Source organism: Danio aesculapii, chromosome 5 (genome assembly GCF_903798145.1).
Source record: "Danio aesculapii chromosome 5, fDanAes4.1, whole genome shotgun sequence".
NCBI classification, from domain to species: domain Eukaryota; kingdom Metazoa; phylum Chordata; class Actinopteri; order Cypriniformes; family Danionidae; genus Danio; species Danio aesculapii.
The window spans coordinates 19,939,965-19,994,747 of record NC_079439.1 but is presented as its reverse complement, the minus strand read 5'-3'; the positions used below and the strand labels follow the sequence as shown (position 1 = coordinate 19,994,747).

Genomic DNA, 54,783 nt, shown 5'->3' with positions numbered 1-54,783 from the left:
CAGTATTTGTGATGATTGGAGTGCAGTTCAACAGATGATTCATCTCAAAATCTACCTTCTGCCACTTTTCCAACTGATCAACTAGAAGTCAAGCTATTATTTCTTTGCTCTTACAACTGGGATTGACGACAATACTTTTGTCAGGTAGTGTAGTGTGAAATCTGCTCAATCTGGTGGTTTTAATTCCTCATTAATCAAGATCTAATTTCTTCATATTGCATCTCAGGTAAATGTATTTGGGTTTTGTTTTGGAAAACAAAACTGCTTCATTTAATGACGTGAAATTCTGCTATATTTTAATACCCTACAAAACAAAAGTTCTTTAGTTCGAGTTCATTCTTCTCGCTTAGCCTACAAGGCAGACTTCAATAATAAACCATGATTGAATAAATATAGGCTAGACTTACTTTTGTACTTTTGTACAAGATATCTCTGTTATTCCACAGAAAATACAGCTGTGGTGTAAAACTATGTTTATGGACCAGTGGACCAGTGGTGAAGTCGGGGCTGTACGCACGTGCCTCCTTTTTTCCACGAGCTGAGGGTACGACTTCCGAGGATCAATAATTGCGTATAGGCCTATATTTTACAGTCTATGGTATAGGCCTACCCTCGGTGTGTATTGTTTTGCTGAGTAAACTTCACTAATCTACGTGTATTGTGGTCCCCTTTAACTGTATTCCAAATGCTTTTTTAACCCGCTGCTAAATTTGTTGGAATTGGTGCAGTTTTAACTCGCGCCATTCCTCGCCCCCTCACGACCGCAGCAGCTGACAAAAAAATTTCATAAGAGTTTTTCAAAGACGACGACAAGATGAATGATGATTAAATGATTTCAGGTAAAATGATAAAACAGTATGGGCGTCACTTTTTTAATTATTTCGAAATTAACTATGAATATAAAACACATTACAGTGCATGTTACATTACTATCATACATTGAACAAGAGTGACATCAGAGTCAAACATAATGTGCTGTATTGTTTTAAAAATTATTTCCTATTATGAATTGTAAGTTTTTTACATGTTTATATTTATGCCATTTTGAATTTAAAAAGTGGCAGTGTTATTTATTTAATACATGGAAATGTACTTGAGTACAGGCTAGTATTTGGGTTTTTGAAGAAGTGTGCTTTGCTTTTTTTTCCTGATTTTTAAAAATATATATATTTTAAATGTTACCGTTTGTTAACAACATACAATACTTGATATAGCTGTCTTGAAACGTGATTTTTTGTACAGTATTAAAAAAAAAAAAAAAAAAAAAAAAAAAATATATATATATATATATATATATATATATATATATATATATATATATATATATATATATATATATATATATATATGTATATATAATTTATTATTATTATTATTATTTTTTTTTTGGAAATAGGCAAATTTTAGGCTTAAGTCCCATAGAGTGAAACAGTTGTTTTACCTCAGCTAAATATATTTAGCCAATCTCCGGGTCTGCTGGGGTCAATATTGGCTAAGCATAAATCATTGGATAGGATTAGACTATTCTATTAGCATCTTGCTTAAAGTAAACAAATTTGTTGAAATATTTTTCCTTTTTAAATGGATAGTTCTAGATGAACCAAAGAAACATTTACTTTCGTCATTTCTTTGTCTACTTTTAAAATTTGGGTCGGGTGGGTAAGAAGACACCACATTTTTTTAGGTCTACACCACTGTTATAGACCAACTGTCAAGCCAGCGATGCCTGCTTAGGAAACAAGCCAATTTAATTGGGATTTTTAGCAATAAAGAAATTACATTTTAAAAGATAATGTATGCCACACAAATAATTTAAAATAAAATGTGGAAAGGTATGCCACAAAGTTTTTTATTTTTAATTAATTTAATTATCCATTTTATTTTAAATACCTCATTGAGATCTGTAAAATGTAACACTCCTAGGTCCCCAAAAGTCTTGAACTTTGTGCGTAGCTGAAGAGCGCCATGACGTAGCGCAGTTGCGCTGACGTCACCGTCTCTCTTCTCCGGTTATGCGCGCGCGAAAGTAGCGGAGTGAAATCTCACGAGCTCGCACTGATCTAAACCAACAGAAACTCTCCCTAATCGAAAAACATCTGCAAAAACCATGGCGGACACAAAGGTAAGAGGGCCATTATCTTCAGCCTCTGTGTCTTCCGAACAGCGAGAGATGCTTATTTTGGATGTTTTGTTTGCGATAAATGTTTTATGAGGGTCTTGCTTAACAGACTGTGAAAGCAGGTGTTTTTCCTGGTTTCACATTATGCACTTGAATATCTAGACGTTAGAACTTCATGGGTTCATTTTAAATACTCAATATTGCGTTTTCATACGCTGTCAAAGTCGTTTGTTTATTTACAATCACGCTATACTGTCAGTAGCTCCAGTAACGTTATTAAAATTCACGCTTCTATGTCTATTAGCGTTCGCCACTTGCTTAAATACAAACGACAAGCAAATATTCATTTTTAGGTACGAAATAAAAATATTCACCGCATGCTCCAAGTAAAAACGACTCATACTTTAAATTGAAAGCTTGAAATGCTAACACACTGTTAGCTTGTGTGTTAGCATTGCTAACCTGCAACACGTGAAGTTCAAAGCCGGTTTATTAACACTCTTCCGGGTTTGTTTGCGCGTTTTAACTGTATTTGCTCAAGCAGTGTAAAATCTGGGCTGCGAAACTACGATTCAACCACTTAAACGCCTTTAGGCCGCTTATTAGCAGCTTCTAGCTTGGATGCTAACTGACCACTTTGGAAAACTCGTTTAACTCCCATATTAATTCATAAATATCTTATATCCGGTGTTCAATCAAGTCAGTTGTTTATCTAAGTAAGCTTGTTAGCACTGAAAATGCTACGTGATCAAAACTTAAAAGCTGTTCAGAGCTTCAAATCATGTGCAGAAGAACTGCCAGAGTTGATCAGAAAGCTTTTCAATAATTAAAGCTTACAAGGCCTTCATGAATGTGAGGCCAGTGATTAGTGAATAGCAAGTGCATGAATTCCGCCAGCATCACAGCATGCGGGTTCAAGCATCAGTGGATGCAAGTTTGGTTGCAGCAGCAAATTCGGAGACAATAGGCCAAACTCCAGGGAGTGATCCCTCCAAATCCCGCAGCCTTTCACTCCACTGATCTGATGAGTAATGTGGAAGCAGGATCCACACAGAAGGGATCAGGACTTTGTGAGCCTCAGCAGAACAAATACTGTAGTACATTTGTGGTGTTCCTAAAACATGTCTGTTTTGGTATCAATTTAGCTTAAGTCATGTTGAAGTTTGATATTTATAAAAGCTGCTCTTTTACTTTCCCCCTCCAGGAGGCACAAGATGAGCATGAACCATCCACGGAGAACGTTGAAGAATCCAACCATGACCCTCATTTTGAGCCAATCGTCTCACTACCCGAGCAGGATGTTAAGACCTTAGAAGAAGACGAGGAGGAGCTTTTCAAGATGTAAGTCATTAACTGAGGTGTATATTAGGGCTGCACAATAGATCATTTCAGCACAATAGTCACATCACAGGGATCTGCAATGTAGTTGAGACAATACAGTTAACATAGCGGAGTTATTTAAAAGTTTAACAGAGAACCCGCAGGGTCTTAAAAACATTGAAAAAGTCTTAAATTTGATGATCTCAAATTAAGGCCTTCATGAATTTCAGTAATGAAGAAATTTCTACATTAAAAGCATTGCCACCACAGCCAAGGAGCATCCTATCTTACTGTGGCTCAACCCCAACTCTGCCAGCAGAGGTGATGTGGGTCCTTAAAACAATCTCTGAGCACCACTCTTACACATCGAATGAGAACATTACAGAGGTTTTCAAAACCATGTTTCCTGACTCCAAGGTTGCAGCTACATTTTCGTGTGGAAGCAACAAAATTGCATCGATTACTAAATTCGGATTGGCTCTTTTTATTACTGAAGAACTGACTGACCAGGTCAATAAGGCCAACGGGTTTGTGGTCATGTTTCATGAGTCTCAATGAGATGGCAAAAATAAGCAGTTGGACCTTCATATTCGCTACTGGGTGGATGACCACGCTGTTGTGTATGTATTAAATATAACTAATAATTGAAATAAAATGTTTTATTTAAGTAGCTCACTTGTACATAATTATTTTCTAGGGTTCAAAATTTATACAGATTTGACATTTTCCCCTCATATTTCTGTTGGAATGGGTACGAAGTTGGCATTTAATTTAATTTGAAATGGTATTAAAAACATCTTAAAAAGCCTTGAATTTCATTTGCAGGATCCCGGGGTACCCTGTTTCAACCTTAGAGTGAAAGTTATTATTTGCATGTGTTTTTAAGACCTGACTGTAAAAATGTGAAGAATTTAAGCCATTTGGGCACAATAAATTAAGCGTTTGTAGCTTAAAGATTAATTGTACATTATGTAATTATTTTCTCAATTAAAATGATAGTGTTATTATTGTTATACAGTGATTATTTAATTTTTACTTCTGAGTACCGTTGGACTCCCCAGAAAATCATGAATTGTTTATTTTCATCTTTTCGCTGTTGTATTAAACTTTGCTTGTAATTTTTTTAAATTATATTTTATGCAGATACACTCCTCTACAGAATCATCCCAATCGATCTAAAATGATCAATTCTTTACAAGCTGTTTAGGTCATCTGCTGAAATTGCATTTATATCGCAGTGAATAAAAATATTGCAATGTCAGTTTTTTCCAATATCATGCAGCAGTAATTTTATATATACAGTTAAAGTCAGAATTATTGGCCCCCGTTTATATTTTTTACGCAATTTTTTTTTAACACATTTCTTAACATAATAGTTTTATAACTCATCTCTAATAGCTGATTTATTTTATCTTTGCCATGATGACGGTAAATAATATTTTACTAGATATTTTTCAAGACACTTCTATACAGCTTAAAGTGACATTTAAAGGCTTAATTAGGTTAATTAGGTTAACTAGGCAGGTTAGGGTAATTAGGCAAGTTAGTCTACAGAACAAACCGTCGTTATACACTATCGAAAAGAAAAATAGCTTAAAGGGGCTAATAATTTTGTCCTTAAAATAATGTTAAAAAAAATTTAAAACTGCTTTTATTCAAGTCGAAATAAAACAAATAAAACTTTCTCCAGAAGAAAAAAATATTATCAGACATCCTGTGAAAATTTCCCTGCTCTGTTAAACATCATTTGGGAAATATTTAAACAAAGAAAAAAAAATTGTATCAAACTTTCCATGTAACTGCATTCTAAAAGCACTTTATATGACACTAGCTACATTAGCAACCTAGTTTTCCTATGTGGTCTCCCATCCAGGCACTAACCAGGCTCAGGGCTGCTTGGCTTCAGTGAGTAACCGGTCTTGGGCTGCAGGGTGATATGGCTGTGTAAACTAAAACTAAACATCCATTGAGCATGATGTTTTTACCAATACGTTTTTTTTTTTTTTGTTGGTTTACACTGGAACAGTAGCTTTAAAACTCTTCAAAAATGCTGAAAATGCTGGTCTTCAGTAGGCAAATTTCTTTTTATTGACATTATTGTATTCATCAGTCTTGTCATTGATTAACATTAATATGTGATGTACTAACGCATATGATTTTCTCATTAAGGTAAAGTGTAAGAATAAACTGTTCAAGTATCCTTACTATTATACTATTCTATTATTATTTTTTATATAATTTGAGTGTTTGGTGTGACGTGAAAACTTATTCTGCATTTTTTTTGTGTTGCCTTGTGCTTCAATGGTTTAAACTTGCATTGTCTTGAAATTGCAGTTGACACTTGTGAAAACATCTTTAATGCTTGCCAAGAGCCATCAGGCACTTATTGTTATTTATACAAACGATATATAAAAACTATAGTTCGTCTATAGAAAATATTAGTTATGTTAAGCTGTTCTGACACAATCTACATTGTAAAAGCCCTATAGAAATAATTGAATGTGTTTGACCATTGAATCATTTTTGTGTATAGGAGGGCAAAGCTGTATCGTTTTGCCAGTGAGAACGACCCTCCTGAGTGGAAGGAGCGCGGGACGGGTGATGTCAAACTCCTGCGACACAAAGAGAAGGGCTCCATCCGCCTTCTTATGAGGAGAGATCGTACCCTCAAAATCTGTGCCAATCACCACAGTGAGTGGAGCAAGTGATCTCTTGATTATTTTCAGTTCATGTAAATAGCTTTCATTGATCTGTTAATCCTGTGCTCTAGTTATGCCCCTGATGGAGCTGAAGCCCAATGCAGGCAGTGACAGGGCCTGGGTGTGGAATACACATGCTGACTTTGCAGATGAAAAACCCAAACCAGAGATGCTGGCTATTCGATTCCTTAATGCAGAGAGTGAGTATAATTGCACATCATGTCCAAAACAAATCTTGTTGCATGTGTTGAGGATTGTTTGTGGTTTAGTTGATGATGTAAAAGCATTGAAAAGGTTTATGCACAGAGATCTGTAATAGACTGATATAAGGGAATTGCACAATTAGTTGTCTAATATGGTCAAAAACTTTTCATATTTTGGAAAAAAAAAAATCTTTAATGTGGTGCTGTGCATGCAATAAAATTAAATGAAAATGTCACTAGACTAGTGTATGAAGGTTAAACATGAATAATGCTGTTTGCATATCATGGCTGTGTGAATGAATGGCACATTATTTGCTACACACATTCAAGCACGTGTGACTGTTGTACCCTCAAAACTTCAGAGCTCATCTGAGAGTCAGGGCGTGCTCACACTAGGCACAGTTGCCTTGAACAGTGCCAAAGCATGATTGTCCCCTCTTCCCCGATGGCCTGCACTCACACTGCTTTTACCTTTCGAGCCAGAGCACACTTACATCATCGATGTGGCACTTCAGTTTAATAGCAGGAGCACTGTCACTCAGCACATTGGACATTGCTTTATATCGTTTTGTATATATCGTTTTGTTGGTTGTGATGCAGTGACATGGTCAAATATTTTGCTGAATGGATCCACAACTTTTGACGCTCCATAAATGTTCATCGTGCTGCACGTATTAGGAGGTTTACTGAAGGTGCTGCTGTCATTCAGCAGGGGGTTGTATCTTTGATAAACTATGACAGTTAATGTTCATTGAAAAGTACGAATGATTAATAAATCCATATGAAACAGTCCCTTAAAAGTGATATCAGGTCTATAGTTTTGGGCTCAGGCACTTTTTGCACTCGCACTACAAGTGTACCACGCCAAAGCCCAACCAAACTGCACTCTGGCATGCATCTTCCAACCAGGCCAGTCAAACGAACTGGGATATGTTCCCGGGCATGGTTCGAATAGCCTAGTGTGAGTGCACCCTCACCTCATGTGTTTCACTGAGTGTGCATGAGTATGATGCAATATGGGGAAAAACGGATGGGAAAAAAAATCTTGTAAGTTATAATAGTTTCCTAAGTGGTTTACTAATTAAAAAATAGCTCCGCTCAAACGTGAAACTTTTTTTTTTGCTGCCCACAAAAGAAAACGAAAGTAAAACTCTTAACCACTGAAACTAGCTCAGCCAAACACAGAAAAGTTGCAGTAAAAGTAGCGATATGTCTTCCATTTTAGGGCATGAAACAAAAAATAGGGTTGGGATTTTCCGTCCGTCATAGAAAACAGTGTGATTGGGTGGGGTTTATTTGGACCAGATGATTATAGAAGTCTGGCTTGCATTACCAAAGGGAAATGTTTAACTGTAGGGCTCGTTTTATTAAGAAAACAAGGTTTTAAAAAACTAAACCACGTGGAGGCAACCAAAAATGCTGTATAATTATTTATTTTATTAAATGATATAAAGTAGTTTTGTAAAATGTAACTTTTAAAAAAAATTCTACTAAATTTAACTTGACTTATGTTTACGTTTTATTAACTAATGTTATCATTAGCATAACTTTTTTCTTTCCTCCTGCCCCTTTTTAAAAATGTTGTCTTTCTCTTGCAGATGCACAGAAGTTCAAGATGAAGTTTGATGAGTGCAAAGAAGAGGTCAGGAAGTCTCTAGAAGGTAAACCACACTTTCAGCCATGTCACCATGCAGACTCACTCTGTGTAAGGCTGATACCTCCAGCCTTAGACTTTTTCTGTCTGCTACATTAACATGAAGAGTGCTACAAACCGCCTTGCCTGTCACTTGGCAGGTGACTGTACCTTCTCAGACATTTATATCTGAAATTAGTATGAGCTTTGCACTGTAATACTCTTTAAAGAACCATCAGCTGAACTGCTTTAATTCAACTTAACAGGTAGCATGAACAGCGCTAACAAAGTGGCAGAGAAGCTGGAGGAGCTGTCTGTGAACGATGACAAAACAAAGAGTTCAGAGGACAAGAAAGAAGAGGCGAAGAAAGAGGAGAAGGCTGTTGAGGAAAAGAAATGAGCCCAGGAACGTCGCTTCATACGGATCCTCCACTTGCCATTTTCCCCTTTTCTACAACAGACTCTGAAAATGAAAAATTGGACACTTTTTTTTTTTTTTTTTTCTTTTTTGGCCTCTTGACTTCACAAGACCTTGCTGCCACTCTTAAATGCGTCCATTTCTCAAACTTCAAGATGTTGTGAGCTTTTTGTCCCATTCACGAACTCCCGTATCGCCCTTCATTTTCTCATACATTGTGGACCAGTCGTCAGTCATCATGTATTTGTGTATTTACAAGACATGCAATGATACAAGGCTTGTGCTATTGATTGATTCCCACATTGGGTAACCTCTTTTGTTGTTTTTTCTTTTGTACTTTAAAGAGTTATATTGCGAGTGTCTAGATGAGCACTGTCTGATATGAAAGCGGGCTGTATGAGTTGATAGGGAGTATGAGTATCTGAGATCTTTGACTTTTCCTTACAATAAAGTCACACGAGGAACGTTCGACTTCTCTGTGGCTTGAATTTACGCTTGAATGGCATAATTTTTTGGTGGAGGATTGAAAATAAAATGTTAGGGATGCTCTGATCGATCGGCTGGAAATCGGTATCGGCCGATAATAACATTATGATGACTCGATCAGTATTCGCCGATGTCATGAACCGATGTTTGTTTTTGGGTTTACACGCAGAGATAGATGCACATGCACTCATCAGCAGCGCTACAACATGTGAGAAGGTAAATGGATGTGTGGGGGGGCAGGAGCGATTGCTGCGGTCCCAACAAAGCAGCTTAAATGCATACAGATGTAGTGTGGCCTTGGTTTATACAGTTTGTTGGCGCGACTCGGGTCTCTTTGTTGTAGCCAATGCATCGCCAGTGTTATGACCTGCTGTGACGAGCAGAATGATCTCCACTATGGTCTCATCCAACCGTATGAGCTCTGCCATATTCATAACGGCTCAATGACACCTGCGAATTAGATAAAATACCCCAAAAATCATGGAGGTGAGATGGAAATGTTTTTTAAAAAATCGGTTTTATCTATTTTCTATTTTCTGTAAAGCTGCTTCTGACCATGGCATATCCACATTTAATGGCTATAAGAGGCATGTTTAAGGCATTATATGCAGCATCTTTCATTTATTCTCCAAGATAAGGAGAGATCTCCACAGAAGTATGCTTGGAGACTATCGGCTTTATGCATTGTAAAGCTTGAAGCATCAGAATCGCAACTTGCTATCGGCCGATTAGCATGTACTTTGTGTCACCTGCAAAAATTCTTATCGGAGCATCCCTAATAAAATTTCTGCTCCTTCGTGATTAACTGAAGGAAGTATATGACCTGAATGCCAGCGTTTAATATGTTAAACAATGGTATAATGAAAGCTTGACTATTATCTCTGGTGTGGAATCGCAGGAGCTTTTTCTTTAAGAACATGGGAAGATAAGTGAACATATTAGATACTGTATCACTAATTAAAAGCAATTTTCATTCCATAAAGTATGTCAGAACTTAAACATGAAGACTGCATGCATGATCATTTGGGCTCTTAAGACACTGTTTTGCTTTTTTATTTTGAATGTAACAATTTAGAGGACGCTGTTTTGAAATTGTGTGAAGATGATGAACAGCAAATTTTCCACATTCCCAGTTTTTGAGTGGTTTTGATAAAAACGGGGTCGTTTAAATTGCATCCGGCATTTGATAAGTGAATTAATCTCGCATTTTATAGTGCTAACTAATACATCATGTAAAAGGGTTGTGATCAAACCAAATTAAAGACTGGTGCTTTGTCATACATTAGTGTCTGTTTGGCTTCCATTTAAAAGCCTAATGGAGCAATGTTGTTTTGATGGAAATAACTAGCGTCAGTGTATGATTTAGAGATCTAAGTCATGAGATAGCTTTGCTGAACACAAGATGAAGCTTAAATATCTAGTGTATATGCACAGATTTAAATGCAGAACTGTAATGTAGCATAGTACATTATAATATTTGAATCAGTAAATCTGAATTTTCATAATAAGCACTAAAAATGATGTTATTAATTAATTACAATAAAATTATAATACTAAATAAAATTTATATAATTAAATGTATTTTAAAACACATAAGGGTATTTTTAAGAACTACGCAACTCCATGCGGAACCTTTATTGGTGGGGAAACCGTTGCGAGTCGGATGTGTTTGAAGGACGGAACCTAAACAGCCACGTAGAACAAGCAGGAACACGTCTAAGGTTGGTGCTTAATTACTTTTTATCGTATCTTCTAATCACTGCAGTAATTATTTACTATTACACGTGGTTAGTGCAATACAGGAGCGTGGTCGTGTGTCAGTGTCACGCGTAAGTTGTTTAGGGTTTTGAGGTATCGTGCGTTGTGGCTAAGTAGCTAAAAGGCTGATGCTAACGAGATCAGAGATTTATTATAAAGATAAACTCACTTTGACCGTGTACAGTATATCCAAGGTATTTTTAGCTTTATGTCTGGATGCTGTTTATTATGATTGGTTTGTGCATGTGTTTTCATTTTTATCAATTGTAAGTAATACACATTATTTCTTGGTGAAAGTGATGACAGGTAACGTGTATCAAAACTGCTGTTGACAGACCGCCTGATCTGTCTGTGTGTGACTTTAAAAATGACTCGTGTTTAGGTTGATTCTAGCTTCGTTAACATGCCTGATTAGTGTCTTAAATCACGCTATAGTTAAACTACAGTGAGGATGTTAGTCTAATCGTCCAGCTTTGTGTAAAAGAAATCCTATTACTTTACCTCACTGATGCGTCACGTTGTGTTGTTAGAACAAGAAGCTCTGAAATAATGTAATGACCTGTCAGTTACTAGTTTAAAGACACAAGACTAAGCTAGAACAATCTAGGAATTTATGTGTATTTGGATAAATAAAACTACATATTATATATATGAGCAATTCCAGCGTTATAGATCAGAATCAGAATCAGAAAGAGCTTTATTGCCAGGTATGTTCACACATACGAGGAATTTGTTTTCGTGACAGAGCTTCTACAGTGCAACAGGATAACAGAGACAGGACAAAAAACAGATAATAAATATATTTTTTTTTTAAATAGAAGTAAGTAGTGAGTGCAAATATATAGATTGACAAGTGTATGTATGTGTTTATTACTATATACAACGTTATATGTGCAGCTGTTATGTGCAAATTGGCATGTAAGTGTGTGGTTAAATAAGTGTATATGTGTATAAAAGTGTATGGCAAGTAGTGATGTTGGTTCCACAATTATTATCATCAACTTTTGATCTGACATTTGCAGTAAAATCTCAAAACATAAATTGACAGAGTATATGTTAACATTATATTGAAACATCTCTTTATATTTTTCAAAACAACTAGCCACAGAGTTGTGGGGGCAGGAAAATATTAATCTGTACAAAAAATTATATTTTAAATTAGGAAAATAAACATGCAATGTTTATGGATGTGACAAAAAAGTCTGCAAGTTTACAGTATACAACATACTTTGTAGAAAATCTGTGAATTAAACTACACCACCCAAAAGAAATGATGCTAATCAAAAGAATAAGAGTTGGCTCACTATAGAACAAACATGATTGATTTTATTTTATTTGACATTTTTTGCATTTATGAGGAAAAAGCTGTTATGGATGTGACGTATGTGAAATTGCTACTTGTGTGACTTTGGTAAATCAAACATAGTTGTTTGAAATCATTGGTAGAGACATTTTTGAGTATTTTAAAGCACTGTTAAATAGAAGCCTACACAAAAGACGCAGAAATGGTTTTGCTATTTTGGCGAAAACGCAATTTTTTAATTCTATGGCAAGGTTGACATTTGCATGGAATTGCTCACACACACACACACACACACATATATATATATATATATATATATATATATATATATATATATATATATATATATATATATATATATATATATATATATATATATATATATATATATATAATTGCTGTTTATTCTCATTATTATTTTCTTTTTAAAATAATTTTATTTCACTTTTCATATCGAGTTATTACCCTTTTTCACAAATAATATTGTATAACTATTACACATTCTAGCAATAAATAGTGGCACATAAACCACTCCAGTGAAATAGTAGACTTAAAGGAATTTAAAGCAGTTTGTAGTTTTTCACACTAAGACATACAACATTATTATGTTATTATATAGAAATTTTCCTCTCTTTTTTTTCTTCCCCTCCAAAGTATGCTTGTATGTGAAGAATTGTAGATTGAAACCCTGTTCTTGTGAACTGTAAAATTGTTTTTATCTTTCCATTGCAGAGACAAACTGATATGTAGCTTTCTAGGTGGGTTTTATACAAACTATAGACAAAGAAAGCATTAAGCAACTACTGCCACTATAATTGTGGCCTTGATCAAAACATTTGACTTTGAGTAGGTTTAGAACAAATGTCTGTAATTATCTCAGTCAGATTAATCAGAGATTAGATCATTATTGCTGCTGTTTCTTTAGCTGAGCAGTAATACTTAAACACTTCTCTCAGTGCATGAACGATTTAATATAATGTTTTCCATTCCTCAGGACTGAAGCTGTTTGTGCCATCCAGACCAGCCTGCAGTCTTAACCAAAGTTTAGTGAGCATGAAGTAAAGTGAATTGCACCTGTGAAACCTAGCACATGTTCATGGATGCTAGAGCAGCATCTGTATTTAAGAGATATGGAAAATGGAAATAATGAAATTGAGGCAATGCACCCGGATGCCCAATACTGCAAAAATCCAAACAGCAATACTGTAGAATCTCTGAAGCCGGAGAGATCACTTGTAATGGAGAAAATCCCAAATGGTGAGTGTTGTTTAATGTTCAAATTTGATGCATTGTCATTGTGTTGCCATTAAATGGCTTTATTCATCTGCTTTATGGTTTTTCATTTGTAGTTCGTTCTGATTGATATTTCCCCAGATGTACACATCATAAAATCAGGCTCATTGAGCCTGAGAGTTTGTGTTTATTTCCCAACCTGGCAAGATTTCAAAGCGAACATTCACTGTTTACTGTGTCTCTAGGCTTTGAGTTGTCTGTTCTTTCCTCTTTTCAGTGGCTTTTGTTATCTGATGAAGTATTATGAAGGTTTTTATATGCACAAATTCCACCCGCTGTCAGTTTCAGTTTCCTTAGATGTCACTGGTTTGACTTGTTTTGCAAGACTTGCCTAAATGGAAATTTCAGGCTCAACTTGTCTGCACTGCAGTCAGGTTTATAGACTGCAACCTCATAACCTATATATGAAGTTCAGTCTATTGTCGTTTTTGTGTTGTGTCAAAGCTGCAGCAAGTAAGAATAAAGCACATATAGTTGAAGTCCGAATTATTAGCCTCCCTTTGAATTTTGTTTTTAAATATTTCCCCAATGATGTTTAACAGAGCAAGGAAATTTTCACAGTATGTCTGATAATATTTTTTCTTCTATAGAAAGTCTTATTTGTTTTATTTTGGCTAGAATAAAAGCAGTTTTTAATTTTTAAAAAACATTTTAAGGTCAATATTATTAGCCCATTTAAGCTATATATTTTTCAATAGTCTACAGAACAAACCATCATTATACAATAACTTGCCTAATTACTCTAACCTGCCTAGTTAACCTAATTAACCTAGTTAAGCATTTAAATGTCACTTTAATCTGTATAGAAGTGTCTTGAAAAATATCTAGTCAAATATTATTTACTGTCATCATGGTAAAGATAAAATAAATCCATTTTTATAAATGGGTTATTAAAACTATTTTGTTTAGAAATCTGTTGAAAAATTCTTCTCTCCGTTAAACAGAAATTGGGGAAAAAAATAAACAGGTGGGCTAATAATTCTGACTTCAACTGTATATAATTAGTCATTACTAATCATTAAACAACATTACAACCAACATTGTTAACTGCATTCGTTAATTTGAACCAACAGAAAAAATAATTCTGTAACTCATTTATGATCATTCATAATTAGGGATGGGTGCTGAAACTCTGTACTTTATCGGTATCGGCGCTACATTATAAAAGACTGAAGTATCGATAAGCTCTGACGTTAACGGTTCTGCTATCTGTACTGGAGAATTATTGCTGAATAAACATTACTTACAGTAGCATAATTTAACTGACCAACCTTTTCTAATTTGCGATATTTGATATTCGTCTGCACAGTTGGTAATCTCACATGAGAAATGCTTGTGTTTTGTGAATTAAACGGGTTGTATTCAACAAATGCAACCAATTGTTTTCTTGTATAAGTGGAAACGCAAGCATGGTCTGGCTAAGTGAAAGTATCTTTTAAAAGTGCACTAACGGCAGAAAGACAAATGAAAAGTTTTTGACTGTCTAGCTACTAACGGTGACGTTACATCATGGATGGCAACTATGACTCTAATTGTAATCCATGTGTATTGGTACAATAAAGTATAAATAAACAGAATCCTTAATGATATCATTTTTAGTCAGTAGACACAGAGTAGGGGATCTTTAGTTTGAACATTTCAATCCAAACAAAACAAGTTCAAATCATCATAGACCCCAGTTACACCTGTGTTTTGAGTTGTTCATTTGTGATCAGACTGAAGAAAAAAATCTTGATAGCTGCAGTAAATGGTTAGAATCGGTTAAAATCTTTTACATAAGAAATTTCAGTTCCTCAATTAAAGTGTATTGGCATTTAAAGTCAGTGTAAAATCAAAATGGTTTAGTCTTAAAGTCTGTTTTGGTAATCTTCAATCAAACTTTGACCATTTGCTTCTGCGTGTTGGTCATTCTCTGATCTTGTCGGTTTGACGGCTTAAGCCACAATATTCGTAACCACGCCCTTTTTGCGGCACCTTTCCCCTGGCATGTTGGGAGCACATATGGTTCAAGTTAAAGTCCCTATGAACCGGCAGCTGTGACTGTTTTTTTTTTTTTTTTACCGTGTTGTGACGCAGTTCCTGGAGAAACAGAATATTAATTGAGCAAACAGTGGGCGTGGCTTATTTTTTTCTACTGCGAGCTAAATGGATGTAGTATAGTAGGCATTTCAGTCTGAAAGATCAGGAAAAGTGTTTGGGGAAAGTTATTACAACCTAACAGACTCCTCCTCCTCACCATTTCTGTTTGTTGTCAAAACTGACAGTTGGAGCAGCTATTTATATATGTTAGCCTTGCCCATTTGCTAAGATATATGTAATCTGACAATTTAACTGAAAAAAACATGAAGTGCACTTTCATATTTTAATATTAAATTACAAGAGCAAACAAATGTGCACAGATGAATTATTCACCACAAAACCGCCATTGTGAGCTAACAAAATAATATGGTTAGTTTTGATTTCTTGGGGACTTTAAGTGTAAACGCTTATGCAGTGCATTATGGGATTGAAAGCAGCACAGAGAAAGCGTTGAGAGTAGCTTAGAGCATCAAAAAGAGCATTGAATTCATGCAAACATCAAACAAAAAATGCCAATCACGATGAAAAGTAGGCAAGGGAGGGTTTTGACACGTTTACAAATGTTTGCTGAGCTGAATTACTGTGCTGAAATCACTTGCTTTGAGATTTGTATTCTTTATGCAACATATTGAACCATCTGTGCCTGTTTGTTTATTTATTGATCATTTATTCGAAGCAGCCAATAATCAATGCACGTGTGATAAATGTGTGAACACACGGTCTTCTATCTGAATAAAACGGGTGTCCTCAGCCCTAAAATTTCACACGCCCTAGAGCAGCACTGAGTGCAGATTTCAAGATGTTGTGGAAACGTACCATTACCGTTAGTTTGCTATGAAGGAATGAGGCACAAAAAAGAAAGCTCCTCCCTTAGGCGTGAGCGGGTATAGGATTTAATATCTCAGTTTCACGGTATCACATGTTGTGATTACTGCTTTAAAATATGTTCTTAAAATATCTGGGTTAAAAAAACTTTTTTTCCCATTGAACACTTTTATGGTAACTACTTAAATACGACTCATGATCCTAAGACAACATAACAAATAAACAATGGCCAAAGTGCTCCAACTAAATTATTTATTAACCTATTAACATAATCAGCAATACAATCCAAAATGACAAGAGATGGGGGAGCACAACAACTTTAATAAATACCAACCAAACAAACGTAAAGCAGGTTGGGACTCCCCTCTCCAAACAAATATCAAAAGGAAAGTATAAAGGAGAACACAACAATAAAGCCTTGAAGAAGAAAGAAACTATAGTGGCATGAAAGAATGAGCGAGAGGGAGAAGTCTGCTTCGGTCCGTTTTAAAAGCCTGACATCAACACATCAACCAACAGAAAACTGAAAAGGGAAAAAGACAAACAAGATCAATTGAAAGTAATAATTGCAGGCGGGAGTGAACGCCACACTTAACAAACACAATCTATTGTATTGTAAGAATCATATAAAATATGTTGGAACAGAAAACATTCATTCATTCATTCATTTTCTTTTCGGCTTAGTCCCTTTATTAATCTCGAGTCGCCACAGCGGAATGAACCGCTAACTTAAACATGCCGAACAGTAAACATGTCAGGCTAAATAATTAAAATAAATCATTGACGACTTCATTCGTTTCAAAAACTCAGATTTCTCTGCAAATTTAAAGGCATTTTTGGATATCTATCTTTTCTTTGGATAGTCATTAAAACATGTTAAATTACACATACCTTAGGGGATTGGTATAGCAGAACATTTTTGCAGTTTTAAAACTTTAACTTTTCCAAATCGCTGTAAACCTTAAAGATCCCATAAAATTAATGTTTTTTTAGTTGTTAGAATTAGTATTGTTAGTTTTTTTTTAGATATCGATAAACTAGTGTCCTCCAAAACAGTGGCAAAATTCGCATTTAGAAGCTACAGTATGAAAGTGATATATTCACATGTGAGGCTTGTAGTTTGTCACTTCTGCCTAAATGGACCAACTGTTTTATTCACTTCACCTTATACTTTAGTCTCTCATTAAATCATAACTAATCAAATACTCTCTAGTATCTGACATGCCCCGCCCCTTCAAGACACTTCTTATTTGCTGTTCATTTGATGCTCTTGAGCTCACAGGGTTCATACGGTCATGGAAGACTTGGAAGTCATGAAATTTTGACATGGCATTTTTCAGGCCTGGAAAAGTTTTGGAAAACCAGAAAAACCCACAAAGTTTTGGAAAAGTCATGGAAATTAGTTTAACATATCTGTATACTTGAATTAGGGCTGCACGATATTGGGAAAAATCTGACATTAGGATATTTTGTATTTCTGTGATATATATTGCGATCTAATTACAATTTTACCAGACGATTTAACAGGTTTATTTGGATTGATTGGTGGGATTTTGTAAGGGAGTGAATCTTGAATGATATGTAACAAATAAATTACAAGCATAGATAAATAAAATATAGTAAAGATAAAAGTGAATTTCACTATTCAGGTACAGATATTGAATAATCAACACTGCAAAGTCTTCATTGTATATTATTTAATCTTTATTAAAGTTACAAAAAATTTCCTGTCGCTGGATGTTTTAAAATTTGAAATATTGAAATGTTCACACAGTCACAGGCCTTAAAGGGACAGTTCAATCAAAGATTAAAATGTACTCACTATTAACTCACACTTTACTTATTTTAATACTATAGGAGTTATTAAATTATTCTTTTTGGGTTCATTTAAAAAAAAAAAGAACTCAAATGTTTGAAACAAGTAAAGGGTGTAATGAAAATGGTAAGTAATTTTTGCAGATGATTAAACTCTATATTTAACTATAATACCAACATTGCATATCCTGCTATGATCTGTCCTTGACCAAAAACTTGCTCTCACATTGTTGGTGCTGTGTAAGCATTATCAAAATCAATATAAAAACAAATTTAAACAAAATAGATTGTTGCGTGTTCTATGATATGCTGGAATAAATTTGAACGTCATTGTTTTTCTTATTATTTACCATGTATATGTAGACATTACATGAAACATTACGTCTTGAAAATGTACTTGAAAGTTCTGGAAAAGCCTTGGAAAAGTCATGGAATTTTGGTAGTAAAAATGTGTATGAACCCTGAGCTCAACCTCTCTCACTGGCAGAGCTGTGATGAAGCTGTTTTAAAAGGGGAGGAGCTACACTATGTCCCACCCTCTCTTGTGTTTTGGTTGAGGTTACATCAAATAAAACACATTTCAAAGCACTTCACGGGACCTTTGACTCCAACTAGACATCGTCCAATGCTTAGCCACTAATCAATATTTTGTTTGTTGGAGGTACATCAACATACTAAAAGAAAAGTCTTAGCAATTTTTGACTTTTTGACCACTAAATTAGACTATTTAAATACACATATAATGGAAAGCTCTTTGCTGAATCCCTTATCTTTGTTGTAGGTCATGTCAAAGCAGAGCTGTTGCCAAACGGAGAGGCCGTGGTGGAGGGTCAGGACGTTTGTGGAGGCAGCACCCCACCTTCGGCAACTCCATCCCCAGGCAGCCGCCTTTCCGACTCCCCTCCGTGCACAGAGCTGGATCCAGGTGTGGTCTCTTTCCCTGACAGCCTAGAGAAGTCTGAGGGCTCTGTTCACACGGGTGACGCATTGCAATCGCTCAGACTAAGTATTCCTATGCAGGAGACCGAATTGTGTAAGCACATGATACTGGATAACCCCCCCACCACCACCAAATCACCCTCTTCCCTTGTGTTGTAATTCCCCTCAGTTTGGCTTTCAAGGCTAACTCTTCCTGATTGGTGTACCCTGTTTATTTGCCTGCTCCTCAGTTTAGGCTTGCAGAGAATTTTTGGGGGGAATCTCATTGCGTAATTTAATAAAAGGCTAATTAGTCTCCCCTGCTGCAGTGATTATGGGGATTTCTGCCGATTGCGATCCTGGGGCTTTTGTTGGTGCTTGTTGTCGATTCTGAAAAGTTACAAGACAAAGATGCACGTTGTTATTTGGCTTGGATTTGGAAAATTGCTGAACTAATACGAACTAACCAATGCAGACTCCGAAGTGTGCTTTTTCCTCTTTCTCTGATTAAATTGGCTGGAATGGCTTATAATGGGTTGCAGAGCTCACGTAGGGTTTTCTGTACCAGGACCAGCATGAAGCTTCATTCTTAAAAAACTAGGGATGGAAATCATGAGACATTCTGGTTGCATTTCCTCCTAACAGTTTTCCAGTTAAGAATTTTTTGGCCCTGTTTTCACTTGAGTGTTCAGTCAAATACAAGTCTTGTGAATGCTTGTGTTTGGATTTCATTGATGGCGGCTACAGTTTTGATTCTAATCTGAGTGTTTGGTATACTGTTTTGGTGCACTTTCTCACAATATGTGTCAAATGGTCACATATTAGATGAGTAGGCAGATAGTAGGCAGCCGTTTGAGACTTTTTGAAGGCATTAGGCCATTAAATACATTATTTTAATCGCATTTTGTAGTTTTAATATGAAAGCAGCACTATTAAATATGCTTTTGACTGCTTCTGAAATTGGTCACAGTGCCTCCCACATGTTTGAAATATACTTGCGGTGGTAGCCGGATTGAAATGCGTAATTTACCCACATCACATACAGTTAGGTCCATAAATATTGGGACATCGACACAATTCTATTAATTTTAGCTCTATACACCAACACGATGGATTTGAAATGAAACAAGATGTGCTTTACCTGCAGACTGTCAGCTTTAATTTGAGGGTATTTACATCCAAATTAGTCAAATGGTTTGGATTTGCAGCAGTTTGCAAATGTGCCTCCCACTTGTTAAGGGTCCAAAAGTAATTGGACAGTTGGCTTCTAAGCTGGTCCATGGCCAGGTGTGTTGTTCCCTCATTTGTCATTCCTCCACACCTAATTTAATTTCAAATCCATTGTGTTGGTATCCATATATTTATGGACATCACTGTAGTCAACTATATGAGACAAACAAAACACAATTAAATGTTTAATAATAATTGTATTTATTATGACCCTGCTGTACAATTTTTCTTTTCAGTGGGTTAAAGTGAAAAAATAAAAAAATTAAAACTGTTGAAAAAATAAAGAAATCCACAATTTTGCTTACTTTTACACTATTCCGGAGCCATGTGCCCCCACTGACAGGTAAAACCTGCTTCTCTCTCTCTTTCAAGTTCAACGCAAACTTGAATGCCAAAACATTTTAGATATGTATATAAATTGCCTATGTAATATATTGACATCATTAAATTAATATACAGAAAATGAGAATTAAATGACCGAAAGGGGAATAAAAACAGACATATCTCTAAAAATTATTTTAATTACAAGATTAAAATGTGTAGATTATTTGAGGCAAATGCTTTGATTTAACCATTATTTTGCAGCCACTGGTTTAGACCAGTAATTTCATCCTCTCCTATAGTTGAGTTTTTAGTTCAGTCGTTTAGATTGAAGAGTTAATTATTTAATATTTATCTGGCTCTCGCTCTGTGTGCGCAGTCAGCTGCAAAGCCAAGTGAAAGTAGGCTTAAGTAAAAAGGTAATGCAAAATCCCAAACGGTTAATGACTAATCGACTAAGTTAAGCCGAATCCCGGACATTTTAGGAGTTTTAGAAACCCCGGCCAGATGAATTTTTTAAGTCCCAAAAAGGTGCGTCTCTGTGGGTCTACAGAGCATGTGAGATTGTCTTGCCAGTGTCTGTGGAAGAGGTGACAGGTCTTATGTGCACATAACGAAACAGGTAAACAAGAGAAGATTTTCCACTACTTAATCGATCGCGGATGTTTGGTTATGTTGGGCGGCTAAAACTAAATGTAATAGGATGATAATAGTAACAAAAAATGTGTCACTAAATATACTTGGGCGGCTGTTAATATTCTTGAGCTGCCCGTGTGGGAAGCACTGGGACAATATTTTAGACCCCATTTAAATGTGAACTTTGCATAGTCCACCTATTGTTGAAATGATAAAAAAATGCCTGTTAATGCCAGGTTTAAACAGGGCCACGTAGTATTTTTGAAGTCAAAGACTTTCCAATATGAAAATGGCATGTAAACAGCCAAAAAATGCATTTACCTGCACTGAAAGTCTAAATTATATGATAGATTTTTTTCCCATCAACTCACAGTTTAGGATGACTGTGTATATTGCATTTATAATACAAATATAAAAATGAACCAGTTCTCAATTTCCATCCCTAGAAAAGTAATTGTCAAACAAGTATGTTTCAGGATTGATGAGTTTATTTATTTTATTTTTTAAAATAAAATCAATATTCGTAACCTGTTGCATTCAGCCCCAGTACAGCTTGGTTGACAGTATTTAAAATAGTTTCTTTTGTATTTTTTCTGCCTTGTTGACTATGTCTTTCTCATAGCATCAAATGAGCCATGTGTGGAGATGGAAAATGAAGAAAAAATCCGCCAGGAAGCTCGCAGACGACTAGAGGAACAGCTTAAACAATACAGAGCACAGCGGCACACAGAGCGAGTGAGTCAGCAAATGAGAACTGCCACTTTCTGTCAAATGACTGATGTTGAAGTAAATGACTAGTTTACTGCAGAGACCAAAAAGAAAATTGGCATCGTTTACTCGCCCTTATTCCATGTCGACTTTGATTTTTCTGTGAAGTACAAAAGAAAATGTTCCATACAATGACAGTGAATAGATGCTGTCAAACCCCAATACAAAAAAGCACCATAAAAGTAGAACAAGTACCTTGTGCAATACATTTCAAGACTTCTGAAATCATATTATAGCATGAAAAACAAATCAGAATATATATATATTCCACCTACATCTAACATAAATGAAATTGCCCCAATTTCTTCTACTATGCAACAAACGGGTGAAGAATGATTTATTTTATTTTATTTTGGTTTATTTGTTAGACAGTCTAAGATTCAATCCATAGAGTCCACCTACATTTAACATATAAATAAAATTACTCCAATTTCTTCTACTATGCAACAGAAGGGTGAAAAATTATTATTATTAATTTTAATTTTTTATTTTATTTTATTTGTTAGTGTTAAGAATTAAATTAAAAATCCTTTATCAAAAGGAAGTTTAACCAAAATGTAATAAATATAATCACTGGTGCCCCCGCATGCTCTCTCTCTCCCCAAAATATGAAACAAAACACAAACCACTGAGAATTAACAAGAAAATAAATATCAAAAATAACATTGGGAGGGGTTCAGCCAAAATAAACGACAATAAACTAAAGCTAACTAAATTAGAGAGAACTTCCCTGGAAAAATAGATAAAATTAAAATACCTCCTCAGAAAACTTACCTCCCCTACTAAAACACTGGAGGAAATGAAAATAATAAACCGAAGGTACCAAACCTCCCTACCATGCTCCAAGCCAGACAGGGAGACAGAAAACCGTGTTTCTCCGGTTAGAATTTACAACTTTACATTGGCATCTCACAAAACGGCATATAAGAGACATCAGCAACAAACACTCACTTTCATCAGTCAAGCAATATCTCCACAGAGAATTAACGAGCAGGGAATCGAGAGAGAGCGGGGAGCCGCCCAATCTATGCTCTCTGAGGTTTTAAATACAACCACCACCAAACCAAGCGCCAATCACGATCCGCCATAATCCGCTGCACCTGCGAATAATTCTGAAAGAGAGAGAAAACGAAAAAGTGAAAGAGAGAGAGAGAAAAACGCCACACACACTACACCACAACAACTACTTGTAACAACAGTCTAAGATTAAATGCATAGTCCACCTACATCTAACATTAATCAAATTAACCCAATTTCTTCTACTATGCAACAAAAGGGGGAAGAATGATTTTGATTTTGATTTTTTTGGTATTTTATTTTATTTGTTAGACAGTCTAAGATTAAATCCATAGAGTCTGCCTACATCTAACATAAATGAAATTACCCCAATTATTTCTACTATGCTACAAAAGGGTGAAGAATAATTTATTTTTCATAAATTTTTTGTTATTTAATTATCATTTAATTAAATTTTATTTGTAGGACAGTCTGAGATTAAATCCATAGAGTCCGCCTACATTTAACATAAATAAAATTACCCCAATTATTTCTACTAATCAGCAAAAGGGTGAAGAATGATTTTTTTTATTTTATTTATTTAGATGGTCTAAGATTAAATCCATAGAATCCACCTACATCTAACATATTACCCAATTTTTTTCTGCTATGCAACAAAAGGGTGAAGAATTAATTTTAATGAATCATTAGTCTCCCTTTTGTTTCATAATAGGAAAAAAATGGGGATATTTTTATGTTAGAGGTGGACATAATTTAGACTGTCTAACATTATCCAAATGTTTTAACTGTTTCCAGTTTTACATGCTGTCTTATTTGTCTTATTCAGACCCGACGGTCCACTCCTAAAAGCCGCCCCTTTAGCACTTTGGACCCCGAGCTTATGCTCCACCCCGAAGGTCTCCCACGGGCCAGTACTGTCGCCATGACTAAAGAATACTCTTTCTTGCGCACCAGCGTTCCTCGTGGTCCCAAACTGGGAAGCCTGGGAATCCCTTCCAGCAAGGAGAAAAAATCCAAATCATCTCGCTCCAGCAAGATCCACTCTCTCGCTGACTACAAAACTCCTGAATCAGAAGGTTCTGGTGGAGCAGTTTCTGCATCTGCCGACTCGTCGTTTAACTCCCTGCATTCCACCATCAGCTCTGTCTCCACTGTTTCAGAAATCAGCATCAGCTCAGAAACCAACACCCATTCCGAATCATCTCAGCTAATCAGAGACAATGTTTCTGAGGTGGACGGCAGCGAATCAGGCTTCAGAGCTGACGGCAATGACAGCGATAGCTCATCCTATAGTAGCGTGTCTACTACGGGGACATATAATATGTTATCTGCAATAGTCAACAGGCCAAAGGCTCCATATACTGTTGAAGGGAGAGAGATCGCTGCAGAAGCCATGGGCCACTTTCCGTCACTTCAGGAAGTCCTGCAGGCTGCGACTGAAGAGAGGCACATGGAGGAGCTGGAGCAGGACCGAGAGGGCAGCGTGGAGCCTCGCAGTCGCAGGGACAGCTTCTCCAGCAGGTATGAGGACTCTGTTTCCATCGGTTAGTCCATTCTGTAGATATGTTTAGGACAGGGGTGTCCAAACTCGGGCCTAGAGGGCCACTGCCCTGCATAGTTTAGCTCCAGCTTACTTCCACACACCTGCCTGGAACTCTAGTATAACTAGAAAGAGCTTGATTAGCTGGTCTAAGTGTGTTTATTTGGGTTTGGAACTAAAATGTGTAGCACAACAGCCCTCCAGGACGGAGTTTGGCACCCCTGGTTTAGGGCTTTAGGAGAATGTTATGACCTGTCATGAAGGCAGCCTATTTAAGCCTCATGATGAGTGTTGAATTGTCTTTTTGCAGTGTGTCGTATGGGAGTTCTGTGATGGGGACTCATGATGAAATGCTGCAAGTGCTGAAAGAGAAAATGAGGTTAGAAGGACAGCTGGAGTCTCTTTCCTCCGAGGCCAGTCAGGTGAGTTAATAGGATTGACTGGATAGGATTAATTGAACTATAATATAATATAATATAATATAATATAATATAATATAATATAATATAATATAATATAATATAATATAATATAATATAATATAATATAATATAATTTGTTAAATTATTCTTATTTCCTGCATTTCTTTTCTGCAAAAATATTTCTGAAGTACGCACTGTTTAGTAGTCTGGATAGGTTTAGTGGATTGTTTTTAAAAGAAGTCTCTTTTATTTATTTATTTATTTTTTTTGCACCCAGGCTTATTAAAAGTCATTTTAAATAGTATATTTTTAACCTTCATTCAGTTTAGCAGTCATAAAAGCAGTTCGAAAGTCTTGGGATAACCCAGAGTAACACTCCAGGTTTTTCCAAGTATTTTTTAATGTGCTCTATAAAGAGTTAATGGTGGTCTCTTGTTATATTTCCTTAAATGTAATTTATTCCTATGGTAAAAAGTAGAATTTTTATTTAGCTGCATTTTGTTGAATCACTATGGTAGTTTTGGGTTGCATCCGAAATCGCCTATTGCTCCAGTATGTACAGTGCAGAGTGCGGAGTGTTCATAGCGCTTCACTTTTTCCACATATTTTTATGTTACAGCCTTATTTCAAAATAGATTAAATTCATTTATTTCCTCATAATTCTACAAACAATACCCCATAATGACAATGTGAAAAATCATGTTTTAAATATTGTTGCAAATTTAAAAAAAAAAAAAAAACCGAACAATCACATGTACAGTAGTACACCCCCCACCCCCCACCCCACCTCAGTTTAGATGGCTGGCCAGCTATATAGACAGGAGTATGCCTTTTTAAATCATGTCCAATCAACTAAATTGACCTCTGAGCCTGTGAATACTGATGTACATGTAATTTTTCAGCTTTTTTATTTTAAAATAAATTTGCAACAATTTCAAAAAATCATTTTTCACATTGTCATTATGGGTTATTGTGTGTAGAATTTTGAGGAAAAAAATGAATTGAATACATTTTGAAATAAGGCTGTAACATAAACAAATGTATGAACTGAAGCGCCATGAATACTTTCCGGATGCACTGTAGTTCATGTGAATTTGCTACATGGCCCTTAGAGAAGTATGTTCTATACAGTATGAATGTGAGTAGTATGGATGGAACGTGGATGTACTACATCCACCATTTGTCGTTTTCACATGACTTTTCCACGTCAGTTGCGTTGCTTCCCTCCCATTTATGAATTCTCTCACGTGGCATCATGGGATAGTGTAGCGTCCATCAAATGCGCACTTCAGAATCTTGTCAAAAGTAGTAGGTCATCCGAGTACTTTCAAATACTATGAATTCGGACAAACAGTACTACTCATCTTGCATGCTGTTTTAAAACTATATAGTATGGAAGTATGCGGTTTCGGATGCAGCCTAGATGTCATGTGATGCTTTTGAAATCATTATGATGCTGATTTTGATACTTAATATTATCAATATTAAAACCTTTCATTGAAAAAAATCAATTTAGGTGCATTCTTGCTGAATAATATTAATTTATTTTTTAAATCTTACTTAAAACTATGAATAATATAGTTTATATACAGTTGAAGTCAGAATTATTAGCCCTACTGTGAATTTTTTCTTTTATTTTTCAAATATTTCTCAAATTATGTTTAACAGAGCAAGACATTTTTCACAGTATTTCGTATTTTTTCTTCTGGAGAAAGTATAATTTGTTTCATTTCGGCTGGAATAAAAGCTGAAAAAATATATATATACAGGGGAGCTAATATTTAAGGAGGACTAATAAATCTGACTTCAACTGTAGGTGTTTGTTAAACCGTTATACGTTATATAGAATTGATATATCCTATACTTAACTACAGGATTCTACAAGACTATAATTTATCTTTAAAAGTGGTTAGCATCTAAAACCCATTCTCCGTTTCCAGGCTTTGAAAGAAAAGACGGAGCTCCAGGCACAGCTGGCCACAGTAAGTGCTCAGTTAAAGGCCCAGGTGGAGCAAACCCAGGCTGGTCAGGAGAGGCAGAGCACCCTCAAAACAGAGGTGACGTCACTACGCTCCAACTGCTCTGCACTGGAGAAGGCCATGGTGGACCTCCAGGCCAATCTGGAGGGGAAGAACGCCAGCTTGTCCTCGCTAGGCAATGATCTGCAGGTGGCCGAAGAGCAATACCAGAGGCTGATGGTCAAAGTGGAGGAGATGCAGCGAAGCCTCAATACCAAGGACAGCACAGGTGAGGACGAAGTGCGAGATATACGTGTCAGGGATGAGCCAAAACAGTTGGGATACTTAACATCAGCGTTGATGTCCAATAACTATATTAAAAGTATTGCAATTATTTTTAAAAAACTATTATTTTAAGTTTTTATTTATTCATAAAGCTGTGTGCTGCAGACCTCTTGGCCAGGTCACCCTTGTAAATGACATCTTGATCTCAATGATCTAAATTTTTTTTACCTGGTTAAATAATAATAACTCCGAGCGCTTGAAGGGATAGTTCCCCTAAAATGAATATGTACTCCCTAGGGTTGCACAGTTTACCGGTGCTTGGGTACCACCGCGATACTATGGCTCCAAAATACTGCCGGTGCCTCTATAGTTTGTAAATAGTAGTATCGTCATTAACGGTTCTACAGTAGTTAATGTTGCATGTGGAAAAAGTCACTAAATGCTCACACATTTGTGCCAGCAAATAATCAGTAGACCCCTTTATTTTAATTTAATTTTAACAGTCTGCATTAAGGCTGCAACACTGTAGAATATGTGCCTTTTATAGTATTGCACGTTTTCTGATGCTTCAAACAGCCATCTGAATCAGTTCATTTATGTTCCTGCGAATATGATTTAGCTACAAAGACCGTGACAATCTCTTAAAAAGAACAACTCACTAAAGTGAAATTTGAAATTACTTTGGATTCTTATCTGATAACACTGAAAAAAAAAAAATACAATAGATGGGAAAAACTGAAACTAGCAACAGCTGAACACTAAGAAAACAATAATTCTTTACTTCATATTTGGTTAAAAAAAATCTCTTCTTATAACAAATTTAATTTGGTATAAATTCTATCTTAATGTATTTTTGGTTAGTTTTCAACAAAATAAACAAAAAACAAATAACATTTGAGGTGAAGTGACTTGCGTCAAAAGTTAAACAAAAGTGAAATATTCTTAATGTCTTATTGTTAAATGCATAACCAAAAATAAATGAATGGCATATTTTAAACTCATTTCACATGACAAAAAGCATCTGCTTCAATAACTAAAACTCTGCGTCTGTCTCCGCAGCGCTTGGCTAATATAAACGAGGAGCCTGTATGAATCATTCTGTCAGATAAATATGCTTAAAACACATTCATATTTTAGAGAAAGCGACCCACCCGCAGTTATGCTTTATTTTTTAATAGAAGACCCGCGACCAGCACCAGCTCCCCAAATAACGGTATAAGGACATCTATTCTTCTGAATCAAGTGAAATGATAAACTTTGTTGAATAATGCATGTATTACGCGACAGCATTAGTCTGTTGTTTGTTAAAATTAGCATGTGTTTCATACATCTGTTTTCAGGTGAGTTAATGATTAATGAGCCTTTAAATAAATAAAATAAGCCATATGGCCGAAAACACGGATATGTTTTTTTCTATATAACGTTTGTAGCCTATGATGCTGTTGACTATAATGGAAAGATGGAGCATAAGTGACCGAATGCACTGATGCGCATGATGGCAAAGCTATGCCAAAAAGAACAGAGCACGCACGGTGAACTACAAGAGGATAATTGCACAAACAACTGAGCCTAGATGCGATGAAACGATTGCCCGCAAGCTTGTTAAACCATCCCGTGTGCACGTCTCCTGTGGGCCCGATAGATGCCCTACTAAAAAAACCAGCTTAAATCAGCCTAAGCTGATGACAGAAGCGAGAAAACAGCAGTTTAGTAAGCATTCAGTCAAGTCATGTTTGTTTTTACAGTGTCCCTTTTATGGGATTTTCTAAGCAGCTTTACAGTATTAAACATGAAACTTCTACGAATAAAATCTAAAAATGTGAAAATAAATAATGTTTTCTTTATGTTCTTTATGATTTTTAAAAGATCTTTTTGTGGCATTTTTGCCTTTATTGTGATGGGACAGTAGTAGTCGGACTAGAAATAATGTTAGAGAGATCGATGGTGACAAAATCAGAAAAGGTCTGCAAGCCGGGGTTTAAACTCCGGACAAAGCGAACTGCGTAGATATACTCTATGTACTTATGCACTGTGAACTCAAACTATTTAGTGTATGAATGAATTATGGACTTTATATGGTTATTTTGTCATTAACCTTTCATGTCTTAATGTCCCACCCCCTGCATTATGTCATTAACCAACAGTTGACCATTTCCATGAAACTGTGGTAATTTAAAGATGACCAGCAGATATTTTTATAGAAAGTTTACCTTGTCTGGCTGTTTTTGCACTTTCAAAGCAAACTCCAAACCAACTTTAATATGCCCTGATTTTGTTTAAATGACACCCCAATTTGTTTCCTTAAAGCATCGAAGCCTCGATCATGCACACTTAACCATGTTACAAAAAAGGAAGGAAAATACTAAATTTTTGTTTTAAATTTTGATATAAACAGTTAATATTAATCTCAAATTGTAAATTATTATAAAATGTTTACATTCTGATTTCTGGACGAAGTGTCAGATTTGCGGCAACAGATGGGAGGCCTGCAGGCTCAGCTTCAGCGGGTTCAGAGCGAGAGGAATGCTCTCCAGAGCAGACTGAAGACCTCACAGGCAGAAGTTGACTCGCTGCAGCAGCTTCGCCTCTGGTACCAGCAGCAGCTCAATCTGGCACAGGAGGCGCGAGTGCGACTGCAGGGAGAGATGGCAAACATGCAGGTATAAAGGCCCACTGTGGTCATGTTGTGCATAGTGTTTATAAAAAGTTGAAAACATTGTAAATCTTGGTAGGAGATGGGTGGATCGTGATGGGGTGTTAATTTTTAACCCATGATTATGTGTATGTTAGCATTGCCAGTTTGCCATTGTAAGTGTTTTTAAGTGTCAGTTTGGATAAATTTCATGTGTCCTTGTACAGTTAAAAAGTTTTATATTTTATAAATCTATTATATATCTATTTTTAAAAGTACTGACTCCAGACCTTTGGTTTGAATTGTTTTTAGATCCTGTGGGTATCAAGAAGTTTGAGTTTATTTGTATATTTATTTTCAGGCGGGTCAGATGTCTCAGTTTGGTGTGTTGGAAAATCTGAAAATGGAGAACGTCACTCTGTCTCACAAACTCACAGAAACGAATCATCGCTCCATAAAAGAAAAGGAACGGATTGCTGTACAGCTACAAAGCATAGAGGTCCGCATACTAACACTTTCTTTCCCTGACTTTCTTACTGTCTGTCTGACTTTTTTATTTATTTATTTTTTATACTTTTTCTAGCAGATTTAGTATTATATGTTCTCTGAAATCAGACCTGTTAATGTCAACTGACTCAACTTCAGTTTAATATACTTCATGACATTACACATTTTATTTAATTATATTTTTCTTTTTTGTGTTTTTTTTCTTCCATTTAATAAATTCTAAATAAGTTGAAAAATGACAATTATTATAATAGCCTGATTCTTATCCAGGCGGACATGTTGACTCAAGAAGCGGCCATACATCAAATCCAGGAGGCCAAAACGATGGTGGAGGATGATCTTCAGCATAAGCTGGAGGAGTTTGAGGAGGAGCGAGAGCATCTTCTCAAACTAGCCAACACAGCCACAACACTGGAAAGAGAGCTGGAGCAGGTATCTAAAAGCTCACTTGCACGCACACACATATATGCATGTTCAGTGAGGGTGTAATATAAGTTTGTCATATGTTGCTTTGTATTATAATAATAATAATAATAATATCCATGTTTCCATCAACCAATTTTTGTGCATGTCTTGTCTTATTACATAAAAAACACAGAAGTAATACACCAATATGTCTGTGATTCTAGAATTGAAGGTACATTTTGTACAAGATAAAGTTTTCTACAAGATCACACATTCAAGCTGCCATTATCATGAAATATGCGTCCAATTGTTATCTTTTTTCTGTTTACTCTAATTAGTTAGATAAGCATCTGCATGAAATGTCTATTTTTTTTTTTTTTTTTTGTATTATTTGTAATTTCAGTTATAAAAAATACATTTTATGACTCTCTACATTTTGGTCAACTCTGTTACGTCATTTATATAAAAATGCATAGGAATCTTTGGCGCAATGACAGAAAAAATATGATCTCAAAAGTGATCTCACTTCCTTTGCCCTGAAACTCTTCAAAACATTGATGCATGTCATTATTAGAATACATCAATAGTAGATTAATTATTTGTCAACATTTTTTATTGTATTGATATTTCATTGAATTTATCATTTCATTTTGAAAAACAAAATGATAGAAATGCATAAAATTGTGTTTTAGAAATGCCATGTGGTATCTGGTTAGAGGTTAGCTTCTTGAGATAAAGCACAAAATAGTGAAAACTCTGTTATTCAACTCTGTTATCTGTAAGTTTAACAAAAATTTGTTACAGAATCCAATGTTCCTCATCAAAGTTAAATATCTTGCATTATTTTACCTTGATAATGTGTTCTGTTTACTGTAAATCATACGTTTGTTGCAAGTCATTCCAGTTTAAGGGAAACTAATAGAAAATAGCTGAAATTTACCTGCAATTCTAGAATGAGTCGTGCATGAAGTTCAGATACATTTTTATCTGATAAAAAGATATTCTTATAAACTATGATTGAAATGCATTTACCAAATTATTTCTTTGCACCAAAGTCATGTGATTTTTGCTTCAACAGATGAAGTGTTCCTATAACTAGACTAACAAGTGAACCTATTTCATCTCACACTGTCTCAGATGTTGTCTTTATTTTATTATGATTATTTAGGCGGTTTTCACCTTTGGATTAGACAGGACAGTTGAGTATATAGAAAGGAAAGTGTGGGAGGCAGAGAGAGGGCTAGACTCAGCAGAGGACTCAGGACTCAAACAAATCAGTGCTTTAAGTCAGCACACTTAACCACCTGGCTATTGGCGCTGACAGATGCTGTTTTAATAATTCTGCAATAGCGGAGTTAAAGTTCACTCAAAATGATTTTGTGTCTCATCTGCTGCTCTGAGGTTCAGCTCATTTACGATAAAAAAACAGATAAAGTGGTTTTTCAGCTTGCAAAAATAAATATTTATCATTATTTGTAAAATGCACTAGTTTCCCCATGCAATTCTCTTGAAACATGAGATAGAAGTGTTTTATTTGCAAATGTTTTATATCAGAATCAGAATTAGTTTTATTGCCAAGTGTGCTTCACACACACAAGGAATTTGTTTTGGCTACAGAAGCTTCCAGTGTACATAAAGTGACAAGTGACAACACAAAATAAATATGAAAAAAAAAATTATAAACATTAAACAGATGCGGTTAGTGAAGAAACCTGGATGTTGAGTTGTATGTACAGATTGTTATAAATATACAGGTTATAAGGTGCTGTGTACAAGTGCAAATGTAGAAGGTATTGCATTGTATATTGATATAAGGTGCTGTGTACAAGTGCGTATGAAAAAGTATTGCACATATTTATTGCACAGTTGGGGAATATTTAACTGTTCATAAGGTAGACAGTCTGAGGAAAGAAACTTTTCCTGTGTCTGGCTGTTTTTGTGCTTGGTGCTATGAAGCGCCGACCAGACGGTAACAGTTCGAACAGGTAGTGTGCTGGGTGTGAGGCGTCCAGAGTGATTTTGCGAGCCCTTTTACTCACTCTGGAAGAGTACAGTTTTTAAAGTGTAGGAAGGGTTGTGCCAGTGATTCGTTCAGCAGTCCGGACTATTCGCTGTGGTCTACGGAGGTCGGTTTTGGCAGCTGAGCCGAACCAGACAGTGATTGAAGTGCAGAGGATGGATTGGATGACAGCTGAGTAGAACTGTACGAGCAGCTCCTGTGGCAGGTTGAACTTCCTCATCTGATGAAGGAAGTACAGTCTCTGCTGGGCTTTCTTCACAATAGAGTCTATGTGAATGTCCCACTTCAGATCCTGAGAGATGGTGGTGCCCAGGAACCTGAATGACTCTACTGCAGCCACAGTGCTGTTCATGATGGTGATTGGGGGAGTGCAGGGGAGTTTCTCCTGAAGTCCACTATCATCTCCTCTGTTTTGAGCATGTTCAGCTCCAGGTTGTTGTATCTGCAGAATAACGCCAGCCGCTCCACCTCCTGTCTGTATGCAGACTCGTCACCGTTCTGGATGAGGCCGATAACAGTAGTGTCGTCTGCAAACTTAATGAGTTTGATGGAGGGGTGGTGACCGAGGAGCAGAGCAGTGCTGTTTTGTGACAGTTTTCATCCTGTTATTATAAGACTTTTAGGTAACACTTTATAATAACTACACTCTATGAATCATTTATTAAGCATTAGCATCTAGTGAATTCATTATTTGTTAAGCATTAACTCTACGTTAATAAGCGTTAGTAAGCAGTTTATAACTGCAGCTACAAATGCTGTTTTCTTGACTTATAACCACATTTATAATGTGCTTAATAATTGCACTTTCATACTTTAATGATTTAATTTTCTTGACTAAATTAAGTATTGCATTATTTACCAACCATATGTTTTTAAGAGTAGTTGGTGGTTAAAATTATTCAGAATGAGTTAATAAATGATTAATAAACTATTCAAATTAACGTTTATAATTCTTATTATTCATGCATATAGTAATGGTTACTATGTATATAAATGCTTTATTAACTCAACTTCATGCAGTTTTGTGACCTTATCTAAAGTGAGGACTATTTATGCTTTTTAATCCCTTAGAAATGACAAATAAAGGCTTGGTATCAAATGAATGAAAAAAGTAAAATTACTGTAAAGTTTAAACATTGCTGAATAACAGGAGTGTCAAAATATGACAAAATTGGATAAAACAACAGCAATATAATAATTTAACAATATAATAGGATGCAATGTTTAAACTGTACTGTAGTTATATTTTACATAAGATTGCAAAGATTTATTTTTCATTTAAAGTACAGTTTCATTATGTATCTTCAAAGGAATAGGAATGAATAATGTCGTTTATTTAAATTTTTCTTGTTTAGAATTTAACTAAGCTTTTAATTGTCATTTAAAGTATGAGGGATTTATAAAGCATAAATAGTCCTCACTTTAGGTCACAAAACTGGATGAAGTTGAGTTAATAAAGCATTTATTAACACACAAACTAACTATGAGTATATGCCTGAATAATAAGAATTATAATGTTAGTCTAATCATATTAATCATTTACAAACTCATTCTGAATGATCTTAAAAACCACCAACTATGCCTAAATAACTGGTTTGTAAATACTGCAATACTTAATTTAGTAATGAAAAATAAATCATTAACAAAGTATGAAAGTACGATTATTAAGCACATTATAAATATGCTTATATGCCAAGAATACAGCAATTGTAGCTGCAGTTATTAACTGCTTACTAACGTTTATTAATGTTGAGTTAATGCTTAATAGATAATGAGTTCACTATTTGGTAATGCTTAATAAATGGTTCATAGTGTGTAGTTATTATAAAGTGTTACCGACTTTTGAACAGGACTACATTTGAAATATTACATGAGATGGCAGTGTTTTATGTGCAAATGTTTTATAGAATATTTGAATCTTGCAAATAATGTAAAATCACAACATTGTATGTAAACGCCGCTAATATCTCTAACACTGATGCTTCTCCCTCTAGGTCAAACTGGTTCTCTCCCAAAAAGATTCCCAGCTGGAGTCTTTGCAGCGCGAGCATCTAGAACTGATGAAGCAGCTCACCACCACTCAGGAGACCCTCCAAACCAAAGAACAGGCCCTTAACCAGCTGGAGGCCCGCTATCAGGAGCTCCAGGTTCAATTGGAGGAGCTACAGACAGACGCCTCTGCTAAAGAGGAAACCCTGCAATATCTCCAAAATGAAAAAATAGTCCTGGAAGTGGCTCTACAGGCCGCACGGGCTGATAAGTGTGAGCTGGATGAGGGAGCGGAAAAGCTTGGAGAGGAAGTGCTGGTGGCATCAGACACTCTTGACCAGCTTAGACAGGAAGTGCAAGTTAAAGCGACGCAGGTGAGATTTGTGAATCGCTGAATGATGTGAAGAATTTTAGGATGGGATGTGATTGAATTTTTTTTTTATTTCTTTAAAAAGATTGAAGCTCTACAGCATGAGAATGGCACCCTTAAAAAGCAAGCACAGAAACTGAAAGAGCAGTTCATGCAGCAAAAGGTTGGTTGACCTAAAGATCTCACTTCCTTCAAATGTGTTGACTGAAATGTAAGATTTATGCATCTGAAAATGCATTTTGGATTACACAGCTTTAACTTAATCGACTTTCATATTCAATTTGATGAGACATATTTCATTTTTAAGTCAAAAATGTATGAAACAAAGGAAAAAAAGTCTAATTTTTAATTAACTCCTAATTAGTTCTTTCAATACTATTATTCTGTTTAATTTGTAATTTATGTAATTTAAATCATTTTTATAGAAGATTCAGAATAATATTAATTACTAAAAATTAAATATTAATATTATTAATTACTGTTAAATACTTAATACAAACTCACAAGAGAGAGAGAACCTTATCATTTTATTTATTTATTTTTAATTATTTAAAAGAAAAATTGTAAGACTAACAGAAATCATCAGATTATTGTATTAAAGCTGTAAAAATTGTTGTACTCATTAATAAAACAAATATTTTATATTTCAGGCTTAAATAATTTTCTTGAATATGGTTATGGCACAATCAAATGAAAAACATCTATGTAGACACCATAGAAAATTTGCATTAGTCTGAAGTTAACGGTCCATGATTTTGTCAGTTTATGAAACATTTTGCTTTAGTAAGGCAATAAAATGTCTCTGATATTTTTGGATGTTGAATAAAACTAGTTTTATTTAACAATTTTTATTTTTTTAAACCCAAAAATATACATTTGGTGTTTGCAAAACGAACCAAAAAATAGTTAAAGTGTACTTGATCAGCTCACATTTACATTTATTTATTGCTTCATCCAAAGCAGCTTACAAATGAGGATATAAGAGCACTTAAAATCACCACAGAGCATAACTATATAGATTCCCTGACAAGTCTAGAGTTAGTTTAGAAGTTTTTTTTTTATTATTATAGTAAATGAGTGCTTGAAATGGAAGGAAAGTGTCTGGTGCATATGGAGAGGAAATGGTGTGCCTCCTACAGGTGGTTTGTCAAGCCCACACACCTGCATGAATCGCACTCTGCTCTACTCTTTCTGCAGGTGATGGTTGAAGCTTACAGGAGGGATGCCAGTTCAAAAGAGCAGCTGATCTCTGAGCTGAAGGCTTCTAAAAAGCGACTGGTGGCAGAAGTGAAGGACCTGAAACAGGAGCTGTTGAAAATGGAGGGGGAAAAGAAGAGTGCAGAGCAGGAACAGGCTCGCCTGCAGAAGGAGGTGGAGAGAGTCCAGCAGCAAATGAACGGTCTGGAAGCACATTTACAATCTGTACAGACAGAGAGAGACCAACTTGACTCTCAACTGCAGGTACACACACAATGCATCATGGATAAGTTTATTCGAGATATAGAATTCAGAATCTATAATTAGTTTTTGGCCTTTTTAAAATGCAGTGTATTTATTTAATCTATAGTAATGGTAAAGACATGTTGGCTAAAATTTTCCAAACCAGTGAAATTTGCATGAGAATGCATTTTAAAAACAGTGCCGAAGAAAATTCATGTGAATGATTTACAGTAAACTCCTAAATTAGAAAACACTGTTATATCTCATTTACAAAACAAATATAAGGTGTGTGTGTGTGTGTGTGTGTGTGTGTGTGGGGGGATGTATACATATACACATACATACTTGCATGCATACATACATACATACATACATACATACATACATACATACATACATACATACATACATACATACATACATACATACATACATACATATAGATATACATGTACATGTACATATACACCATATTTTGACACTCTTGTTATTTCTCCAGTCCCTTCAATTTGACCAGAACCAGCTGGTGGCAGTGACAGAAGAAAATGAAAATCTGAGGAAGAGGGTTGAACAAATGCAAAGTGAAGCCAGAACGTGAGTCACAATCGCTCTGCCTCTCCTGCCATAAGGGTTTCCATAGCGATCAATGCTGATGTCTTTGACATCATGGACGCATGAAGTGACACACACACAAGTGCTCAAGTGTGTTTACTTCTGATCTGGCATGTCAGCATTGAAGCATAAGGAACTTGGTTGCATTTTTCCTGTTTTATTAGCTTATTAAATAATAAATTGGAAAGAGTTTAGAGGGCAATAATGATGAAGTAGACCAAAAAATGAACTTCTATGTTTCCTGCTCTTTCCTCTTCTAGGGCAATCTCAGAGCAGAAGGTGAAGATGAAGCGTTTGGGCACAGATTTGACCAGTGCGCAGAAAGAGATGAAGGCCAAGCATAAGGCCTATGAGAATGCAGTTGGCATTCTGAGTCGCAGGCTACAGGAAGCCCTCACCGCCAAAGAGACAGCCGAGGCTGAACTTGACAAACTTAAAGCTCAGGTTGCAGATGGGGGAAATAGCCAAGAACTTCAGGTAAACTGATAGTGGACAAAATGAAAAGTGTCCTAAGAACCTTAAAGGGATAGCTCACCCAAAACTGAAAATTCTGCCATCTTTTACTCACCCTTCACTTTTTCCAAACCTGTTTACCATTCTTTCTTCTGTTCAACATGAAATAATTACTTTGATAAATGTTGGAAACTTTTAACCATTGACTTCCATTGTATTTGATTTTCTACTGTCGGAGTCTCTTGAGGTTGAGTAAATAGTGAGTAAATTGTCATTTTTGGGTCAACTATCCCTTAAGGACGCATTTTCTCCAGCTCACACTGTTGAATATTTGTATTATTCCAGGGGTTTCATGCAGCGTAGTTTCTGATAGCTGATTGATTTGTGTATTTGTCGTCTTTGCTTCAGGCTAAGGTGAAAAGCCTGCAGGGAGAGCTTCAGGCAGTGAGCCAGAGTAAAGCCATGCTGGAGAAGGAGCTCCAGGAGGTCATCACCCTCACCAGCACTGAGCTGGAGGAGTACCAGGAGAAAGTGCTGGAACTGGAGGATGAGGTGAGAGAAAACAAACAAAAGACCATTTCAACAAAATAGCAAGAAGTAGGGGTTATCGAGTAACATTTTTAAACATGCATCATCTGACGTCAACAAATTATAGATGTTTTTTGTTTTGTTTAGTTTTTTTTTCTGAATAAACACTTTGTTTGGACTTGGTGAGCATAAAGCACTTATTTTAAAAATGCTACCAAGGCTGCATTTATGTAATTAACAGTACTATTGACCTTGTGCAATGCGGAGGTGCACTCGTTTTGCAAACGATTTAGAGCCTCCGATTTAGTCGCCTATGGTAGAAATTATTAAGAATATTAAAATGCAGGAAAAACTACTTACTCTACAAACAAATGTGTGAATGACTATACATAAAAAGAACAATAATCTAATATGAAGATGTCAGTTTGCAACATGCTGTTTTTAATGTTTAAAATCAATGGAAGCGAATGAGACCAGAAGTCTTAAGCCAAAATATTCTAATTGCTGCACCCGCATGTAAGTGCAGAATAAGGTAAATTAAACTGTAGTATTGTTTATAGTTACAATGTATTTGATTTTAAAAAATATTCCTAGTGATTGTTCAGCATCAATTATCATCTTAATGGCACATTTTGTGTCATTGTAATGTTTCTTAACATTTCTTAAATCTTTCTTATTTCTGAAATCTTGAAAGTGGTGCATTTTTATCACTGATTCCTTGATGAATAGATAGTTTAAAATTTGCAGCATTTACAGTCGATTGTAATTAGTTTAATGTGCCATTCTTGAATAAAAGTATTAATTTCTTTCAAAAACATTAAAATATTACTGAACCAAACCTTTTTAATGGAAGTGAAAAGGGAATTATTTTAATGTTTATAAAAAAGGAACCGAAATGCATAAATATTGATGACATTTTGACGAGGTTAAGAAGCAAAATTATGATGTACAGAAGCAGAGCTAAACATATGTGTTACACTACCGGTTAAAAGTTTGGGGTAAGTAGGATTTTTAAATGTTTTAAAATAAGCTTCTCCTGTTCACCAAGGCTGCATTTATTTAATCAAAAAAACAGTACACATTGTACAATTGTGAAATGTTAATGCACTATAAAATAACTGTTCAAAAGTAGTTTTTAGTTTAATTTAATCATTTATTCCAGTGATTTTGAATATGAATTTTCAGCTTCATTACTCTTCAGAGTCACATGATCATTCAGCAATCACTCAAATATTAATTATTGTTGGTATTATTATTATTATTATTATTATTATTGTAATAAATGATAACCGTAATAAAAGCAATAATGACTGGTGTAATCCTTTCATTTAAAACCATATACAGCAAGTAATAAATAAATATTTAATTAATAAATATTTAACATTTTAACAATACATTTTACATTTAATAAAAGCCACCTTGATGAACCGAATAATTTGCTTAAACCATGAAAAAAAAGTCTGACCCCAAACTTTTGATCTGTTGTGTATATTTGTGTCATTATTTGAGTATATTTGTGTTATTTTATTTGAGTTATTGTGCCATTGAGTTATTGTGTATATTGTGCTCCACATGCATAATTACATACGTGTGTTTCTGAATTCAACAAATGACCAGTCCATTGCAATTTGTGGGATTATTGGTAATATCAAAATTAAATATTTTTTTCTTCTTATTTTTGGCACACAGCTTCAAGAATCAAGAAATTTTAAAAAGAGAATTCGTCGATTAGAGGATGCTAATAAGAAGCTTGCCCTCGAACTGGAGCATGAGAAAGGGAAACTTTCTGGCCTTGGGAAATCACACAATGCATTGCGGGAACATGCCAATATTCTAGAGGCTGCATTGGCAAAAAGAGAAGCAGATCTTGTCCAGCTCAACCTGCAGGCATGTCATAAACTTTCTTTTTTTATTTTAAGGGGTCAAACTAAGCATTTTATTTACCTCAAAAGTTTTGCTTTTGTTTTTACATCCCTGTGATCTTTCACTCCAGGTTCAAGCAGTGTTGAAACGTAAAGAAGAGGAGGACCAGCAGATGAGACAGTTGGTGCAGACGCTGCAGACCGCTTTGGAGAAGGAGAAGATAAAAGTCAAGGATCTGACAGAGCAGGTTAATACATGATTTAACAGCTGCATGACATTCGCAGTTCCCCTTGAGAACTCCCAAAGGCATTGTTTTATTTGTATTTTTGTGGATTTGTGTGTGAACTGTGTGTTTGTATGCTTTGTTCAGGTGGCGGAGGCCAAGCTTGAGGCAGCCCACAACCGCAGGCACTACAGAGCAGCCATGCTGGAGCTCAGCGAGATCAAGAAGGATCTGCAGGCCAAAGAAGAGCTTGTCAAAGCCTTGGAGAAAGAGGCTATAACACTTGCGTAAGTCTTGTTTTTCAGGAACACAGCTGCTTCTGAAACTCGAAACATAACTCCAGCTATACGTGTTTTAAAACACTCAGCTATTCTAGAGTGATGTAATGATAGTTATGAAATAATGTGGAGATCAATAATTGGGAGATGTGCAAATGCATTGACTTCTCAGCAGTGTTGGGGACGTTAAAGTTGAATTAGTAATTACACATACAAAAAGTAATTAGTAATAGTTACTAGTTACTTCTCACAAATAGTTTCCGAATTACATTGTTATAAAAGTAACTAATTACCAGGAAAAGTAACTTATGTTACTTTTTTAAAAGAAAAAATTCCAAAAAATTTACAAAATGTTGAATTAGTAATTACATGTACAAAAAGTAATTAGTTATAGTTACTTATTACTTCTCAAAAATATTGGCTAAATTACATTTGTTATAAAAGTAACTGATTACCAGGAAAAGTAACTAATGCATTACTTTTTGACATTTTTCTTTTAAAACAACTACAAAATGTATGTTGTGTTAGTAATTACACATACAAAAAGTAATTAGTTACAGTTACTAGTTACTTCTCACAAATCACAGCTGAATTACATTGTTATAAAAGTAACTAATTACTGGGGAAAGTAACTGTTGTGTTTTTTTAAGAAAAATGTCAAAAAATGTACAAAATGTGTGTTGAATTAGTAGTTACATGTGCATAAAGTAATTAGTTACAGTTACTAGTTACTTCTCACAAATCGCAGCTGAATTACATTGTTATAAAAGTAACTATTTACCGGGGAAAGTAACTGTTGTGTTTTTTTTTTTTAAGAAAAATGTCAAAAAATGTACAAAATGTGTGTTGAATTAGTAGTTACATGTACATAAAGTAATTAGTTACAGTTACTAGTTACTTCTCACAAATAGTAACTAAATTACATTTGTTATAAAAGTAGCTAATTACCATGGAAATCAAGTGTTGCGTTCCTTTTTTTTTAAAGAAAAATGTAAGATAAAATTACAAAATGTATGTTAAATTAGTAATTACACACACAAAAAGTTACTATTTACATTACTAGTTACTCCTCAGAAATAATAACTGAATTACAGTTGTTATAAATAGTAAGCTAATTACCTAAAGAAAAGGTAAGTAAGCTAAAGAAAAATTTCAAAAAAAGATTTACAAAATGTATGTTGAATTAGTAATTACATGTATAAAAGTTTCTATAATAGAACAATAAAACATAACATGGTTTAGAGCTTTTAGTATTTACCACAACTGGCCAACAAATAACTAAAACTAAAAAAGAAAAATTAGATCTGTTAGTAACTTTATTTATAACGCCGTTACTCCCATCACCCAGTTCCCATCTCACTCTCAGATTGTGTTGGGGTCTTTTGTATGTTTTTTTTATTCTTATTTTTCCCTCTGACTCAGAGCTCAAGATGAGAAGCACTCAGAAGAGGTTTCTCGTTTCCGGGAGGAATTAGCTGACGCTCACACTCAACTCCATATCCTTCAAAAACAGCTTGATGATGAGCTCAACAAACAGCCCCTCACTAACCAAGAGGTACAGTGTGGCTAGGTTGCAAAATATATGCCTATTATGCCTTAACCTATAACTGAATGCATGTAAACAGAATTAGAATAGAATGTTATGAAGTTTGTTCATAGTGAATGCACTCAAACTTATCACTGAAAAACATCTTTATTTATTATTTTCCACTAAAATGTTCATTGTATTTAAAGCATTATTATGGAAGGGTAGATAAGGAAAAAAATTGTCATCTAAAGATGTATCCAAGAAATAAAATCTACTCACTGTTTGCTTATTCTCAAGTGTTTCCAAACCTATAGAGCAGAGGTCACCAAACTTGTTCCTGGAGGGCCGGTGTCCTGCAGATTTTAGCTCCAACCCTAATCTGAACAAGCTGACCTGAACAAGCTAATCAATGTCTTACTGGGTATACTTGAAACATCCAGGCAGGTGTGTTGAGGCGAGTTGGAGCAAAACCCTGCCGGGACACTGGCCCTCCAGGACCGAGATTGGTGACCCCTGCTGTAGAGCATTAAAAAATGTATATTTTGAAGAATTTTACTAAGTAACCATTGACTTTCATTATACTGAATACTATTAAAACATATTTTCACAATACTAGTACAAACACATAGTTAATCTCTAAAGATTTCCAAACTTTTTTGAAATTTGTCTTGGTGTTAAACTGAAGAAACTCAAATAAATTTGGAACAAATGGAGCGTGAGAAATGATATGCAAATTTTCATTTTGAGATGAAGAGTGAAGCTGTTGGTGCGAGGGATGTACAGTTTGACAATGAAATTGCAATTTAAACAGCATCACAGATCCACTAGTCTGACAATAATTAAATCTTTGAAATGTTTCTTGAAGATTAAAAGTATAAACCCTATTGAGCTGAGGTCACAGAACTTTCTACTGTAACGACCAAACATTTGCATATAGTATGACTGAATGTTGCGTCTTCTTGCAGGTGGAAGATTTGAAGTGGGAGGTGGAGCAAAAGCAGAGGGAGATGGAGGCTCAGAAACAGCAGCTGGAGATGGTGGAGCAGTGTCACCAGAGAGAGATGGAAAGCCAGCAGGACACACTACAGGTGCACTGCTTTCTTCAGTACTTTATTTAAAGGGGTCATGAAGTGCACGGTTTTATTTATTTTGTACTGTTCTTCTACACTTATGTTACCACAACTTCTACAACAAAAACTCAATAGTTCAGAAGCAATGGGCTGATTTCTGCTTCAACTTCTTCAGTATTCAAAGTATTTAAATAAATGTTGTTGACTCTTGAAGTGATTACCCAATGCTATAATTGGCTAACAGTTCGGATTGTTTTAAATGTATTAAAGGGATGGTCAATGCAAAAAAATTCTCACAATTTACTCACCTTTAAATGGCTTTAAACCTTTATAAGTAATTTTTATATGTTGAACACAAAGAAGATATTAGCGGTTGACATTAATAGTGGGATCCCTTTAAGGACACCTGTGGCCATTGGTGACAACTTCTGCTTTAACAGCCAACATTCTTTATAAAACAAGAATGCACTGCACAGCGCAGGTTTCTGTTTACTTATTAAATTGCAAATTGGTAGGAGGAGCTAAACAGGCAGTGATGTAGAAGCAGGTGGTGATCTTCTGTGGAGGTGGAGTTTAGACATTATTAGATAAAGTGGCACACTCTGATTGTATTTAATATTAGGCTTTTTTCTAGACCAGTGGTCGGGAACCTATGGCTCAGGAGCCACATGTGACCCTTTGACCAAAAATACATGGCTCTCCAGGTGTCTCCCTTCAATAATATTTTACAGTTAAAAAAATGATAACCATCACTAGAAATCAGTTTCCTATTGAAAATACATTTACAATTCCCTTGTTATTGTAATTTTTTTTGCAGGAAAAAGAATAAAAACTCAGTTTACTATAAAACGTGAAGTTTTGAACAATGCGTGTGGGCAGCGCTGCGAATAAACTTACATTTCTATGGTAACCACGCACGTAAATTCAAACAATATTCATGAGTGTTGATGATGGCAAAAAGAAAATAATCCTGAGGAGCATCGAAAGTTTCAAAATGAGTGTGCAGAAACATTTGCTTTTATTGAAAGCTCTGGTGCTCTGCTCTGTCTGATTTACACAAAACGCATTTCCTCTTGTAAAAAATCAAATGTTAAGAGACCTTTTGAAACCCACCATGCAGCTTTTTGCAATGTACAAGCTGTGCGAAAGCTGAAAGAAGGCGTGTAGAGCTCAACATAAACTGCACACCGGAGAAAAACAGCAGGGGCAGGACGGGAGTTTGGACAGGTGCATCTGCGAGCTTTGCTTGCCTCATTGGAGATCGCAAGGCAAAGGAAACCTTTCACAGATGGCGAACAAGTCTTGTATGCTAAGTACGGCAAATGAAGTGTTCGGCGCAATGCTTAATTTCAGATCTTCGGATGAAATAGGATCTTGCTCTGGGACATGTAAGATATTTGTGTTTTGTGTTCCGGTATTTATTTAAATTGATCTGACATTAAGTTGTGTGTGATAAGTGAGTGCGTGCGTGCGTGCGTGCGTGCGTGCGTGCGTGCGTGTGTGTGTGTGTGAGAGTGAGAATATGAATGAGTCCGGGTGGAAAAACAGCGAGCAAATCAGTGTGAATTGTGTGAGCGCGTACACACACAAAGGTAATCTTTTTCGATCAATCATCTTTCTTACATTTACGATCAATTTCATTGGTTGGTGATTATTACTGTTTCTCACGCAGTGAGCAGAGAAAATAAATACTGACATAGTGGCCTACCTAAATAATATCTGTATTTTCAAAATGCCAGAGGCAGTCAAGCATGGATGGATGGATGGATGGATAGATAGATAGAAAACTAGACAGATGGATGGATGGATGGATGGATAGATAGATAGAACACTAGACAGATGGATGGATGGATGGATGGATAGATATCTCAGCCAGAAAATATGACGGAAGAGGTAACTGGGTTCATCTTGAAGTTTAGTCAGAGTTAGTAATTTTCACTTGGCACATAATAGTGAAGTGAACTAAATGTCAGTGTTATTAATCTGAATAGTGATGTTTCATGCTTTTTTTGCTACAACCACTTAGTAACGTCATGCTCCGGTGTCTTGACATTTTATCCTACCCATCAGATTATGCTACCAACACCATATATATATGGCAAAAAAATCAGCAATGGCTCTTTGCTGAAAAAAGGTTCCCGACCCCTGTTCTAGACCAATGAGGATGTTTTTATTTCTCGTTCATGACCCCTTTAACTGTGTTTATTTATATTTTAATTATGAACTTAATTTTGGTTCAATATAATGTGTAGACGATAAAGGTGGAGCTGGAGATGGTGCAGGAGGAGCTCAATGGCACGCGGAAAGATAAATTCATGCTGCAGGCTAAAGTGGGAGAGCTGAGGAACAGCATGAAGACCGTTCTTCAGCAGAACAACCAGCTCAAACAGGACCTCAAAAACAGCAGGCTTCGAAAGGTAGCACTAGTTCTTCTTTCTGTTTTAAATGTACACCGTATGTTTGCAACATACACTGAAAATTTTGTAGTTAAACATTGTTTTGCCCATATTTCTATCCCCACACCAGCGGATGGATCTAAAGGGGGAATCGACCCCAGTGACGCCAGTAAAAATCCCCGACTGCCCTGTTCCTGCTTCACTTTTGGACGAACTGTTGAAGCCTTCGACGTCTGTCAATAAAGAACCTCTCAATAACCTTCACAACTGTCTGAAACAGCTGAAGTAAGACCTGCACACATCTTACTGCTAGATGAGTGTGTGTACGCTGAAACACTGTTTAAATATCAGAACTAAATGCATTTTATTTTATAATTAGGTTGAATAATAATAATAATAATAAAGGGTTTTATTTCATTATTACATATTGTGGCGACACTGTGGCTAAATGGTTAGCACTGTAGCCACAGCAAGAAGGTCGCTAGTTCGAGTCCCGGCTGGGTCAGTTGGCATTTCTGTGTGGAGTTTGCATGTTCTCCCTATGTTGGCGTGGGTTTCCTCCGGGTGCTCCAGTTTCCCCCACAGTCCAAAGACATGTGCTATAGGTGAATTGGGTGAGCTAAATTGTCCGTAGTGTTTGGGTGTTTCCCAGTGCTGGGTTGCAGCTGGAAGGGCATCCGCTGTGTAAAACATATGCTGAATAAGTTGGTGGTTCATTTCGCTGTGGCGATCCCTGATGAATAAAGGGACTCAGCCGAAGGAAAATGATTTTACATAATGAAAAACAATATATTAAAAAATAAATTGATAATGTATTATTGTTCTTATTATTATTATTATTATTATTATTTACTACCTGAAGTACATACAACAAATACAGTTTCTTGGGCAGTAAAAAAATAACAAGTAATATTTTAATTATTCTTAAAACCTTTGAGGTCAATGTGATTTTATTTATTTATTTATTTATTTTTAATTTATTTATTTTTTTTATTATTATTATTCAAATGTATGTTTTTTATATATTGTTTATTTTTTTTAATATTACTCTGATATATATAAAAAAAATGTTTTATTAAAAAAAATCGTGTGTGTGTGCGTGTGCGTGTGTGTGTATATATATATATATATATATATATATATATATATGTATACATGTGTGTGTGTGTGTATGTGTATATATATATATATATATATATATATATATATATATATATGTATATATATGTGTATATATACATGTATATAAAATTATTTTTTAAATAAAACAGATTTTTGCACTTCAGAAGCATTTCTTATAATTATCAAAGTAAATGAATCAGGGCATTTGGTAGAAACTGGTCATTTCTGAAGGCTCACGTGCCATAGAAAACCAGTAATTGCTGAAAAAAGTGGTTATTATCAAAGGAAATAATTACAAAATATTTAATTGTTAAAACTAACTTAAGTACTTTAAAAACTGACATTTTAGTTTATTTTTTTAATTAAATTTTTTAATCTATAGTTTTTAGACTTGCTCTTGAACAACACGGCCTGTCACAAGATTAAATTTTTAAAGTACATAAACTATTATAGTCATGAGAAAAAGACCACACATTTGAATCTCTGCACCATTTCAAACACACAACGCTACCACTACCACATAACAGATGGCACTGGCCTCAATTCTCACTCTTCTGATGGTCATTTGTCGTAGGCAGGAGATGGACAGCCTTCAGAAGCAGATGGAGGAACACACGGTCACAGTGACGTCGCTGGCCAGCCCAGAGGACGAGCTCCAGAAACTGGGCCTTCATGACAACACCAGCAGCGAGTCCTCTAGTAAAGAAGACAACGAGGAGATGCTGCCTTCGTAATGCACACAACAATCCTTTAAAGACGCTATCTGAGGAGAGAAAGAGAGAGAGGGTTCACTTTTATATTCATGGGCACTTTTACGTTTCTAATCAACTGCCAATATTTGGCTTTATCCTGTATTCCTAACCAAGATTTTTCGGGTGAAACAAAGTGTTCGGGTGAAACAAAGTCTTTATACCACAGCTTTATTTTCGAGGGGGTTGTTTCGGTGTTTGTCTTGTGTTTACTTATTTATTTCCGGTTTAACTAATAGAGCTGCTCTCTCTCTTGCGCTCTCAGTCTGTTTATCTCACAATTTCACAGTAGTTGTCCACTTTACACACAGATCTGATGATATTTTCTTTCTCATCTCATAAGAGGTGTTTGTGAGGGCTACTGCTAGACTGCTTTAAAACAAAAAAAGCAGTGTTATAAGCAAATGTGATCCACAGCAAATGTCCAGGGATTCCAGTGTTATAGTAACTAGTGACCTATAGACCTCATTGGTCAGGCGTATATCCTACATATCCACCACCTTTCGGTAGTTCTATCTTCCTGCATGGAGAAATCAGCAGCTGAACTGTTCTTCCGTTCCTCTGTGCCTGTGAATGAGCTGAACTCTCATTCGGTCACTGGAGAGATGCTTGATTTTACACAATATAATGCAAATGTTATCAATAATAAGGTCCCATATCAATTAACCAAGCCCCCCAAAAAAACTAACAAACTGTATATTTACGTTTTTCAGGCCTCACATTAAGTCTAAAGCGATGCTGACAACTTCATGTCTACATACACTCTGCACTGTGTACCGCTTTACCCATGAGTCTCAGCATTTTACTCCACTGTTCTGTAGGATCGGACTGTAACTGAATCTTGACGATGCGCTTATAATGTTATAGTCCACATCCCGCACTCTTTCTGATTCAAACTCAGGATCTGAAGCCCCGGGAATGTAAGCGGGAGACTGGGAGAAAGTATTGGTGCCCCCTTTTTTAAAGGGAGATGTTCTATATCAGGTCATCCAGTGTCTGTTTTTGTTTGTGTGTGAGTGTGTGTGTGTATGATTCCACACAAAAGGTTTTTTGATTATGGCTGAGTTCGATTAGTTCTCATTTGGGCTGCGCCTTAAAATTGATCCAAAATGGAAACCTTTAAATACTACTTAACAAAACAAATACAATTATAGCTTGAATGAATTTTTTCTTGAGAGATCTTGGGAAATCATGTAAAATAGTTTGAAAGCGCTGCTGAGTGTGTTGTACGTATATATTTATAATATATATATATATGAAAGGTGTTGACTTATATTGCACAAATGAAAAAAAGCAAGCTTACTGACGTTCAGGTATGGACATATGTAAAATAGTACTTTTCTGATGGAGAGATTTTGCCATTTTTTTGCCCATGTTGATACTGTGTTCTCTTATTTAAAGCTATTTGCATCCCAAAATTCTCATGGACGGTTCGTCATTAAAGCCTTAACTATTGGAGGATGTTTTGAATCATGTATTTCAATTGGGTGTGATGTTTCTTTGTCTTTCCCCACGATGTCTTTATTTCACAAACTCCATCTGTTGGTTGTCTATGTGGAGTTGGATTTGACCGTGTTATGGGCTTGAACTGTTTTAAGTGTTTTCTGAGACGATGACATTGATCTCTGTGTTCGGTAATAATAACCTTAAGACTGCTTTAAATAATTAAGACATAATGGGAAATGAAGCATTTCACGCTTTTAAGTACATTACCTTTAACGGATTAATACATACAGTGCTCAGCATATATAAGTACACCTCTCACAAATCTATCTTTTAAATTCATATTTTAATAGGAAGCTATACAATATTATATTTGTGCATATACGTTAGATTAGACGGTAGTGAAGCCAAATCTGGAGACTGGAGATCTAACAAATCTGGAGTTCTAACAAAATAACCTACAATAACAGTCCAAGATCTAGTACAGCTAAATTTATATGTTAGAGAAAAATATTAAATACAGATTTAAAAAAAGAGGAAAAATCAAGAGAAGCAAAGAAACAGAAATTTAATTGAAATATTGTAGGTTGTAATTTATTTTGTGATATGTAGCTTGAATCTATTGTATTATCCTTCAATTTCTGAATATTTTGGTGACTAAAATATTATGTTAATGAATAAATCGGTTTAAAAAATCCATTTTGTTTAAATGCACCAACACACATTGCCTATATTCACTGAGAAATGGATAAAAATATTCATTTTCAAAAATGGGGTGTACTCCATTATGCTAAGCACTGTATTCAGCAAAAGGGAGGGAATTGTTTTTAATTAACTGAAAATATATGGTGTGTAATTACTGTACTGACTAAAAGCACGAGTTTCTGTTCCATGTTTATAAATGAGAAAAAAAAAGTTTGACTTTTAATTCTTGGCTTGCTCGGCATTTTTATGGGATGTATCATATTGAGTGTAAAATATAAATCATTCTGTAAAAATAACCACGTCTGCCGCTTCTCATTTTTTAGATGACACACGAGTCGTTTGATGACATATTGAAATAAATCAGTGGGTGCAGTTGGTAGCACGATTGCCTCGTAGCAAGAAGGTTGCTGGTTTGAGCCCTGGCTGGGTCAGTTGGCATTTCTGTGTGGAGTTTGCATGTTCTCCCTGTGTGTATGGGTGTTTCTCAGTGTTAGGTTGCGGCTGGAAGGGCATTCGCTGCGTAATACATATGCTGAATAAGTTGGCAGTTCATTCTGCTGTGGTGACCCCTGATTATTAAAGGGATTACGCCGAAAAAAAAATTAATTAGGAACTTAGTCCTATTTGTCCAATTTTTGATAGTATACCATCCTAAATTTAAATTTTGAAAATAATTAATAGATGAAGGCTTTAAGAAGAATAACCAGTAAAATAACCGATAAAAGGAGGCTTTTATTATTTAAATGGACAAATTCAGACTGAGGAAATGAGCTGGCCAGTTTGTTATTTGCCTGTAGGCTACAGTTTTTTATTTAAAACAAGACTTAACAGATTCCCAATTTTGTTGTTTTGATCATGGATGGTAAATTTAAAATTTAAAAATAAGCTTTTTCATTTTTCTAAAATTCTAAGCTGTTTCTCAAGACAAAGTACACAAAGTTCGGACTTCTTTTCCTTGGAAGTCCTTGGAAGTTCAGACTTGGAAGAACGAACTCGCGAGGACACAAGTCGGGTACTTCTTCAAATGGAACAGCAGTATGGATTCATCAGTTTCACTGTACATTAACAATAAAATGATTTAATTATATAAAGCACGGCCTTATAATTAATATTATATTGATAGTATAAATCTATATTTTAATTTAAGAAAATGTAAACATTAATTACTATAAACGTTAAGTAAAATGTTACATAAACTCGTGTCTTTGATTATCAGGCTTAATAAACTACAATGGACATTATACATGTATAAAGAATAAGACGTAAATAATAGGAAACCAAGACAACGTAAGGCAATTTGGTAAACAAAGACATACATCGTACAACACTGTAACTTAATTAAAGACAATTATAAAACGTAACAAAATAACACTGCCAAAATAATACACCTAAGAACAAATGAGAGATTTAATTGACCAAAAACTCAGTTTTATGTGCATAAGATGGATTAAATATCATGTTTTAACTACAATGGACAGATGCAATCCAGCGGTCCATCTGTCATGGACTGGCCGATTGAAGCTGCTTTTGGCGGTGGAGGTGATGACGAAGCTCCTGCTGACAGGCTGGAGGTCAGTGTCCGCATAAACTGAGGCACATCGTCAAAGACGGGCTATCGTTGTGAATAAACTACCGATTCGAGTTTAAACAAACTACATTCTCGCCTGAAAACTCTTTAATAATTTCAAAATAAAACGTAAAATATTTGAGATGTAACTTTAGATTTGGTCAAAATAAATACACAGTTGGCCACCTGGTGGCGCTACTGAAACCCGTTCAACTACAAAGCATGATTCGTCGAGTAAGAGAGACTTCCGGGAGGCACATTTTCTCAGACGTTAACTTGAAACAACTAGCGTGGTTTGCCTTAGCCTCATATTTCCAGTTGTGCTTTCCGCTAGCTGTGTATGCATAGAAACACGATTGTCGAGCACGAGATATTTAGCTCATGTTGTGCCAGAACACATGTCAGCTCGCATGGCTGTTTGGAAACTAAGCATGTAACGTTAAGGAGCTCTTTGGTGTGCAGCTCATCTCCACCTGCAGCCTCCAAAAAATTGCAGAAAGAAGCTGAGGTAATATATCAACTTCTCTTATATTAGGTTTATAACTTACATAAAACTTAAACATCCCCCACACACATAGCAGAGTCAATCTGTTAGTGTTAAATACCACGTGATAAGGTCATAATTTATTGTTAATTGCTATTTCGTTGATTGTCATTATCAGAGAATTGACTTAATATGTGGGTTAAAGCGTTAATAATGAAAAGTTCTACTGTCACGCGACTCGGCTCTTTAGAATAATTCGTTTCAAACAATTGTCATTTATACTACTTAGTTTATGACATAACTGTCTCATTACACCGAATGTTCATTAGTAAATGTCTATAATGCACAAAGACAGGTTACATGGTAAATAATTACAGGGAATCAATTTGTATTATTATTTTTTACAGATCTGCAGTTACACAAAATAACACAATGAATGTTTATAATTATGAATTAATCTTTTTATTCGTTTTTTAGATAAGATACTTGGATGAAATAACATTTAGCTTAATTCATTTCCAAATTTTAACTAATATTATTCAAATTTATTGTGAATCGGTTCGCATGATTTATAGATTCGACTCATAGCTCCATGTACTCGGTGTTTGAAATATTAAATATTTTTATTACACAAGTTATATATCTTACATTTCTGCAAATACTGACCCACATGATCATGTGTATTAATTTAAAGATATATTTACAATCATAAATCTAAACCGCATATTTCAGACCAAAATGAGTTAAGTTAGAATGAATCATTCCAACTTGTTTCGTGAATCGAGGTGATTCATTTAAAAGATCCTCTCTACCCGGCTTTTGAAACGCATGAACCCTGCCCGGCGTACTGAGCGTGCGCAGAGGGTGCCACGCGCATGCGCAAACCGAGCTGTAAACAATGCGACCCTTCCAGAGCGTCCGCGCGATTCACGCGCATATAAACGTTTAATAAATCACACATGCACATCTGCGCGTTCACAACACTCACGGCGTCATTGTTCAGCTAATAGATGGTAAGTGGTGCAAAGATGACGGGTGACATTTTCGTCTCCCTTTTGTTTCGGTCTGTCATCTCCATTAATCATGTTCATGTAATATACAGACAAAAACTACAATGGATGGCAGTTTGGGCGTGACACTTCGGTCTTAATAAAGTTTCGATATGTTGCGGATGTATGTTTGCCGCACGGGGGGTGAGATTTGGAGGAGTTTAGTTCAGACGTGCCCCGTGCCTCGATTTAAGCAGCTGCACTTCATGTCTTAGGTTTTTTCGAGTCCTAACAATGCAAGGGGGGCTTGATGTTGTCAGTTTAACTGCCGCGATGACGTGCCATGACGTCACGGCGTGTTTTATTCTCATCGAGGAAGTGTATTATTACAGTTCCAAATATGTATCATAATGGTGCAGCTTTGTTTCTGGACAGTATGGACATTTTCTTGTATGGTTTAAATTCATAATAATGAAGGGGGGTGTCAGAATCAATTCCACAAATCAATATTTACGTTTGACAGACATAATATGCAGTTTTTTTTGTGTTGCCCCTGATTAACTTGGATTTAATCCGTTTTTTGTAGGTTAATATTCCTATCTGAAATTATTATGATTTGTTTTTAAGTTAAACGTAACTTGCTTTGGGTTTCAAAACGTGGTTTAAAGGGATAATTCATCTAAAAAATGATAAAAGGCTGTTGATTTACTCGCCCACAGGTCATCCAAGATGGAGACTGTGGTCTTTGGCGATTCATAAACCAGTACATAAAATATGTACTGGCAAAACCGAGTTAACCCAGTTTTCTGAGGCTGTTGCTTAAATGCAGTAATCTTGTAAATAATATTTAGTTGGGCGTCACGGTGGTGCAGTGGGTAGCACGATCGCCTCACAGCAAGAAGGTCGCTGGTTTGAGCCCCAGCTGGGGCAGTTGGCATTTCTGTGTGGAGTTTGCATGCTCTCTCCGTGTTGTCGTGGGTTTCCTCCAGTTTCCCCCACAGCCCAAAGACATGCGGTACAGGTGAATTGAATAAGCTAAATTGGCTGTAGTGTATAAGTGTGAAAAAGTGTGTGGGTGTTGGGTTGCAGCTGGAATGGCATCCGCTGTGTAAAACATATGCTGGATAAGTTAGCGGTTCATTCCACTGTGGCGACCCCTGATTAATAAAGGAACTAAGCCGAAAAGAAAATGAATGAATGAGTGAATAATATTCAGTTTTTTGCACTGAACAATTTTTTGCTTTACAAGTGACTTCAGTGTATCATTAGGACCAGTGAGTATTACATTTATTTTGCCTTCATATTAGGGTTGCACAATATATATAGTTTCAGCATCAATATTGCAATGTGATCATGCACAATAGTCACATCGCAAGTATATGGAATGTTAAGTCTGGATTATAATTGATCACTTACATGTGTTTCTTCGAAGCCTGTGACTTTTAGGGCTGCACGATTCTGGCTAAAATGAGAATCAGAGGTTTTTTTTTTTTTTTTTGCTTAAAATCAAGATTGCGTTTTTTTTTTTTGTTTTTTTTTCTTATGATTCTGCAGATGGAAAATAAAGGTTAATGGGCATATATATTAAAATGCTACATTTTGTATAGACTTGGAATGGTGGACTTGAATAGACTTTAAATTTGTCCCGGTCATTAATGCGCACAGTAAAGTGATGACATCAGAATGCTGCCATTCATAATTCTGAAGTTGAACTATTATATTTGACACAGATGCTAGCAATCTGTCATTGACAACATTATTAGGATATTTTTTTCACTGGTAAAATGAGACATTTGTCATTATCAGATTCCCTCATGCATTATATTCAACGTTATATAGGCTAGAACAGGGATTCCCAACCGGTGGGCCTCAGCAATCCTGCTGGTGGGCTTAAAATGATATAGCTTAAAATTAACTTAAATATTAAATATGCCTATCAAACTGAATACAATCTTCTATCAACAACACATGGCAAGCAGCGTATTGATAAGAACAAATAATCATATTAGATCACAAACAACCCAACGAGTTGTTTAGCATGTGTGCATCGCTTCTATTATGTTTACATATGTAATATTTTTCCTGAGGCGATTTAAACCAAAATACACAATTACACTCTATCAAACATACTACAATGATAAGGAACATGGTTACTTACTGAGTTATTAACACCCATCAAAACCACACAAACAAAGGGCGGACTTTGAAGGAATAAACAACGTGAGGAAATCTCCATTACAGTGCACCGGACAAGTCTGAACAAGTTCAACCCACGCATGAGGCAGGCAGTTCTGTACAATTACGTAATTTATCGGCTTAAAGGTATCTGGCTAATTATGACATCGGACCGATAACGATAACCTT

At 35.6% G+C, this 54,783-nt stretch overlaps 3 protein-coding genes and 1 non-coding gene across 6 annotated transcripts in view; all 4 read left to right on the top strand.

The window, feature by feature from the left end:
* Positions 1-1,988: 1,988 nt before the first annotated feature.
* ranbp1 (RAN binding protein 1) lies at positions 1,989-8,860 on the top strand. The gene is made up of 6 exons (XM_056457494.1): positions 1,989-2,122; positions 3,324-3,460; positions 5,973-6,130; positions 6,210-6,338; positions 7,940-8,002; positions 8,241-8,860. Exons 1-6 carry the CDS (start codon positions 2,108-2,110, stop codon positions 8,372-8,374), a joined length of 636 nt encoding a protein of 211 aa, XP_056313469.1. The 5' UTR covers positions 1,989-2,107; the 3' UTR covers positions 8,375-8,860.
* LOC130229935 (small nucleolar RNA SNORA77) lies at positions 8,032-8,161 on the top strand. Its single transcript, XR_008837889.1, has one exon. It is a non-coding gene; the product is annotated as a small nucleolar RNA SNORA77 (small nucleolar RNA).
* A 1,682-nt stretch (positions 8,861-10,542) lies between the features above and the next one.
* On the top strand, positions 10,543-49,675 carry golga3 (golgin A3). 2 transcript variants are annotated; one of them, XM_056457492.1, is made up of 24 exons: positions 10,543-10,599; positions 12,934-13,196; positions 18,733-18,876; positions 21,679-21,791; positions 23,668-24,362; positions 24,692-24,803; positions 26,744-27,050; positions 29,504-29,706; positions 30,040-30,177; positions 30,456-30,617; positions 34,605-34,973; positions 35,055-35,132; positions 36,167-36,430; positions 36,909-37,003; positions 37,282-37,498; positions 37,883-38,026; positions 39,692-39,889; positions 39,996-40,112; positions 40,236-40,375; positions 41,789-41,921; positions 42,860-42,982; positions 45,217-45,381; positions 45,491-45,645; positions 47,057-49,675. In XM_056457492.1, exons 2-24 carry the CDS (start codon positions 13,040-13,042, stop codon positions 47,214-47,216), a joined length of 4,389 nt encoding a protein of 1,462 aa, XP_056313467.1. In that variant the 5' UTR covers positions 10,543-10,599; positions 12,934-13,039; the 3' UTR covers positions 47,217-49,675. The 2 variants fall into 2 exon arrangements, with proteins under 2 accessions (XP_056313467.1, XP_056313466.1); XM_056457491.1 differs by having other exon boundaries at positions 18,733-18,984.
* A 1,540-nt stretch (positions 49,676-51,215) lies between these two features.
* ankle2 (ankyrin repeat and LEM domain containing 2) overlaps positions 51,216-54,783 on the top strand; it is a 30,894-nt gene continuing 27,326 nt past the window's right edge. The window contains exon 1 of one of the 2 annotated variants that reach the window (XM_056457482.1): positions 51,216-51,454. The gene's annotated coding sequence lies outside the window, so the exon portion shown is untranslated. Of the gene's footprint in view, positions 51,455-52,317; positions 52,444-54,783 lie in introns of those variants that run through there. The other variant, XM_056457483.1, reaches the window with a different exon arrangement.

Excerpts from the sequence above, each read along its gene's own strand:
- golga3 (XM_056457491.1), top strand. The coding sequence starts at position 13,040 with ATGCTAGAGCAGCATCTGTATTTAAGAGATATGGAAAATGGAAATAAT. Across the intron at positions 30,178-30,455 it reads TACAGCTACAAAGCATAGAG|GCGGACATGTTGACTCAAGA; the intron begins GTCCGCATACTA and ends ATTCTTATCCAG. Across the intron at positions 36,431-36,908 it reads AACTTGACTCTCAACTGCAG|TCCCTTCAATTTGACCAGAA; the intron begins GTACACACACAA and ends TTATTTCTCCAG.
- ranbp1 (XM_056457494.1), top strand. Across the intron at positions 3,461-5,972 it reads GAGGAGGAGCTTTTCAAGAT|GAGGGCAAAGCTGTATCGTT; the intron begins GTAAGTCATTAA and ends TTTTGTGTATAG. Across the intron at positions 8,003-8,240 it reads GGTCAGGAAGTCTCTAGAAG|GTAGCATGAACAGCGCTAAC; the intron begins GTAAACCACACT and ends TCAACTTAACAG.